We start from the raw sequence: 72089 nt of genomic DNA on the forward strand, positions 1-72089 counted from the left end.
CAATAAACTTCCTCATCATACAAAACTCGTGTCTAGAACCCAGTGATGATGGACCACGGCAGACCCCACGGACACTCAGGGACATTGCAGTTGGTGGAATGAAGAAAACCTACTGGAAGGCGCGTAGGTGCATGATTGACAGCAGCTTTCCGCAGCCGTGAGCTCAGGCATGGACCAGCCAAGCATGGCCACTCTCCACGCACCTGAACAGAGGGACACGGAGACAACAGGTGATGATGTTTTTAGTTCCAAAAGGACAATGGTTTGATCACTTCAGGTAGAAGAGTGGCACGCTGTGTGTGGGGGCAGGCCAGTGGCAGGTGCAGACGGAACCCACCCAGGTCAGTGAAGAAGCTGACGAGGCAGGGGGCAGCCTGCAAGAGCTGGGCCTGCGTTACCTGGCTGGCTGGCTGCAGCTCGCAGCACATTTCCACACACACACATATTTGTTTTGGATTGCATCAAGGAAATCAGCAAGTCAACCATGGTGTTGGAGTAAAGTGTCCTGTCCTTCACTAAGTGTGTTGGAAGGCAAAGGTTATCCTGGGTCTTAATGGCAGCAAAAGAATTCCTAAAATCTTATGGTAAAGGAGGATCATGGTCATTTGAAATGTCTGGGGACTCAGGATCAAGGAGCAGATGCAGCCTTAGAAAACCATTCCAGGATCATAGGTCCGTGCCAGAGTTCTGAAGCAAATGACACAGACCCAGTGCATCGTCTTCAAGTGCTTGCAAGTGCACATTTCATGGACATATTTAGAACAAACGAGTGGGTTCCCAATCGCATCTCCAGCTCACATCATATCATCGCTTCCTTAAAACTGCACCAATTAAGGGGAAGAAAAAAATTCCTTCGGAGAGCGATCTGTACATATTAGTCTGGATGCTTTCAAATTAGAGACCCAATGGCAAGTCCCTGTTACCATGAGAACCACAGCATTTCTCTGGTGGTTAAAATGATTAACTCGAAGGACATTGCATCTTCTTAGCTCTGCTTTTCACAGAAGCCCACCCCTTGAAGGTCCCATCACCTCCCAAAGTGAGGAACAGAGAGTCCCTTGGTCCATTTCAAACTATATTGTTTAGCTTTAAAGGCAAAATTCTTAGGAGCTGAGAAAGGCAGCCGGGGGAAGAACAGGGCGAGAAGCTGCAAGCAGTCAACCCTGGAGTGTAAAAATCCACAGTCCCTTGTCAAACAGGAAGGTGCCCTCAACCTGACCCATAGAGACAAACTTCATCCCGGGGGACTTTCCCACTACAAGAGCGAGAGGCAGGGTAGGGAGGTACAGGTAAGATGCACCCTTCCAGGGCAGATCCCCAGGGACCCACCTGTCCAGCCACTCCGACCCACCTACAGTCACCAGCCTATTCACATCAGGATGACTGATTAGGCCACAGCTCTCGTAATCTAATCGTTGCACCTCTAAACTCTCCTGCAATTAGCAGAAGCTTTGGGGGCCACCTGCTATCCAAGCCCTAGCAGCATTTATATCTAGGAGTGGAACTGCCGGGCCACAGAAATGTCCTGTCAGCTTCAATTGTTTAGTGGTAAAGTCATTTGGGGTTTTGCTCGGCATTTGGGTTACGAGTCCACATTTGTGACTCTCTCTGTGAGTGGTTTGGAAGTGAGTCTGTGTTGTTAGCCACCGGATATTACAGTGGACAGGCTTTTGTCTCAGTGTCTGCTGGAGTCCCCAATCCACAGGAGGCTAGCATCTCACACCCCCGGCCACTGCTGGACCCTTGAGATGGTCTGGAATTTCAGTGCAGGTGAACAATGGGGCCTTGAGCCTCTCAGCCCAGCACCCACATAGAGTTGCCCAGGTGGACAGTCCATCTTGGGGCAGGTAGACACGGGACCTGAGCTGAGTCTCAAAGGAAGTGTCCCCATGCCACGGAAATCAGGAAGTGCCCATGAGCCATCTCAGCTCCTGGGTGACCGCCCTGTGGCCCAAGCCTTTGTCCAATGAGATGAGCCAGTGCAGGGACAGCTGGGTGGGGTCGTGCAGCTCCAGTCGGCTCCCGCCCAGGCCAGCTCCTAACTGCTGTCCCTCTAGAGGCACTGGGCCCAACACAAGGAGGGGCTTCTCTCTCAGGGTAGCCTCTGTTGTCCCTTGAACGTTACCTGCTTCCTAAATAGACCTCGCCCCCCCCCATTCAGGCACGTGCCATGAACCCTGCAGCCTGAGTTGAATTTCCCCTTCTCTCTGGGAGCTCCTTGGACCCTTCCCTGGAGACATCCCTTGTCCTGTGACAGTGGCCGTGGAGTATCTAGGGATGAGGGCTTCAAGCTGCGGCTCGGCAAGGTCTCCATGGGCTTCCCAGAGCCCATTTGCACAAGTAGCTGAGAGTGAAGCTGTGGTCTCGCGGGGAGTTGGCACACCTGCTCTGTGAGCAGGACAAAGGTCCAGGGTTCCCTGGAGCAGGCGTGGGTCCTGGGGACAGAAGGTCAAGTTCAGCAGGAAGATGGTGCGGGAGGCCATACCAAGCATGGACGCCACTGATGGCAAGGTTCTCGTACCCGAGCCCCTCATTCAGCAGTGCAGACACTTCAGGGCCGCGGGGAGGAAACAGGGTTCAGGCGCAAGCTCATGGGTGCACACACCTCAGCTGGCCTGCTGTGACGGTTCATCTCATGTGACAGTTCAGCTGGTCCACGGCAGAGCCAGATGTGGCCGTGGACATTGTCTCTGGGTGTGTCTTGTAGAGATCAGCCTTTGATTTGGAGCACGGACCGAGGTACACGGCCCTGCTTCATGTGAGTGGGAGCGTCCACTCTGTCCAGAGCTGAATAGAACAAGGGGCAGGAACTCGCCCCTTTTTCTGCCTCACCTCTTAAGGCAGAACGTCTCCTGCCCTCCTCTCTGGCCCTCGTTCTGGCATTTACACCCTCAGCTCCTCTGGTTCTCAGGTCTCTGAGCTTGCGCTGGATGACCCACAGGCCCCCAGGATCCCCAGCTGGGAGACAGCAGTAGCTGCTTGCCCTTGTCAGCCTCCACAGTGATGAGAGCCAGAATTACGTACGTGGGTATCACATAGATGTGTGGCCTTGGGGGTGTACATGTGACGTGGACACAGGGATCTACTGCTCCTGTTTCTCTGGGGTCCCTGATGACCGTGCACGTGTTGTCTGAGTTCCTTGGATGACAGCCAAGAACACTTTCAAGTTGGAGCCTTGAACTTGAGGAAGATGAGCTAGAGTCATAATTCCCAACCTGTGGGTCACAGATCACCAAGACACTGTGGGGTGTGAGTGTGTGTGTGTGTGTGTGTGTGTGTGTGTGTGTGTGTGTGTGCGGTGGGCTGGGGAGCAGAATTGAGCTCAGAGCTACAGTAAGAAGTCCAGGTATTTCCATCCATCTTGTGACCAGGTATTTCCAGGAAACCAGGCTAGTAAAATACGGAATAGCCCACGGCATTCAACCCGTGTGCAATAACGTGCAAGATATTCAAACGCAGTGTTGGATTTTTCATAGCACTGTGCTATTATGTGATTCCCAATCACAAATATTATCATGCAGGGACCTACACTTTCTCATTTTGCTTTGTTCCTTGAAAGAGAGGTCCTTAAACCAGATAAGAAGACACATGTACCCGGGATCACGGTGCCATTGCATTCACACTCACAGCCATTTAGCCAGCACGCAGGCTGCCAGATAAAACCGCGAGGTACTAGTGGGATGAATTGAAAATTGTCATTCCGTCAAACTTAGTGACAACATTATCTGCAGATCTTAGAAAAATCAGCTCAGAAAAATCCCTGGTTGGTAGTGATCCTCTCAGATAGATTGAAATCTTTCCAGGCTATTCCTCGGGGCTCATCAATCAAGGGCAGTTGTCATGGTGAACAGTGGAATAGATGGTTTCCATTTAATTATCTTCAGCCCTCTAGATATTGAAAGCACTTGGGGACAGCAGGCTTCGCTGGCCCAAGTCCCCTCCGCGGAAATAGCGATAGCGCCTTCCCCACCCCACCTCTGCCTGGAGGCGTTCATTCATTCATTCCTGGATCAATAAATATGCACCAAGATCCTACTGCTGAGGGACATGGAGCGGAGCTCCTGTTGAGATGCCTCCATAGGAATGGCGGCTGCCAGCTCCCACCTCACACCCTGCATGCTGGCTGACCCATCCGCAGTCATGGAGATTGGGACACTGTGCTTTTTGCTGACAGGAGGGTGCTCAGGACTGTAAAGGATCATCGGTGCTGGACAAATGGACGGAGCTTGGAGTTGAGTCTCAGATGGCCCACAGTTCACATAGGGTCTGGCTGAGGGGAGAAATCCCGGCCTGATTCCTTCCAGAGCCCTTGAGGGGGTGTCCACCCCTTTGGGGACAGTAAGTGAAGGAAGTGGGCACCTTCTGATCAAGAGGGGAGACCAGTGGGAAAGAAGCAAGTGGGTCTGAGGAGCAGCAGGCAAAGTGCTTGACTGGGAAGAAAGAAGGCCACTGGGTGGTTCCTGGGGCAGCACTGTGATCTGTATCTCCCATTCAGCAATGTCAAGGTCACGACACAGCAGAGGAAAAGCTTGTCCAAAAGAAGCAGGGTTAGGGTGGGGCCTACTCACAGTGGCTTCCATCCACCCATCCATCCATCCACCCACCCAACCACCCACCCATCCACCCATCCATCCATTCATCCATTCATCCATTCACCCATCCATCCATTCACCCATCCATCCATTCACCCATCCACCCACCCACTCACCCACCCATCTGCTCACCAGCAGGTGTTTATGGGCACCTGCTATATGCCTGTCTCACCAGGGACACACACTAAGCAAATAACATCATGAGTTTTTATTCAGCTGTGAATGTGGATCATGCTACCTAGAAAAAGGCCATGCTATGACCCAAAGGTGTCCCTCCAAACCTCAGCTGTCGTCAAGGTGACCAAGATGGGGGCTTGTCAGGGATGCTAGGCCGTAAAGCTCCTCGCTCCTGACAGAGTTGGGTGTCCTTGGAAGAGGCTTGCAGAGGGGGTGCCTCTCTCGCCTCTGCGCTCTGCCACATCAGCGTCTCCTGCCAAGGAGTTTCTGTTCCTGCTGGCATCTAGGAAGTCTGCTCTTACCGTGTCCCTGGTGGCCAGTGTGCTCCAGGACAGGACTGCCGATGCCCCACCGCCACATCCACATCCCTGGATGCTGCTGCCTTTGCAGAGCCATCCAGCAGGTGGCATGAGACGGGAACACCAGGCCCGAGAGCCTCAAGCCATGGGCAGAGGTGAGAACTGGGTCCTGTGCGCCCGCTGCTCCCCTTGCTCAGCATTTGCTGCAGACTTAAAAGACACCCCGTTTCCTCGTCTTCATGCTAATTGCCATTCTCCATCCGTCTCCCCCTCCCTCCCTGCTGGCCCTGCATTTCTGCCTGGGCATGGCCTAGGGACGGAGGACTGCCCTCTGGACTTGGTGTCCCCACCCAGGAGCTGTAGGGGAAACCTCTGAGGCCCTTTCCTCTCCTGGGATGGCATCTCAGCTTGCACCTTGCGTGTGAAGAATCCGGGGCGGCCTCAGGCCAGGTTTGCCCCAGGGCGCCAGGGACAGTGCAAGATCAGGCTCCCAGAGCAGAGCGATGGCCAGGCAGGCATAAGACCTGGGGCACGATGCCAAGACCAAGGGCACTGCTTGCATAAGCCTGCCTCCTATGTGAGGCACCTGTGTGGGCAGGTCTCACCGCCTCTGGCCTGGGCATGTGGTTCAGTGGTACAGCGCTTGCCTTCCTTGAATGCACAAGTCCCCGGGTACGAGTCTCAGCACTGAAAAGAAAAGGAAAAAAAGCATCCTGGGAACGGCATCCAGTAAACATGCACGCACAGCGTCCTCTGCCGGGTGTGGGAGTGGGTTTGCTGCTGCCCTGGAGCTGTGGCCCCCGTCGGCCTCGGAGTCTCCAAACAATTGGCTACAGCTCATCTCGTCTGCCAGGGCACCGTCAGAGTTTGTACCGGCTGTCTCCCCGCCACACGAGCTTCAGGGAAGCTGGCCCTGTTGCTAGTTGTGAGTTTTCCTTTCTCTTTGCCAATGGCTGGTCTCAGAGCGAGGGTGAGCCGAAGGACACTGGGCAGACAGTGGGGGCTCCTGGGCCCGACTTGGCCCCTCCAGTCTCTTTTTCCCCCGGAGTTGTGGAGGCACGTCTGACCCCCTCCCCAAAGTTCACACTCGGAAGCCCCACATCCTGACGCCATGTTTGGAGGTGGGTCTTCGGGAGGTGAATAGGTCAGCAGGATGGGTCCTCACAGCAGGGATGAGTGTCCTCAGGAGGGACAGGACGCAGCTGGCTCCCTCTGCCGTGCCAGGAAGCTGGGAGTGGCCTGGCTGTCCCCAGCCATGCTGTGCCCGGACCTTGGCCTTGCAGCCTCCAGAACTGTGAGAAAGACATGTTTGTTGTTTGGGCCACTTAATCTGTGACAGCCGTGACATCCTGGTGACCCCATGCCAGTTCCATCTCAAGAGAAATGGAAGTCAAGAAGGAGCTGAATGCAAACAGGATTTACCGGGGGGAAGTGTCCCCGTCGGGTGAAGGAGGGTGGACCAGGAGCGATGGGGAGAGCCTTCCGTTCCCTGGGCAGGTCTGACAGCTGGGGACAGCAATAGGAAGGCAGGGAGAGCCCTGGGGTATGGCACGGCTCTGCAGGAGTGTTGGGCAGGCCAGTGGGGAGTCCATGCATCCATACTGGACACTCAAGATGGCGGCCACAGTGCCTTTTGAGCTTGCTGCAGAGGTCCCAAGCCATCTTTCTGCACAATTCTACTGGAGCATGGGGGACCCACTGCAGGAGAGTCTATCAGGGTGTGAACCCCAGGAGAAAGAACCTGGTCGTTAGTTATCCCAAAGCTGCCTACCTGGCACCCGGAGGAGCCCAAGACGAGCAGAAACAGCCTGGCCCCTGCACCTTGCTCTGCTGGCCATGACTATGGGCTCCTGCCCGTTTCCTGTGTGGCCTCCATGTGAACAGTGCAGGGGACCTGAGAGGGCTCATGGGGACCTGAGGTTTCACCTCCGGGGCTGGCCACCAGCCTCCCTGTTCACAGTGAGCTCCAGAAGGCAGGTCTGGGCTGTCACCTCCTGGCGTCCATTCCCTCCATTCCCTCCATACGCAGACCTGAGAGCTTTCATCTCCACCAGCCCAGCTGCCTGAACCCTGGCTGTCCTGTCAGATTGGAACACGGCCTTGCTCAGACCAGGGAGCAGGAGCACAGAGAGACTCAAGGACCCTCGGGAGAGGACGGGAGCAGGACTGAAGAGTTAGAGTGAAGGCTTCTAAAGGCCAAGTCCAGGGCTCTGTGCCCGGCAAATCCCCACGAATTCAGCCCTCGGTGTGAGGGGGCTGGGCGAGCGCAGGCCGGATGGCTTAGGCACACCGGTGTTACACGGCAGGTTCCTGGGGCTGCACTGTGGCTGCTGTGACAACAGTTTTGGGGTCCTAATTATGCGTTGGTTAGGCTAAAAGTAAAGACGACCCTCCATTCCCCGAGACCCACGAGGAGGGGCAGGAGGGAGGGTTAAGCGCATCCGGCAGGGGTGCCCTCTGCACGTGGGGCCTGTTGCACACCTGTTCTGTGATAGCCTCCACATCTCTCCCATGGCTGCGAGGCAAGTTTTAATGTCCCCTTTGTAAAGCTAAAAACGTAGAGAAGTCACATGAAGTACGTCCCAGGGCAGAACTGAGCCCATGGTGCCTGAGCCCAAGTTCATTTCTCTTTCTCCTGTGGGAGGCTACTTTTTTGGTTCCAGTATTTTAGTTTCCTAGTGGTGACCGGATGGGGGTCAGAAATCCAAGCCAGAAGCGTCTGTTGAAGTTACTGCTGTCCTGGGTCCAGTTAGCAGCTTTGGATCTGCTGTCAGGGTGTCCTAGGTCTTAGGAAGGAATGTGAGTCTCCGGGGACCGGATTCATATTGACTAGACCCACAAGAGACCGATGGGCAAGCCCGAAGGGCAGTCTATTCCTTAGCAAGGGAGCGAGCAGGATTCCCAAGTCCATCCTCCAGGCTCTCTGGTTCCCAGAAGTCTGTGAGGTTGAGTTGATGAATATGGCTGGGAGGAAAATTTGAAGAATCTTCCACAGCTCCTCCCCCACGGGGTGGAAGTGTTTCCGTGTTTCTCCTCTTTAAACACAACTGAGTGGGTATCACCCGGTTTTGCTCATTGCCTTGGTTTTTACCAGACTTTTCCCGATACTTTCTCTATATAGAAATGCATTTTCCCTTCAGATGCCTCAAAGGCCTTATCAGAATTGCTTAGGTGAACAATTTCCTCGGATACGTAACCCACCAGCTGCAATTTCAGGACCTGCTCTTACTGGTTTAGCCGGGACACTCTCTGTCTTCTAGCTGATTTCACAAACCATTACCTTATCCATTACATGTGGTATTCTCCGTCTAGTCCCTACAAGACCTCACCTTGTGGGGTCGTAGATGCTGCCTGACCCCTGTACACTCTCACTGAAGTGATATCTGTTTTAAACTGCGGCTTCGAAGCAGTCATGGGCCCTAACTTAAGAGCAGCCCACCTGTACACACATCTAGCCTGAACTCCACCTAGAGCTTCTCCAAAGGAAGAACCAGTGGACACACACCTGGGGGTTCATTCAGGCAGGGAGAGGCAGAGAGAGGTAATAATGGTAAAATGAAAAGAGGATTTGCATAGGCTGCTTTGAGACAATGACCTGGGCCGGAGGACCACTGGGGGGTGGTGCGACCCAGGCTGGCCGACGTCTTCATGAGTGTTTCTGTGTATGGCAGCAGTGGCCTCTGTGCCAGGCGGGTTTCTGGCAGGGTCCTGTGTGAGAGCTCTTACTCAGGCACGAGTGCATGAGACCCCTCCTCCATATTTATTTTTGTTAGGGTTTGACATGAGCAACTCCGTTTTCTTTTAAGCGGGATAAGAGTTCAGAGAGATTCTTTTTTTTTTCTTTATTGATTTAAAAAAAATAAATGACAGCAGAATGCATTACAATTCTTATTACATGTACGCAGCACAATTTTTCATATCTCTGGTTGTATATGAAGTATGTTGACACCCAATTCGTGTCTTCATACATGTACTTTGGATAATGATGTCCACCACATTCCACCATCCTTGCTAATCCCCTGGCCCCTCCTTTTCCCTCCCATTCCTCTGCCCTATCTAGAATTCATCTATTCCTCCCATGCTCCCCCTCCCTACCCCACTATGAGTCAGCCTCCTTACATCAGAGAAAACATTCGGCATTAGTTTTTTGGGAGATTGGCTGACTTCACTTAGCATTATCTTCTCCAACGCCATCCATTTACCTGCAAATGCCATGATTTCATCCTTTTATTGCTGAATAAAGTTCCACTGTGTATATATGCCACATTTTTTTAGTATATTCATCCACTGAAGGGCATCTAGGTTAGCTCCACAGTTTAGCTATTGTAAATTGTGCTGCAATAAACATTAGAGAGATTCTTTCTCTTAGGATTTGGAAGTGAGAAATAGAGATCAAGGGACCATTCAAGGGACCATTTAAGGGACCATCAAGCTTGGGGGAGCTTGACGGTGACGGGTCAGGAGATGAGGGGATGCTCACTCTCTTGTCCCCAGGGATGCCGGCACAAGAGCCACAAATGGAGATGAACTGTATCCCAGTCCTGGAGGCCAAGGCGTGGACACAGTGGGCTCCTCTGATGCCGAAATCTGCTCCTGGCCTCTCTCCTGGTTTCCGGTGGCCTCAGCCTTCCTCAGCTTCAGGAGGGCTCCTCCTGGAATCTTCCCATGGCTTCCCCTCTATACACACCTGTTTCTGTGTCTGACTTCCCCCTTTTTATAAGAATACCAGTCAAATTGGCTCATCTGCCCTAATGACCCCTTTTTATTTTGCTTATCTCTATAAAGGCCTTATTTCCAAATAAGGTCACACTCTGAGGTTCTGAGGGCTAGAACTTCAATACATCTTTGGGAAAAACACAATGCAACTAATAACTCCTCCCTTAGAGCCAAACTCAGAAAGCAAGTCTGGAAGGAGCCCAGGGAAGTGTCTGTGGGTCCATGGGCTTTAGTGACGAGGCCTTCTTGGTCTCAGCATTGGATCTGTCTTTTGACTTACTGTCCTCTCAAGACAGCCTCAAGATCATGGCCACAGGTACCTCTGTGAAAGCAGCCTCAGCTGGGCCATCTGTGGGGGCATAATAAGGCACAACATGGGGAGGGGACTCCCACAATCACCCCTTCTTTCTTAAAGTGACTACGAATTGTCTACCTCTCACAATGAAGGGATTTTATAGTAAGGTTTCTTTTAGGACCTGAGTTACTGTGGCTGTTCCTTAATAGGGCCAGAGCCCACTGCCCAGGAATCAAGTGCAGGAATAGAAGTTCTGAACTGGCAGTTACATTCCCGTTCTGGCCTCCACACTGCCAGGACTCAGCTGTGTGACCCTGGGCTTCACTCCCTTCATCTGTCAAACAGGGGCTCTCCCTAGCTATGCAATTCTGTGATTTTATCATAATTGATCAATTAAGCCCAAATAGTCCCTCCGACAGACAGCCTCAAATATGCACTTTAGAAAATGCACTAACTGGGTTAATCATGTGCCCATAAAGTGAGAGTTGATTATCCAGCGCTCTGGGAAGCAGACCAGAATTTCTCTCCCAAACGTGAGATTTACTTTAAGCTTAAGTTATTTTTAAAAAAGGAGACAAAACGATATCATCCCTGTATTAATTTGTAGAGGTGGAAAAAAAGATTTCTGCCAGTCTCGAGTCTTAGATAAATACACAAGAATAATACTAACCTCCCTGGAACGGCACTGAGGGGTAGATACTTGCTGAACAAACGCTATTTATTCCAAGAAAACTGCTCTCTGGGTCTTTTGATTGTGATGGTGAGTGGCCAGGTGAGGCAATTATGGCTCTTCTTCTACTTTTAGTCTCAAAATACCTTAGAAATCTTGCCATGGTGACCCAACGGTCAGGAAGAGCCACCTGGCACCAGGTGGGAAGGGCCCTGGGGTAGAGGTCTCTAAAGAGATGCATCTCAGGCAGGCCTGGGTGGGAGCAGGGAGAAGGGAGCTGTCTGTGCCCAGGACCTCCAAGTCCTGCCGTCCCCTTAAGACCCTCACAGCCTAAAGCAGAGGACACCCAGGTAATCAGTGGACACCCAGGTAATCAAATGGTTCCAGTTGAGTTGTGAGGGTTGGATCTGGAAAGACCCCCAAAGCTCGTGTGCTGAAGGCCTGGTCCCCAGTGAAGCGACATTCTAAGGTGGGCTGTGGGGAAGCGATTGGATCACAAGGGCTGAGTGTCTCCACCACAACCTTCCTCCATGATGTCCTGCCTCGTCTCAGACCCTGGGCAACGCAGGTGGCCGACCATGGACTGAAACCAGGAGCCCAAACAAATCCTCCCTCGTTAAGCTGGTTTTTCCCAGATGTTGGTTAGCGAGGAAAACCCGATTCCCAGGAGTACACTGGTTTCTGTCAAGTCCACAGCTAACAGCAGGAATGACCAGGTGTGTTAGAGCAAGTCTAGGGAACTGAGGTCACGCGCCAACTCAACACCACGTCTTTTAAGAATTTAGTTTGTTTTTTACTCATTATTAAAGGTTAAGTGAAAGGCAGATGCCAAGTCCTATGCAGTGGGTACCCACCGTATAAATGTTACACTACACACAGCACATGCACACGTATATATTTATACAAATGCCGTAGACTTCTAGAGTTCACGTGTGTGCACGTGTGGATGTGTATATCGCACACCCAGAGCGCCACGTCAAAAATAATGATTAATGACACGTGGTGACTGAACCTGTACTATGTAGCTTGAGACATTCCACAGATTGTGCTAAATTCTTTATGCACCATATGCCATTTAAGTCTTTTTTAAAAATGTGAAATAGATCATATGTACAAAATGTGGCTCTAGCATGTCCATGATGTAACTGGTAAACACAAACAGAAACCCATGCCCTTTCTTTCCAGCCTAGGCTGTGACCCCAGCAAATCTCCCGACCTCTGCCTGCCTCAGAATTAGCTGCTGTCCTGAAATCTGTGCTGACAACTATCTTGTTCGTGTTGTTTACTTTTATTGTGATCAAACAACACACAACATGAGAGCTATCGTCCTCAAATCCAGGGGTACGCTGCAGTGTCTGGTCTGGGCCCAGGTCGTAGGCAGACCCCTGGGCCCTTTGCATCTTGTAGAATGGACGTTTCCTACCCGTGGACATCTCTGCAGCCCCTCTCCCCGCCCTGGAAGCCACTTCCTGCTTCTGTGGCTTTGACTCCTTTAGATGGCCCGTGGAAGCAGGCTGCGTTGTCCTCCCGTAGTTGGTTGGCTTTCTCAGGTGGCATAAGTCTTGGTGTTCCTCCTGCTATCACAAATGCTAGGACGTCCTATTTAAAGGCAGCATAATGGTCCATTGTGTATTTGCCACACTTGCTTTGTCCACTCATCTGCTGATGGACATCTAAGTTGCTCCTGCATCGATCGCAAATAACATTGCAAAGAACAGAGGGAGACAAATGTCCCTTCAAGATCCTGACATTGTTTCTCTGGGAGGCCTATCCTGAAGTGGGATGGCAGGATCACAGGTTCTGGTTCTGATCTGTGGGGAAGTTCTGTGCTGTGTCCCACGGCAGCTGGCCCTCTGCATTCCGACCGACAGGGCATGAGGAGGGCTTCTCCACACCCTGCACGACACTTGCCACTTGTTCACATATTTATTTACGATGATGGTGTCAGCCACCTCTCAGAAGCAATCAGATACCTGGGGAAGGGAGAGTGGATTTTGGAGGACACTGGCAAACTGAGAGGAGTCGAGAGCATTGCAGGTGGCCTGTAGCTGTGCAGGTGACCACAGCAGGGCCTGGAAACCCTGGCCCTCACACCCTGCCCGAGGTCAGGGAAGACTGGCTGCAGCTGCTATCAGGTGCAGAGTTTGTCTGGATTCTATTCTCTCTTTCCTTGGCTTCCTGGCTATTCATGTTATCGCTCCTATGAAATATGGCTTTCCAATTTTTTGCTCTTTTCCTATGAGTTACTTTTTCCTCTGAATGGTCACCAGTTCTGAATTCATGTTGAATATTAGTTCTTTACTTTTAAGTTCATGCAAGGCTGGAAGCATATAATTTAAAATATCACACAATATAATATATGTACTATAATATTTTTATATTATTTTATATGATTACATATAATTACGATGTGATATTTTAAATTATTATATATTATATATTTATATATTACATATGATTTAGCTATACTATATATAATAATTATGCTTTATAAGTATATAATTATAATTATATATTGTAAGGTACTATATATAACATATATATATAGACATGTGAGAATTTAAATTAATATATATATTTGTATATTATATATAGTTTAGCTATACAGTATATATAATTATACTTTATAATTATACATTGTATGGTACTATATATTATATATAATAATAATATAAGTATTTTATCATATATTGATTTACTGCATACAATTTGGTTTACACACGCACACGGAGTGAGGTAGGGATCCAGTTCCATATTTCCCCACATGGATAGATGATTGGCTCACTGTTTATTGAGCAGTGAACTTTTCCTCATTGTCCCGCAATCTCGATGTTGATGTATAATGATTGTTCCATAAACAGGTGAATCCTTTTCTGTGCCTTCCACTGATCCATTCTGCTCCATGAGTCTATTCGTCTATTTCTGGGCCAGTTCCACATGGTCTTAATAATCTGAGCCTTACAAGAAGTATTATTTTTTTGATCCAAGTTATGCATCTTTGTTTTATTTTATTTTTGGGGGAAGAATTTCATCCCTTCTTTCTTCCACATTAATTTTCACAAACAGCTTAGCATGTCTGGTATTGACATTGCATTGAATCTGTAGATCAATGTTGGGAGAATTAAAATCTTCACAATATTCATCTCTAAACATAGCAGATATCTCCCTTTATTTACATCTTTTTAAGGGTTTTCAACTTTTAATGTTTTGTTAGTTTTATTCTTATGGAATGCCTTTTATCAGTTTCATAAATGATATTTTTTCAATTTAACTTCCTGTTTCTTGCTAATATGTAGAAGTTCAGTGAACTTTTTTAGTGTTTCTATGTGGAAAACTTGCCAAATTTCCTACCAAATTAATAACTCACCTATAGATACTTCAGAGATTACCACAGATACTATTATAAACTTATGACCATCATGAGTTTGTATCTATCTTATTTCCCAATCTTTTTAAAAAAACGTATAGAACTGACCTATAAATACAGAAATGTTAATAATGCAATATCATGCACATTTTAATTCATGTGTATATTGCATAACATTTAAATCATGTTAAACATATTTATATCCTCAAACATTTATCATTTCTTTATGGTGAAAACTTTCAAGATCCTCTATCCTAGCTTTCTAACCACAGATATAGTCACTCTACTCTACTCTGGCCACCACAGTTTTACTCTCCACTTCTATGACATCAGCTTTTTTAGATTCCACATGCGAATGTGTTCCGGCAGTAGTTGTCTCTCTGTGTCTGGCTTGTTTTACTTAATGAAATGATCTCCCATCCCCTCAGTGTTGCTAAAAATGACAGGATTTCATTCTTTTCAAGGCTGAATAGAATCCCATGGAACATTGAATGTGGGCCACCTTTTCTTTATCCATTCATCTGTTGATGGGCATTTGGGCCATTTCCATTGCTTGTCTCTTGTGAACAGTGCTGTAGAGAACACAGAGTGCAGATGTCTCTTCAACATACTGACTGCACTTCTAATCTTCAGATTTTTTTCTTGTCTTATTGCATTGCCTTGGGTCCTTAATATGATGATGACTAAAAGTGATGCTAGCAGATACCCTTGAGTGTGTGTGTGTGTGTTCCAGTTGAAGGAAATCTCTCTTTTTAAAAATATTTATTTTTCAGTTTTTGGTGGACACAACATCTTTATTGTATTTTATGTGGTGCTGAGGATCGAACCCAGTGCCCCGAGCATGCCAGGTGAGCACACTACCACTGGAGCCACATCCCCAGCCCTGAGGGAAATCTCTTTAATCCTTAATTTCTCAAAGACTCTGATATGTGATTAGCCTCAGATCCACATATGTATGGCTTTTTCCCATACAATTTTAATATTCTCAAATTCTAGTTGAGATTTGTTTTGAGTCTTTCCGATAATTTTGGAAGTCTCTGTCTTCTTCATTTTGTTTTTGAGTGTATTGAACCTCCTTTGTCTCCGTGATGCTCCTGGTGACTCCAGCTTCTGCACTCCTCCTGGGACTGATTCCAGGCTCATTTCTGTTTCCTCCCCTCACAGTGGCCTCTTACCTCCAGAGATCTGGTTGCTTATTCCAGATTTCAGGCAAGTTCCCTGTGGGAGTCTTCTTTAACCTAAACTCTTGAGTTTAAATTTTCCAGCATATTCATAATATAATAAGAATGAAGTCCATGTCCTCATTAAGTTTTTTTTCCTCAGGAGATTTCTTTCTTTTTTTTTACTCACTCAACCTGGAGTTAAGAAAACCAGCAGCAATTTTCCCAACATTTATCTATAGAACAGGATTTCTGTTTAATTTACCCACTGAGGGCTTTACCTCCCAAGGCTCTACCTCTAAGAAGGAGTTTCTTACCTGTCTTTCGATTTAGACTTTGCTTACATCCTTTGTGTGTGCATTTTGTTGACACACGTGGTAAACTGGTGTGTTCCTGGGCTGGGATTGGGGCTCAGTGGTAGAGTGCTCCCCTAGCACGGGCGGGACCCAGGTCCGATTCTCAGCACCACATAAAAATAAAAGGCATTGGGTTGTGTCCATCTACAAAAAAAGATATTCTCTCTCTCTCTTTCTCTTTAAAAACAAACAAACAAACAACAACAACAACAAACTGGTGTATTCCTGAAGGGAGAAGCCAGCTTCAGAACAGACGACTTTTCTTGAATCATGCTTTATTACCATTTCTCACCTCCAACTTGCATTCAAGCTCAGCATAATGAAATATGCTTAAAATATATCAGTGTTAATTCTCTGTCACTGTGGCAAAATACCTGAGAAAAATCAATTTAAAGGGGGAAAGATTTATTTTGGTTTACAGATTCAGAGCTTTCAGTGCAAAGTTGGTGGGTTCCTTTGCTTTGGGCCTGTGGGGGGCAAAACATCATGGCAGAAGGGCCTGGTGAAGGGAAGCTTCTCACTAGGAAGCAGAGGGGAAGGGGCTGGGACCATATATACCCTTCCAGGTATGCATCCGTGACCTGCTTCCTCCAATCCCCCACCTCCTACAGTTTCTGCCAGCTCCCAATATCGCTTTTACTAAGTTCAGTGTTGCAAGAATTCTGCAGACATTTCATCAGGCAATATTTGAGAAATACCAGCTCAGACATGGTAAATTTCTGAAATTTTAATGGCATTAAGCTATTAATTAATAACAACAATTAACAACTCCTTGATTAACTGAAGTACTAGAATAAAAATCTGGTTATTAATTTGTTGATTGCGTCAGACTCCAACAATAGATATTTTTGTTTCAAGTTCAAGTGCAGAAAATATTCCAGCCTATGGTGAGTCTGGTTTACTCACCACCCCTGTCAGTGCGCTGGCCTAGCACTGGTGTGAGTAAGTCCTTGTGCTAGAGAGGCAATGGTGATGTAAGCACTTAACCTCGAGTTTCAGATCATTGCTTTGGGGGAGAAGAAAACTAGACACCCCCTTAGGGAGCTCATGAGCTAGGAAAGTGAATTTGAGCTGCATGGTCTCAAAACACCTGGTACCTCAGAGTCTTTGGTTCCACCTGAGCTGCTTCTGGACACAGGGATGTTGACCTCAATGTCAGGTGACAGTTTGGTGCCCAGGAAGGTAAAAGAGCCTGCTATTTAAGTTTGCACATAGTTCTCAACAATCCAGTAAAAGTGGTGCTCGTAGAAAAAGCAAATCGAGCCCCAGAGCCCTAACACGGAGGTGATGAGGTTTTTGTGTGGAGCTGAGATTCCGAGTCCTACTCCGCCATTTCCTTCCAGGGCTTCCAATTAGGTTCTGGAGACCCTTTGCTCCAGGCTGAGGCTCCACCATCACTCCTTGGTGGGGCTCCTCCTCATTGCGCATGTGCACTCGTCTGTCCGTCTTCCCTGCTCGGAATCTCAGCTCCGGGCTGTGAGCTGTCTGCTGCCACACTCTGACCTCCATGCGCAGGACTGTGCCTGGTGCACACCCTGAGCACGGGATGAATTGTTATGCTTGAATTCGGGACTCCCAAAAGACCACCAGAGACCAAGATCGATGTAAACAGCAAAGAGGTGTTTATTGCGAGCTAGCTTAGTCCTCCGCGAACACACAGCAACTGGTGACGCTGAGAGGCCCCAGCCCAGGATTTTCAGCAGTTTTATACATTCTTTGGAGAAGGCAGGGACTTCACATACATCATAGCATCTCTTAGAAAATCATCACACACCGCGGGAAAATCAAATAACAACTCTAAAACATGATTAGCACATTCACTGGCGGGAACAAGTTGGGTAGGGATGATTGGTTACTACAAGAGGGGGATTCATTTGAACTGATTGGTTTAAGCCAAGAGGGGTGTACGTGCTGAACTACATGGTTTCTCAACATGTTATCAACCACCATAAACTACTGGGGGGTCATCTGGCATCCCAGGTATTTCCCTGTCTCATGCTGATTGGTGGCTGCTAGGGGGTTGCTATGGATCCCCATCTAGCCTGACTGAGTCAGGGACACCTGGTGCAGCAGATCTCTCCTGTTATTTGTAGATAAACAACTTAGCAGGGTGGGAATGTGCCTAGGAGTGCTCTGTGGGTTTTTCCAAGGACAAAGATGATGTCCCTTCCTTGGACAGGCTTTGCTCTGAGGTAGAGGCTGGTTTTTCAGAATATCTGTGGAAGAAAAGAATTTCTCTCTGGTCTAAGAATGAGAAAGGAAACCAGCTCAGGGCTAAAAGGCCTAGGAAGGACACAGTGACCACAAAGTGCAAAGCATTCTATAGCGGTGGCTCCCAAAACTCCCCAGGAAGCCTTGTTAAAATGCAGGCTGCAGGGTGAAGCCCTCATCTTTTCTAGTTGGTAGGGATTGGGGGGGGACACAGAATATATGTTCTAGTAGGTTTTGAAGTGCAGTCTGGGGGCCTCCCTGTAGGAACGAGTGTCTTGCAAGAAACCCTCTTGTATCAAAAAGTCTGTGCCCCCTACGACCCCAATACCACATGCAGATTAGCTTTTCTAGAGCTACATGCTCCTTGACATTTTAGAACAAAGATTGCTACTGTCCCTCCGTTTAATTATGTCTTATCATTATTGGAGAGAAAAGAAGCCAGGACGTAACCTTAGAGATGGAGAGATGGCCTAGGAAAGTCAGAAGACTTGTCTAAGGTCACAGAGTCAAGGGCCAAATTGGCACCAATGACCAACGTCCCTTTAACACACCCTTGCTGATCTGTCCCAAAGAGAAAATGACACTTAAGAGATCTAAACACCAAGGGGACATGCTTCTTTTTAAATCTTTACATTTTTTTTTTTTTTTGGAAAGTAAGATATACTACAGTGCAATTGAGGGGAAAAAAATGGAGTCCCAATAAAAGTATTTATGATAATGGGAGAGAAACCCATTAAGAATTTTATTAGATAAGGATGACAAAATTAACTTCCCCTGTTTTCATTTTAGAATCACTGAACGCTTGTGTTTCCATAATAAAAGTAGCAATGAAGAGAAAATTGGACACAGGGCATTACCCTTTTCCCTCTGCAGGGTGGAGGGGGAGGATTCCTCCTCCCCTCAAAGACAAGGGAGGCCCGCCCTGGTTTAATTAAGGAGGACGCTGCATCATATGTAGAAGAGTCATGTTGGATAGAGAAACATATAAAACCCAACGCTAAGCAGAAAGTTCAGCCAGGAGAAAAGCAAAGAAAGAAAATAGCACCCAAAGCAAAAGGAACAGAAAAAAAAATCATTTTAATGAAGTTAAGAATAATCCAAGGATTCAACTTGTACGTGGGTCCTCAGTGATCCTAGGTGGAGACCGGGCACCTGGGCCCTTGCTCCTGACTCCCTGCTCCTTAAACCCACAGCGAATTCGTAGTGGTTTGTGAATTTTGTTTGGCTAAAGGCAGGAGATGTGCTTCTGCCCACAGCCTCCTGGGGTATACTGTGGAGTCAGGAAAATCGGAGGCCCCAAGGGTGCTACTTCCTCCATCTGATCCAGAGACAAAGGTGGAGACACCAGAGATGGTCAGTGTGGTCAGAGTACAGAGGGCCATTGGCCACAGGGCTTTGTGACTCTGAGGGCACACACAGGCTCTGGAGCTGGTGGCACAACACCACTGAGCTCTCAGAGAAAGACTGTTCTTACCTTCCCTGCTCTGTGACAGGCCCCGGGGAACTGGCCCCTGGGCCCAGGACGCGTCTGCACCTCGCTGAGCAGAAGGAGGAATTCTGCACACCACAGGGATTTTTTAATGTTTATTTTTTAAAATATCATCAATAGCATATTTATTCTAATGCAGGCCAGCTCTTTGCAGTCGCTTCTGGCATGGTCTTCTGTGGCTGTTCCCAGGAAGGAGCAAAGCAATTCTTACTATTAGAACTGGAAAATGTGCAGCTCTGCACTTTCTGTATCAGCAGGTCGAGAACATGAGCTCAGTGACCGATGAGCTCCAGTGACCTCAAAGCTCAGAGGGAGAGGAGAGAGGGGGAGGGAGATGGAGACTGAGATCATTGGAGACACACCCTCAGTCTGTGGCCTCCTGTGTCCTGCAACACGGACGGGCTCTGAGCTTCTAGAAGACAAACTTCTACTTTCTCATGTGCAGCATTTTCCTGAGGCTGCTTTTGAGGAAACTGATTGGGTTCTAATAGCAGCTGCAGATTTTGAGCGTCTACTACGAACTGGACACTGTTCTGAGGTCATTCATCTGTCCAGTCCTGTCGGGGGCTTGTTACTATTACTCCCATCGGGAACATGAGGAATCTATGGGTAGGATGGCCATGCAACTCGCCCAGCGTCTCAACACACAGTTGAGAGGAGGGGGTGTGCTGGGTGATTAAAGGGAGCAAATGATCCTATGGATAAGAGTGAAGCGAGGCCTGCTGAGACGGGGGGCTGAGGCTGAAGCAGGAGACTGGGTCCAGAGTCTTGATTGAACTGCCCGGGAATGTATAATGGCTCTCCCCCACTCAAGCACATTCACTTCCTCCCCATTACTTATGGTTTATTCTGTCTGAAATCCTTAGCTGACTATTGATTTATTTATTTTTAAATTTGTTCTAATTAATTATACATGACAGCAGAATGCATTTCGATTCATTGTACATAAATGGAGCACAGCTTTTCATTTCTCTGGTCGTACACGATGTAGAGTCGCACCATAGGTGCAGTCGTACGTGAACCTAGGGTAATGATGCTAATCTTATTCCACCATCTTTCCTGGCCCCATGCCCCCACCCCTTCCCTTCCTCCCCTTGGCCCAATCACCATTCCTCCATTTCCCCCCGTGCCCCACCCCCTTATGGATCAATATCCACTTATCAGCGAGAACATTCGTCCTTTGGTATTTTAGGATTGGCTTACTTCACTTAGCATGATATCCTCCAACTCCATCCATCCATCGATCTGCAAATGCCATACTTTCATTCTCTTTTAATCTCAGCTGACGATTTAACTCGGAGTTTAAAAGGGGCCTCCTGGCTGAGCATCTGCTGGGGAATCTGGGGCGGGCAATGGTCAAGGTGGTAGAAAACCATCAGGGACTCCTGGGACAGAGGGCTGTTTTCAGCTGAAGTGGTCTCTGTGTATGTGAAGAGAGGGAAGAGGAGGGTAGCCCCAGAGCCCAGTGCAGCAGGCCTGTGGGGTTACATTCTGGCTTCTCTCCTCCTACAAACCTGGGCAGACACCCCCAGGAATGCAACAGACAACGCAGACCCAGATCGGGTATGGAGCCGGAGGGAAGAGGGAGGGAGACGAGCCTGGGCATCCCCTCCCCTCCCGGACTCCTGCTTCCTTGTGGGGACTGAGAGGGAAGCCCTGGGCTGAGGCAGGGGTCGGGCAGGGCCTGGCAAGTGACCATGGCTTCCTGGCAGCTGGGTATCTCCATCCAAAGGCAGACTCCACCACCCACGGTTCCGTGAGCTCCACAGTTGATGGACTGGCTTCAGCTTCCTCCCCCTTCGCACTATCCATGAAGGAGTCATACCCAGGGAGGGTGAGCGCACAGGCTAAATAACAAGGCCCTTGAGGGGCACAGCTACATCAACAGCCCCCAGCATCAGAGGTCTTAGGGGAGCTCTCCTGAGCAGTAGAGGAGATGAGAGATGATAAGGCAGACACACACACACACACACACACACACACACACACACACACACACAGTGGCCATGCCTGGAACAGAAGTTAAGTCACTGACATAAGGTTTGCACCTATTGTGTGGGTTGGGGTGGGGTGGACACAGCGGAGGGACTTAGTGCTTTGAGACATTGTTCCCCATTGAAAAGGGCAAAGGGAGGGAGACAGGCTTTACAGAGAGGAGCCCAGGATGATAGGAAATCCAGGCACAATGAACCAGGCACAGCAGACGGCAAGTTGGGGTTCTATGGTGTAGCATGGCAAGCAGGTCAAGGTAATGCACCACGTCAGGAATCAGGCAGTGGTTACATCTGGGGAAGAAGAAGGTGTTGTGACTGAGATTCTGCAGTGTTGATAAGATTATGGCCCAAAGAGTGCTTTGAGGAAAATTCATACTCCAAATATTTAGATGAGTGAAAGAAGGAAAGCTCAAGTGTCCATGCAACCCGTGAAAAGGAAGATATGTGAAGAAAAAAACAACAAATTCAAAACAAGTAAAATAAGAGCATAAAAATAAGATGAAAGGGTGAAATAAGAGCAGAAATTAGAAAATAAGGCTCAAATGGAGATCAACAAATCCAAATTGGGATTATTAAAACAGCCAAACAAAAATCTAATATTAAACAAGAATAAAAGAGACAAGACATGAATAAGCAATAGTGGGAATCAAGGAGTGACCATTATAGATGATCTTAAGTGCTCCCAAGGCCCTGTGGTAAAGACTCCCAGGGTGGTGCTGTTGGGAATGGTGGAGCCCTCAGGAGGCGGGGCCTAGCGGGAGGTCTTTAGGTCATTGGGGGTGTGTCTTAATAAGGTGCGAAGATCCTGGCCTCTTCCTCTTGTTTTTCCTTCCATTTCCTGGTCAGGAGGTGAGTGGTTTCTCTCTGCCACATGCCCCAGTCCTGGTGCTGCCTTGCCACCCACCTAAAAGCACTGGGCGCAACCCATCATGGATGGCAGGCTCTGAGACTGTGAGCTACCATTAAACACTTTTTCTTTATAAGTTGATTCTGTCAGGTACTTGTCATGGTAACAGAAAGCTGATGAGTACAGTCACTTTATACTAGTTTGAATATCGGGTGAAATGAGTACATTGATAGAAAAGTATGACTCACCAAAAGCAAAGAAAGAAAAATCAAAAGTCTGAACATTCATGTGATAAATAAGAAATCAAGTCAGTAGTCAAATGAGGCCAAAGAGATAATGCCAAAACATTTTTCCAAAATTATACCTATTTATACCATCAGCATATAAGAATCCACATCTAATGTGGCTCCCTATTTCTCTGACCCAGTTGCTCTCGGAGATTTTCATTTCTGTTCCCACATTCCACTTATTACACGCCAGGTGCTTTGGAAGTTCTCATCTAATAAACGTGAACTAATCCTCTGAAGGGACCTGTTCACCTGAACCTTTCTTTGTATTTCTCCAAGCATTCCCACAGCACTTGGTAGAATGCTTTGACATTTGCTAACATGCTGAACACTCGGCACTTGAGATAACCCTAAGGGTAAGGTAAGGAAGCTGAAGCTCGTAGCGTTAAAGTCACTTGGAGGACAGTTTTAGGTTAGTGTTGCTGACAGAAGGGTTTGTATGTGGGAGAAGGAGGGGGAGTTGAATGAGGAAGGTCCGCCTATGGATCTCTGCCGTATGTGCCAGTGTGAAGTCACAGACGCCACCTTCACTCCCTGGGCGGGAGTGCATGCTCCTTGTTGTTTTTGCTGCCCCAGTTGTCCCAGGTTTGGCCACTAGGGGCTCCCTCCAGTGGCCCTCGGTGCTCTCTGACATGCTCTGCATGGGTTGGGTGTGGTTGGTCCTCTGGATTAATCGTGAGTTGGAGGCTTGGTCCTGGGGTGGCGATGTGGAGGTGGTGGCCTACTAGGAAATGACAAGTCTCACCCCCTCCCTCGCTCTGGCTTCCTGGGCCACCACACGGCCTCCCCATCACATGGATTCTTGCAGCAGACCTTGGCAGTGTCCCTGTGGGGCAGCTTTGCAGGCATGCAGAAGGCAAGAATGCAAGGCTCACGCTTTCTGTCCCAAGGTTCAGAGGAAAGGCCGGGAAACCACGAGGTCAGCTCCCTGCAGAGAGCCCCAGCAGGGGCACCCAGTGGGGCTGCAGGAGGGGCGCTCCGCAGGGACACTGGAAGGCCAGATGCATGAAGCGCTCAGCCAGGAAAGCTGCAGGCATCAACGCTGCCCTGTGAGAGTCACAGAGTGGGCAAAGGCAGGCTCAGGCTGTGTGAGGCCTGGGACCACCCTTCGTCACCCCAGGCACAGCACACCACACCTGGGGCTTTAACATGCAATGTCTGCCCCGTTGGGTGTCCGTCTTACTTTAGGGTGGCCTCCACTCCCCTTGTGCTCCCTTGTAGAATAAAAAGGTGCCTGTCTTGCCGTTGACGCTCAGAACCAGGTAGCTGGTGATCTGTTCTTTCTTTCTTTTTGATCACATTTTGTCGGCACCCACTGAAGCTCTTTGCCTTGAGTCTGAGCTAAGGCTTTGGACTAGAGCTTTTGAGGGACCCTGGCTTTGACTTCAGACTTGGGGGCGACTGGGGATGGAGCAAGGCATTTTGCACTTTGAGAAGGGCATGGACCCTGGTTCAGGTGCCCTTTGTTTCCCAGGAGATTCATGCATTTGTCTTTGGAGTGGTGGGACCTTCGGGGTGGCAGGCCTAGTGGAAGGTGGCAGGACTGGCTCCTCCTCCTGGCTCTGGCTTCCTGTCTCATCACATGGTTTCTCTGTCTGGCACATGCTCCTGCCATCATGGTACCACCCACCTTGAGGTGATGCACACAGCAGGGGCCCTCACCAGAGCTCACGCATGCTGTTTGGACTTCCAGTCTTCAGAACTGTGAAATCAATGAACCTCTTTTGTTCATAAGTATCCAGCCTTGGGTATTTTGTCATAGTGATAGTGAATAGACGCTGCACCCTCCTGCTGCGTTTCCTGACCCCTTCTCGCCTTCTGGCTTCATGAAGCCTTCCAGATTCTTACTATTGCTTTCTTGCTCCAGTCCTGGAATCGACCCTCTCTCCAAGTACTCTGGTTCCTTTCCTGGGAGGAAAGTATATAGGAAACAAGACCTGAGGGCCAGATATGGAAAAAGCCCTGTCAGACCAGGACAGTTTGTGCTCAGAGCTTAGCATAGTGTGTTCCCTGGACTCCAAATAAGCAATTGTTGCTAATACGGCTGACTTCGAATACTAAATGTCACCTAGTGACAAAATGCTTCATCCAGACAGCACAGCGAGTGACCCACTGTTTGCCAGGTACTGAGGGATTTCCTGGGACGTCGTTGGACTTTCAATACGAAACCAGGAAAGTCGCAGGTCATCTAGAGAGTTGCTGGCCCTGATGTGGGAGAGGGTGGGCGAGGGAGGGAGGAACCCCGCGTGGGTCACATCATCAGGAAGGTGTGGGTGCAGGAGCAGGACTTGGGTCGATCTGGAGCCATTAGGAGAGGCAGTGAAACCTGTTCCCTCTCGTCGTCACTCATCTGTCACCCTGTCACTCTGGGAGTGGCTTTTGCAGTGTGTGGCTGGGCCCTGGCTCCTGATTCTCTGCTGTCTCTTCTCTGAGCTGTAAATAATAGCTCTGGACTTTAAACACTGCTCAGATAAGCTGTGATCGCAGACGTGTTCTGTGCCAAGGCGACATGTTTCTCTGCCAGTGACAGCCTGTTGGAGCAGGAGGTGCGAGGTCCAGATGCACAATTACGGCGGGGCTTCCAACAGCACAACTAAATCAACACTGCTGGCCTCTCACAGCTGCTGCGGCACCTGGGCTGCTCCTACCAAGAGTGTCCCCAGGAGGGCTGGGCAGGAGGTGGAAGGATCAGCACTAGGAAGGTTGAGAGCTGGCTGCGGTCCGGGGCCTAAGCCGAACCTGTCAATCATCTCGTTAAGCTCTATGCCTGTGTGCGTAACACGCACGGTCGCCCCCACCGCACAGACTCGGAAACCGAGGCTTTGGAATGATTCCTGGTGGTGCCCAAGCGGCGACACGGTACCTGGTGGAGGAGAGATGAGGCAACTTTTGCCAAAAATACTGCTCATTTTTCCATATGAATACTTTCTCGATTATATTCCCCAAGTCCATCATGCCCGGACTGAGAAGTCCTTCGCGAGCAAAATGTTGACTTAATCTGGATTTTTCCATCTTATTTGAGTTGCTTGTTAGGAGACCACAGAGGGCTGAGCCTGAGAAAGTTGTCACTGATGGGAATCTGTGGTTAGAAAACCACTGATGCCATTCAGGTATGGAAACGCTGTGACCACTCACCAGGGGACAGCGTTGGTCCATGGGTCTAGATAAAGCTATAGCAGAGTGGGTCCCGCGTGCCGGGCAGGGCCGTCTAGACCCCACAGTGGCCCCGGCCCTCCGTGTGGCCACTTGCTGCAGTGTGTTTCAGTCTTGTTCAGCCGGAGGTGAAGGGCGCCACCGTATGAGGTGTTCCATTAAGAAATTTTAGAGCCTCTTAGCACAGACGCTGCCACCTCAGAGTTCAGGAGACAGTGTGAGGTGGGGTTGGGGCTGGAGCCGTGGGGAACGGTGGCATTGGAGGCACCGATGTCGGCACCCCTGACGGTCACGTTGGCAGTCTCCTGCAGGTAGCTCCTGCCCATCAGTGAAGGAAAAAGAGCCCCCAGCAGAGAATCGGAGAGGCTGTGTGGGAAGGATGTCCACAGGGAAACTCGACAGCCCTCCAGCCCCAGAGGAGAGGCCGAGGCTGGCGGTGATCCAAAGTCAGACAAATGCCAATTCCAGGAGAAGACAGCCACCCCTTCATGCACAGGAAGCCAGGTGGGAATGAGAGTTGGCAGGGACAGGAGCCTGGGGGAGCCACAGGCTCTGCTGGCCAGTGGGAGGGTGGGCTAGCACCTCCATGATGGAGAGCTGGGTGGCATTACTCACGCGAATTCCATCTGAGCTTGCACCTGGCCAGCAGTCCGTCACCTGGTGTCTGACCCAGGGAGAGACCCTCAGGTTTACCATGGGACAGGTACAAGGGGGTTTCCTGCATTAGTTGGAGGCAACCTGGGGATTCCTCAGTCGATGAGGGGAACAGGCAGGGGTGACGTCCCTGCCAGGCACATTCCAGGGGATGTCTGGCTGCCTCTCCAGCCCCAGCTGATGTCCCTCCATCTTCCCCCATGACCTCCCCAAGGCTGGAACTCAAGCCCAGCACTGCAGGGGCCTCCGAGACCCGGCTCTAGCGCCCAGCAGCTGCCTGGCCCGGTCAGGCCTATGTTGCTCAAATACAAATATTTTTGGCATTAACCCTCAGAGAGGCCAGGCAAGATGGATTTGCACCATAACATAATCAGGGGTCACGAGAAGGAACGTGAGTAGGTGCCAGTTTGCGTCTTACCACACCTAGGTCCTGTGAAAACAAATTATTCTTTAACAACGTTGTTTATGTCGATTAAAAACCAAACACGCACAAGATGGAAATGCACATTGTATACATCAGGTTCACAAGAGAAGGCGCGCACATGGTCCATTAAAACCGAGGCCTGGGGCGGGAGAGACGGGGGTGTGCTGAGCAATTAAAAAAACAAATCAACCCGTGAATGAGAGTGGGGCCAGGCCTGCCCAGGCCCGGTGAAGACACCCAGTGAGACAGGATATGGGTGACCTGGTCATCTGCCATGTGCAGGGTGGGGATGTCCCAACCAGGACACAGTGCCGCGGCCAGGCACTCCTGAAGCCCTCTGCTTTAACGCACTGGACCCTGACCGCAGCCCAAGCCTGTCTGCCTCTGTCCAGGCCCCATCTGCCTTTGGGTCCAGGGCTGGCCGTTTGCCTGTCTCTGTCTCCCAGCAATGCTGCAGTGGTGCCGGTGGCTTCCGGGGCAGCCAGCACTGATTAGACTCAGGAATCCAGACAGCCAAGGGAGGAGCTGGGCTGTGCTGAGGCTGTGCACAGCCCTGGATGGACACCCGGGGCCCTGGGTAGTTGTCCACTCCTGCAGAAACAGACACCCTAATGTGGTTGCTCAAGACAGTACAGATGGGTTCTTTTTTAGTTCCTGAGTTCAGAAGTCAGGAACAGGGCTCCTGGGCTACAATCCAGGTGGGCGACAGGGGGTGTTCCCTCTGCAGGTTCTGGGGGATGGTCTGTTTCCTGGCCTTTCCCAGTTTCTGGAAGCTGCCCACCATCAGGGTCCCTCCTCTGCTCTCGAAGCCAGCCATGCTGTACTCCTGGACCCCTCTGTACTGACAGCCATCTCTGTCCGTTTCTGACCTCAGCCGGGAGAGTTTCTTCTAAGGATTCATGTGATTATGTCGGGGCCATCTGGATAATCCAGAATGACATCCTGTCCCTGTCCTCCTCTCTCTACCCCTATCTAAGTCCTTGCCCTAAATCATATTGCCAAAGATCCCCCCCTTTTCTCCCCCACAATGTAAGATAACATTCGCAGATTGCAGGGCTTGGGACATAGACATCTTTATGTGGCCGTTTGGCATCTAATGGAAATTCTCTGGGTGGCATGACACCCAAGAGCAGGGTGGGGGGGAGAAGGGGGCTTACAGATGACATGGGTGCATATGGACCTCATATAAAATCCTAATGTCCTGAAATCTGACACTATTCCAGTTACATTTAGAATAGAGACATCTGCAAAGGATCCAGAAAGACTTTGGAAAAAGAATGAGATCGTCAAAGGGATTGAGAGACGCAGTCTGCAGACTCTCAGGGTGATGGTGGGAGGGCATCACGGTGGGGGAAGGGACAGGAGAGTGAGGACATGGGCTGTTGCAGGCTCTCGGAGGGACTGTGTTGTGGGGGGAGAAGAAAATATCCAGAAAGCACACACATGCTTGTCTTCCATACTAGAAGGCTAAGAGAGCGACCCGTCTGATCAGAGTGGCTAAAGCGATGGCAGTCGCTATTAGGTAGCTTGGCTGGGGATAGATGGCTTTGGCAGCAAGAATGTTTCTGCTTTTGATTTAATTAGGCACCTGGAGCAAAATGGTCTCAGAATTCTAAAGACCAAATTGAGAAAGAAATCTGAACAGGTGACTGCTACTTTATGGACCTATTGCATTTAAGACACAACGTTACAGTGATTACCATACATCAATAATAATGTTCTAAGGCTACCAAAGTTTTATTCTTTGAAACATTGTAATAAATAAAATTAAGCCCATTGTAAACATATAATAAACAGCAACTGTAGCAAAATATTTTAACTATACTATATCAATGACAGATTAAGAATACAGAAATTAGATTTGGACATAAACATCAGACACAATGAAAATAAATTAGGCAGAATGAGTAGAATCAAACTTTTTCTTCACTTAACTGAAAATGTACCTCATTTTTTAATACGCTCATGGATTATTCATACAAATAGATTGTGTGATTCACAATAAAGAATGCAAAAATTAAAAAAGGCAACACTTCTTTAAATAAAAATTGTTCCATCTCAGGATTAAAATAATGGACTATTCAGAAAACAAACTTATTTTTAATTTAAAAGATCATAGGAATAAATAGATTATGATCAAAGCAGGACTTCAAGATAAATCTATAACTCTCAATGTTTCATAATGAGGTGGAAGGTGAGGATAAACAAAATTCTACAGTTTAAAAGAGAAAAAAAGAAATAATCATACTACCTGCCAAAGACACAAAGATGAAATTGACGAAGCTGAGCACAAAGTCTAAGATTTATTTTTTTAAAAGAAAAATTTATAGAAAAGAAAAAGCATTGTCAAGTCTCAAAAAGTGAAAGGACCAATACTTAAAATTAGGGGGGGGGGCGGGAATGGATTTCATAATAGAAAATACAAGAGGACAGTCATCCGTCGGTGCCTGTGGGAGGTGGTTCCAGGACCCCCATAGACACCAAACGTGTGGACGTTCAAGTTCCTTGTTAAAGTGGATGCACATTTAAAGAGCTGCACACTCCTCCTGGGTAACTGAAGTCAGCTCAAACCACTTAAAAGGGTAGTGCAGGACCCTCACCCGCACATAGCCTAATGAGGAAGGGTCTGCATGGCACATTTTTGTAGGAGTGCCAGGCTGGGAGACCTGGCGCCCCGAACGGCTGGCTCCAGACTGCGTGGTAAAGGGGGGTGGGGCGGAGGAGGCAGCCAGGACAGGCTTATCGCCACAGAATTTGGTAGTGCCCTGATTGGGGAGGAGTGATGAGAAAGAGACGTGTTCAGGACGGATCCAAAGTTTACTTAAACTCTTTTCTTTCTGGGGCCAGCTGGATCCTCAGGCGGGGACCCCACAGACCCAGGGCCTGACTGCACCTGCTGACAAGTGAGGTCAGGTGTGATTATGAGCTGCACAAAATCAGACCCTAACAGTGCCGGAGGGAGAATCTTCATGGAATAGTTTTTACCTGAATCTACAGTAGGAAAGTGGAAATAAACCAAGTAAGAATGTGAAGTTTTACTAATTGATAAAAAAACACTCAGAGGACTTGGGCATGTGGTGCCTCTGCCTGCCTCCCCTGGCCTCCTGCCTCCCCGGCCTCCTGCCTCCCCCGGCCTCCTGCCTCCCGGGGGCGGGGGGGTGCTGTGGGGTAGACCGTGGGGTCTGGAGATGGGAAGCACAGTGTGGGTGGGAAGTCAAGGGTGCCTCCAGCCGGGTGTTGCTGGGTCCACCAGCCCTCTGCTCACCAGGTCCCCTGGGGCAGTTGAGGTCCACCACTGGGGCCGTGGTGGTGGTCACACAGCCCCCCCCACATTGGTGCTGGTGTAGCCTTGCCCTGGGGACCACTTCCTCCCACCCTCCTTCCTGCCCCAGGGCTGTGGGCCTCCCCATGGACTCTGATGTTGCTGCCCTTGGTCTGATTTCTGTGATGATCTTCCCTGCACCACTGGAAGAAGCTGTCCCCTGGGGCTGTCCCCTGGGGCTGTTCTCCTGGGGCTGTCCCCTGGGGCTGTCCCCTGGGGCTGTTCCCAGGGGCTGTTCCCAGGGGCTGTTCTCCTGGGGCTGTCCCCTGGGGCTGTCCCCTGGGGCTGTTCCTGGGGCTGCTCCCTGGGGCCATTTCCTGGGGCGCCACTTCCACATCCCTCACCCCCCAGCCCTCTGTTGCCTTTGCTGGAAAGCCGGCCCCTGGGCCCAAGGAGGTGCCCTTTCCTGGGGTCATCCTGTTAGCCAGCCCCAGACCTCTGCTTACTCTGTCATGAATTTGAAGGTCAGCTCTCAGCAGGACCCGATAGGCCCTGGGAGAGGTGCTGAGGAGGCGTTGACACGTTGCAGCTGAGGTATTTTCATTGCTTCCATAATACTTAATTAGCGGCCATCATCATAGAGGGCTACTTCTAAATATTTGCTCAGCAAACTCCCTAGAGGCACCAACCAGGGTCCTCAAGTTCATTGCCTCTACCTGGGGGGGGGGGGTCTGAGCCCTCAGCTTCCTGGGCTTCCTGCACATCCCATGGAAGATGGAGACCATGGTGGCTTGCTTGCCCTTAGGAATTGACAATTCTTTGTGCTCCATGCTCCAGTGGATTCCAGCTCTCTCTCTGCTGCTCATCGTCCTCATCCACACACGCATTTCTACCTGTCACACTCTGTCCTGGCCACTCGCCTTCCCCGGGACCTATGCCTTCCTGTATTCTGCCCGTGGTTCAGATGCTTCCTGAGTGACAGGTGTTTCTCCATGTTTCTGTGTGGCTGGGAACACAGGGACACACCGACAGATCCCTGTACTTTCCCTGGGTTCCCTCATCTCTGTCAGCCAGGGGGTGCCACTCCTAGCACACCTGTGGGTACACAACACACCTCTGCACACACGTGTGTGTGTGTGACTGCGTACCAACCTGCCACCACCGATGCTCTCTCACTGTCCTTCACAATGAGCCTTTGGGTCATTTGTCTTTCATTGTTCCTAATCACACCCCGAGGTACGAGCTGTTATTATTATTACCTATTTCTCAGAGGAGGAAACTGAAATTCAGAGAGATTAAGCAACTGGCCTCTTTCTTCCTTCTTAGAGCTTAACTTACCAGGACTCTAGGGACACATCTCTTTTTTTTACCATATATATATTTTTTTAATTGGTGCATTAAAATTGTGCAGTTTGGTGGGAGGGACCTGTCATCTTTAGGACCGAGTCTCTTATCCACACATTCCACAAATTGCTGAACTCCATACCTGCCTGTTAAATGAATGAGCACATGTGATCAATAAATAAATAAGTAGGAAATGCGTATGAATTCTATTCTCTGATTATCTTGTAAGTCTATTGCCTGGTTGCCTGGCTGCATATGTATATATACACACATACACACACACACACACACACACACACACACACACACACATATATATATCTTGATCCTCTCTCATTATCCTTCACAACGAGCCTTTGGGTCATTTGTCTTTCAATGCTCCCAACTGTGCCAGGAGCTATTTTTTATTATATATATATATATAATATATATAATGTCAGGGTTGAGTTCCTTGGCTACTAACACATATTTCATGTGAGGGATAATTTAGAAGTGTGACCACAAGATAGAACGTCAGTCCGACTCTGGGTCACCGAGTATCTCTAATGAAGCCGTGAGAGCCGGGCTTATGGCTGAATACAGGGTGGCTTTGGTGATAACTCAGCAAATCGCCTGTGGTCTCCATTATCTCCTTTGCTGGCATTTCCCTGATGAGTTTATAAATCCCGTGGAATGATGGCCTCCATCTCTTTAATGAGGCCTTTAAAAACTGGGGGAAATTACGGCGGCAGATAAGGATGGCTGTATTGTGTACCCGTGTCCTAAGGTCTCAGCTCCCCCCAGTGAAGTCAACGCCCGTCTTGGAGCCAGTTCAGTTTGGTGTAAGCAGCCTGGGAACATGACGAGTTGATTTTTCAAGAAGTTAAAGAATGTTGAGAGTCTGTGTTCCCTGGTGCGTAGATGTGGAGATATTCCTTTCTGCTAATGATAGGTGGGGTGCACCCGGAGGAGCTTGGGTTGCAAAGCCACAGGCCTTGGTAGAAACCCTGATGTCTAGTGTTGGCCAAGCCCCTACTATGTGCCACAAGTGGGCTGGGAGCTGGGGTCACAGCCCTGACGAGGGAACGTGGGGAAAGCCACGTCCCAAGGAGCCCAGGTGAATGGGAAATCACAGGACCCCACTGGGCCAGGCCCCTTCTGCAGGCCCAGCACCATCCCGACTTCCAGTTTGCTCTCCCTGGTACTGCAGTGTCCCCCAGTCCCTTGCAGCAGGACACCCTGTTAGAGGTTTAAAAGGAGGAGAGGAAATAGAAGCCAGCGCCTGCCAATGACAGGAGGACCAGATTTGGTCAGGGACATCACTGGGCACGGCTACACTGCTGGGGGTGTGGAGGGCAGCTGACCACTGCCCTGGGTTGCCCTGTTCTGCATCACCTAGGGGTGGACAGGTGTCCTTGGGGCTGGAGCCTTCTCCCTTTTGGACAGAGACAGGTATATTGCTTCTACACTGAGGAGAGCCATAGGTGTGAAGTGGAAGTATGGTGTTTCTCTCTTTGTATTTGGAAGCTAAATATTACCAGTGTGCACACAGAGGAAGAGTCAGAGGCCTGGCCTATGGCCGGGGTTTGTCTGTCTGCAGTAAGGGCTCTTTTCCTTCTTTCTCTACCCTCCCATCCTGCAAGTGAGGAACCTGGGAGTGGCCCGTCCCCCAGGCCTAGGTCAGCAGCCACGAGGTGCTCTCAGTCAGCTGCCCTCACAGGTACGGAAAACCAGGCGGCTTCAACAGCAGAGGCTCCTCTGTCACAGTTTTAGAGGCTTAGAAGTTCAAGGTCAAAGTAGCAACCAGTTCTGTCCCTAGTAAGGGCTCTCTTCCTGGCTTTCAGATGGCCACAGCCTTCCTGCATCCCCATGAGGACAGAGGTGAGGGAGGGGGTGGAGAGGGAGGAGGGAGGAGAGGGAGGGAAGAGGGAGGAGGGAGGGGAGAGAGGAGGGAGGAGGGAGAGAGAAGAGGGAGGAGGGAGAGGAGGGAGTTGTTCAGTTGGTTCCATTGCTTTGGGACCTGAGGCAGCAGTACCTCATCGAGGGGAGTGTGGGGTGGAGCAAGCTGCTCACCACATATAGGCTGGGAAGAAAATGGAGAGGAAGAGACCAGGGTCTCACAATACCCCTAGTGACCCCAGGCCTTCGCTGGGACTCATCTCCAACGTTTCCACCACTTTTGAATAGTGTCACAGATTGGGACCAAGCCTTTCACACAGGGACCTTTGAGGACATTCCAGATTCAAACTAGAGCAGGTCCGTGAACCTGGGGGACCAGGCAAGGCCCCTGGAATCGGGGAGAGTCAGTGACAGGTCTCTCGTAGGCCCACCAGCATCTCCCAGGCATCTCAAGTGATTCCATTTCCTGCCTGGAGCAGAGCCTGGGCTTCCGGGGCGGGCTCTGACCTGGGTGCTGGCTGGTTTCCTTACATTCGGTGAGATTGTAGGTGGCTTGTCAAGGGCCTAGGGTGTGAGTGACAAGTTCCCAGTCCACAGAGATGGGGAGAGAAAGAAAGACGGCCATAGGCAGGACTCAGAGCTCAGGATCCAGCAACTTCCGTCTTTCATTCCAGTGTGGTGAAGGAGGCCATGGAGCTGCACGCCCACAGGGCTCTGGAGCCTCCTGCCCTCCTGACAGTGAAGATGCGGCAGAGCAGGGCGCTGGTGCCATGCCCACCCCTCCACAGCATGCAACTGCTCAGACGGGAAGTACGCAATCCTGGGACAAATGACAGGCTCGGAGACTGTGTTTTGCTGAGGCATGGCACCACCCTGAGGTGCTCACGGCAGTGAGCATTGCCCCTGGCCTGCTGTGCTCAGCTGGGCGCCGGTTTCTTTTTGTCTGAGATGGAGCAGTAGCTCTCCAGGACAGGAGCCTAATCTCCAGAAGCCTCCTAAAGCCACATCTTATGAAGCCATACTGTCCCTCCACTGATGTCCAAGTCCACATCAATGGGACTTCTTCCTGACCCTGGAAGACCAGGAGAGCCATATTTGCTGACAATAATCTCATGCACCACCCTGTAACAAACCAGACGATTGCCGACTTCTTCCCTGTCTGGGCTTTCTTTGGATTCTTTGTTGGGCTGGATTTTCTTTTTTTTTTTTTTTTAACTTAATTTCTGCAATTTTCTCTGTATCGCGGGAGAGAAGTCTGGTGATAAATTTCTCAGAATTCTATCTCCGCGTGTTTCCAAGTTAGAGCCTCCGGAAGAGACGGCCCGCAAGTACGAATCACGAGGCAAAAAATAAAGAGAAGCTATTACAGTTATCATTGATGGTAGCTGCAGAGCGTCCACGGGAGGAAGGTGGTGGTGGGAACTGACTTGTCTTGCAGCTGTGGGAAGCTGGGCGCTGGCGTTGCTTCTCTGGGCTTCCTGAGATTTGCTGTGGGCCCTGGGGAGCTCTTGTTAATTACCTCCTTCTCAACCCTTTCCTGAGAATTGTCCTTGTAGCCCTTCCAACGGTTATGGAAGCCTTTAATGCCCTCCGTTAAACCCCTTCCTACTCAAAATACCTTGAGTGGCTTCTGTTTGTTGATGAAATCCGGACTCTAAGACTGTAATTGTCAGGTGCTGGCTTTACCCCGCCCCCCCGCATTTTTAAACAAAGAACAAAAGTGGAAGAGGTTCTTGATTCAGTTTTTCCTACAATAAATGAGTGGCAAAACGGTGTTTTGAGAATTACTAAATGCATACTTTGCAGAATGAACGACATATCATTTTCTCTAAATATGTATATAAAACAAACCGCAATGAAGATCACAGGGCTCCCGTTCATCCTCAGCAGGAAGTGGGGATGCACTTAACCAGTATGGCTGAAGGGCTTATTCCTGCCCAGAACGTGAGGTGTCGGCTCCTTCTGCTGCTGGTGATCCCGGGTGTCCTGCTGTCGGCTCATCCAGACGGGTTGTTCGCTTTGGACACTGTGGGATGCATCTTGAAAAGTTCCCAGTGTTCGTCTAAACTCACCTTGCAGCCCTCACCCACCGGGGACCTTTCCTCCTCTGCTTTCGCACCAGGGAGCGCAGGTGTGTGTGATGGATAACCACAAGCCAGGGTCTTGATCTATTTATTTATCAATTAGCCGCCTTAAAAATGCAGCCGGAATCTATGAACCCAGACCGAGGATTTGTAAATGATGGGGTTTTTACACCTGAGCAGGATTTTACCCCTGAGCAAGAATGGAGATGTGACTGTGCAGGGGTCTCTTTAACCTCCTCAATGGCTCTATATCTTAGATAGAGTCCGAAGGGTTTTTTCCCCCCATTGTGTGAAAATAAGGAATAGACATCTGAAACCCCTTTTGGCAGAAATAAAAATGGTCCTCCTAGTAGTCCAAGCTATAAAGGGATCGGTCTTGGGCAGAAATATAAATGCTGTCGTTTCTGTTCTTCTCTCTGCCGTAGCACACGAGGGCATCTCTACGTGGTGCTGTGGCGAGGTGAGGCCACTGGGAAGCCGATTGGATCAATAGAGGACATTAAAATTTCAAATAAACATGCTTTTTAATAGTATAAACTCAAAAGTATGAGATCAATAAGTGAGTATTATCTGAATTCTTTCAATGTCATGTTTATTGAACTTTTAAAGGAAATCATATATCAAAGGGATGAGAAAATACATCTTAAAAATATCTACACCATGATCTCTCTGGCTCACTGTGAAACTTTCACTGATTTGTTTTTTTCTTTTGGTACCAAGGATTGAATCCAGGGGTGCTTAACCACTAAGTGACATCTCCAGCCCTTTTTTTATATTTTAGTTAGAGACAGGGTCTCACTGAGTTGCTTAGGGCTTCACTCAGTAGCTGAGGCTGGCTTTGAACTTGTGATCCTCCTGCCTCAGCCTCCCGAGCCGCTGGGATTACAGGCGTGCACCACCGCACCTTGCCCAAACCTCAACTTTTTAAAAGTATGAGTTGGAACTGAAGGGATCATTAAATATAAAGAAACACAGTTAAATATGCTGTTTTGCTTCCTCCTAAATCAAATGGCAAGTGTGTTAGGTAAAAATAAGATAACAAAATAAAATTTGAGAAATCAAAAATAAGAGAAAACAACAGTTGATGAAATCATCAAATTGGTTGATATCTAAATTTTAAAAATGTTTTTTTGAAATGACTGTCGTGGAGCTGCAAGGGATTCCCCAAAGTGAGCGTGAACCATGGTGCTCACGCTGAGGTCTGCGAGTTGCCCATTCTCAGACTTAGAAGGCCATTAGCGTGAGAAACCCCATCATTTACTTTCACTTTAATCCAATTTGAGGGAAATGAATAGACTGGTTCTCTGCCAATGCTAAGCCCCTGGAAAGGAATGGTCGAGAAATCTTGTCGAATCTTTTCCTCAAATCCAGGAGTTCTGCACCACTCGGGGAGAGAGGAAGGACTGCCCTTCACCATCCTTAGGGTAGAATAGGGGGCTCTCAGGGTGCCCTTGGCCTCAAGGGAAGCCTCATTTGCAATGGATGCTACTTGGCAGTTTGGAGCCCTCCATCCTCAGCCTGCAAACCTGGGCCTCCTCCCGACCTGCACGCCAGAGCGTTGGGGAGAGCCACACCTTCCCGGGCCCCACGCAGCCACAAAGCGGGACATGCTTTCCACTTGTCTCACACCCTTGCCTGCAACGTCGGCGGTACTCAAGTTTTTCTAGTAAAGACACAGGGAGGGAATCCAAGCCACGTGGTGCCGGAAGGATGGACCAGGTGGGGTTTGAACTCAGACCTTTCTCTAGGATCCGCGTTCCTCCTGCTGCGCGGGAGGCTGGGCTCCACCATCCTCTCCAATACTCCAGCTCCTCCAGGGACGGAGAAGGCAGCCCGGGTGTGCCGGCCCGGGGACTAGCTGAAGAGTCTCTCCCGTGGTCTTCACATTCCGGAGCTGCTCTTGGAAGGTCAAGGAGAGTTATCTTGCGCCTTTCCTCCACGTGACAGGCCTTCAAGTGCGTGAAGACTCCTCCACAGCACCCAGGGTCCTCTGCTGTCCAGGTTGACGTCCCCAGGGCCACAGGTGTGTTTGCTCTCACAGGAGATCCCACATGAGGGCCGAGAAAATGCAGGATTGGTGTGTGGCCTCAACTGTGCCTCTCGGCAGCATGGTATCTAGCACCCAGAGCCTGAAAAATCTTTCTTCAGATGCTGGCCATATGCATATGCATATATATGTATTATATGATTAATTTATTCATATATGCATACATTTGTATGTCTATATGTATGTGATTTATTCATTTATTTTTGTGATACTGGGAGTTGACTCTAGGACCTTATATCACTGAGCTATTTCCTCAGCCCTTTGTTATTTTTATTTTGAGACAGAGCCTTGCTAAGTTGCTGAGGCTGGCCTCCAAAATACATCCTCCCACCTCAGCCTTCAGAGTCTCTGGGATTACAGCTGTGCTCTTCTGCATCTGGCCTTCTCTTATTTGTAATAATGTATCAGCTGAGATCATTTTGCTATGAAAACCAGGTTATACTGTGACCCATGCCCTAGAAAGGAACTCCCAAACTAGTAAAATAGGGTCTCAGAGTTGATACTGGGCTTCCTTTTCTCACTATACCAAGATTTGTAGCATTTATTCATTCAATAGAGTGGCCTCACCTGATCTTCAGGGTCCTTGTTCTCAGACCCCAGAGGATGCCCCAAACCAGAGAATAGCAAATCCTACTATCCTGTGATTTTGTGATTTTTTTCCATGTACCCACATACATAAAATAAAGTTTATATATAAATTAGGCATAATAAAAATGAAGAAAAATAACAGTGTACTATAATGAAAGTTAGATTTTAATTCATGTTTGTGCTATAGTAATGTTTTCTGACTTCAATTGACTGAAAACCAAATCCAGCAGAACTGGATGAGGAGGTTTCACGGTACCTATTTACTCTTCATGTGCTGCCTGATGTTCCGAGGCACAGGGAAGAGAGCAGCGAGCTAAGCAGAAGTCCTTCCTCCCTGGAACTTTCATGTAAAAATAAAATAATTAATTAGGAAAGAGGAGGAGAATTCCAAGGGTGAGAGAAGGTTTTACTGCGGTGACATTTGAACACAGAACTGCAGGGGAGAAGTGGGCTGTGGGGGTGTCTGGGGAGGAGACAGAGCCAGGCGGAGGGTGCAGAGCTGAGCAGGGACCTGTGGGTTGAAACAGCAGCCCAGGTTTGTGCCTGTGTGTCCCTGAGGGCGGGAGGGTGACTGGGGTCAGACCCTGAGGTGCCCAAGACCCTTTCAGGAGACCCAAGACATCCCATCAAAACAAGATGTCAATTGCCTTTTTCAAGTTTGTTCTTTTGCTACTGTGCAATGGAAATTTCCAGAGACTCTACAACGTGTGTGATATTGTTTCGGGGTGAATGTAGAAGCTGAAATAAGAATCCAGCTGTTTTTCTATTAAACTAGATATTCAAGTATTTTGCAAATATATTTGAATGGTGACACCTTCGTTGCTATTTCTTGACAGGGTTTGGAATATAATAGCTTTTTTTTTTCCCCATAAAGATGTTATCAATGGTAATGAGCACTTGGCTCCTTATTGCTTTATTTAAATGAACTAATACCTGTATTTTAAAGTTCTCAATTTTAGCTTTTTTTCTAATATGGCACATGTTGGTAAATAAACAAAATAAATAAATGAATAAAGTGAACAAAATGTCCTTGAGTTCCTCAGTAATTTCCTAGGAGTGTAAAGGGTGCCATAAAAACTTTTGAGAACCAGTGGACGAAGGCGTATTAAGGTCCAGACCTGGAATGTCCCCAGTCTCCCGTGCTGGAGGCTTGGTCCCCAGTGCAGCAGTGTTCAGAGGCAGGGCTACGGGGAAACAATTGCATCCTGTGAGCTCTGACTTTGTTAGTGGATCCACCCAGTAATGGATTCTTGATCTGAGTAGACTGTTGGGAGGTGGTGGAAAAGAACCTGGGTCCTTGAGCAAGTGCCCTTGGGGACCGTATATTGTCACCCCTTTGTACCTTTCCCTCTGTTTCCTGACCACCAGGAGGTGAGGGGCTCTGCTCCACCATGCACTCTCCACCACGGTGTTCTGCCTTGTCTCAGGACCAAAGTCACCGAGCCAGCTGATCATGGGCTGAAACCTCGGGAACTCTGAGCTAAAATAAATCTTTCCACTTTAGGTTGTTCCCTCAGGCATTTTGTCACAGTGACAAAAAAGGCCGACTAACACAGGCATCATAGTGTTCGGTGGTGACTTTTGCCTCTTAACACTAAAGGAAGGTCTGCCGGGCCCCAGCCCCAGCCCACTCCTTCATTCCATCTGGTCTGTCGGCAATGCAGACAGGGGCCATGTGCTCTGGGGAAGGTGGCTGGGTCCCCTTTTGGGCTCAGGACCTTCAACTGGTTGGACGAGGCCCTCCCTTCCACATTATTTCCTTTGCTTAAAGTAAATTGGTTGTAAATGTCATCACGTGGTCAAAACACGTGAACAGCAACCTCTGGACAAGCGTTGCACCAAAGAGCCAGGCACCGCAATCTGGCCAAGTTGACCCCGGAGGGAGACCATGAAAACCCTGGGGAAAGGGGGTCTGTTTTATTTCCAGTAAAGCAAGAGCTGAAGGAAGTGGGGAGCAGCTGTGAAATAAGAACTCGAAGGGGGCTGGGGACACAGGTGGAAAGGGGACCCATCCCATAATACTCAACTGTCTGCCTTCAGCCCCTGCCCCCTGCCCACTGCGGGGCGGGGACATCTTGTCCAGTGGCTGGATTGTGGGGTTGGACAAAGAAAGCCAGTCCCAGCCCCCTCCAGTGCTGTGGCCTTGAGATGTTTGATCAGCCTGTTGCCAACAAACCTGAGCCAAGTTTCCGGAAACCTGTTCCAAACAGATCCTCTTGTGGGGTCTGACCTATTTCACCCGCGGGCCTCGTTCTTGGAATCTCCTTCTGCTCACTCTTCTCCTCCTGCCTCTTGAACTCAGATTGGCCTGTCAGATTTCATATTCCTCATTTTGCTCCAAGAGCTGGGCAAGAAATTGGGTCAGAGTCTCCTGAGAGCCCACCCTCCTTCTCCTGTGCAGTCAGGGGAGTCTGCTCTCTGGGAACAGACTCCCTCCTGCACCCCATGGCTCTGGGTGGTGCTGATGCTGTCCACTTGGGCGTGTTCGGGCAGAGGAAAGGTGGCTCTTGATGGCATGTGGTGAGTCCACAAATGCTGGGCAGCTGCTAGGGTTTAGATCTGCAATGTGCCCCCAAAGCTCCCGTGTTCAGAGGAGGGGATTTGAGGTAATGGCTGGATTGGGAGGGCCCTGACCTCATCAGCTATGGACTATGGGGTCATCTGCATGAACCACTGGGAGGTGGCACTGAGTTGAGGACCACAGTCCCTGGAGGCGTGCCCTGGAGGTCTATCTTGTCCCTCTCTCGGTCCCCTGACTGCCAGGGGTTGGCAGCTTCTCTCCACCATGCACTTCTGCCATGATTCTTCTGCAGTAGAGTCGACCAACCAAGGACCGAGACTTCTGAAACCACCAGACAAAATAAACATTTCCTTCTCTAAGTGGCCCTGGCTGGGTACTGTGGCGATGGAGATGGAGAGCTGAGGGGCACAGTGGTGGAGTTACTTTTGATTGAGCACTTACAGGCGGAAGGCTGGGAGCCGCCAATGAATAGATCCAGTTCCAGACATCAATAAGGAGGAGGAGAATCCCATCACCCCAGAGCCTCGGTGAGGCAGGGCAGCCGATCCCAACCACGAAGGGCCTGCAAACACAGCTGGGCCAATAGGAGCCAGGAGGGCGGCGTCCAGGCAGGGGAAGGTTCTGGAAGTAATGATCCTGAAGGAGAGCCACAGGTCAGGATTGAAGAAGCCCAGGCAATGATTAGCCGCAGAGAAGGGGTGACAGTAAGACACCATGAGAAGCACCGCCTCGCTCCGGACTGCTTTCAAGAGCTCTCCACGTCAGTTCTTACTTGGGGAAGTCCTAAAAGAACATCTAGTACCTGACACGTAGAAAGAATTCATCAAAAGGGCACAGGATGGAGCAGGGTTGTTAAGACAGACGCTCATCTTGGAGGTTTCCAAGTGGCCACTCTCACAGACCCTTCTCTTATTGAAAAATGAAAAGCAAGTGTCTTGCACAAAATAGCCTTATCTGCTCAATTCAGAGCTCTGAGTGTACCAGCAGAAGCTCACAGAAAATAGCTCTGACCGTCAGCCGTTAATTGTGGCAATGAAGGCTCCGTCCTCAGGACATTCCTGGGAGCTCTGCAAGTTGAAGTTTGCAAAGGTCCTTTCTGTGCTGATCTTAGCTGGGTTTGGAGCAGTAAAGTGATAGATCTCTTCTCTGTGAGGCCACGAGGAGTCCCCTACTTCCCAGCCCAAAGGTGAGCTGCAGGAATGGAGAGATGCTGGTTCCCCCTGGAGCTTGTCAGCCAGGGAAGCACAAGCTGCTCACTGGAATTCTCTAGACTCCAGAGAATTCCAACAGGTATGCTGTTGACACTTGTGTGTCAGCTCGGATTATCCTTCTTGTTAAACTCTGGGTTTTAAATGGCTGCACCAGCTGTTCTATAATTGTGGGTAACCCACTGACTCTCCCAAAGACTTTGGAAGGTTCTGGATGGACATCCCGTCCATTCCTTACTAACGTTGGCTCCGAGCTCTGGTATTTACTCTTGCAGGGACACTTCTTGCGTCCTTCCCATCATCCCTTTCCCTCCATTTCCATCAAACCATTCCCTCCTACACAGACCCCTGAGTATGTCACTCTGTCTGCGGGACATCCAAGGCGAACATGTTTGCCCTGGACACGTGCCATCCTGTTCTCCTGGCCAGAGGGACCTTCACGAAGCCAGGTCCTCTTTCTCTTCTCTCCTCCTTTCTCTGTCTCTCCCCTTTGTCAGTTGGCTCTGCGGTGGACAGTTTGTTCCTTGCTTAGCAGCGTCTACCAGGTCTTATCTTGTACATGGCATGGCTCATAAAGGTCATTCCCTAAGCAAAGATAACCTTCTCTCTAAAGACCTTCCAACGTACACACTCTTATTTAGACACCCATGGTTCTCATCTTTATTTTATTGTGTATAACTTATGGTAATGTGAAAATACATGCATGTCAGAAACGGGTGCAATTCACAGGGACTTCTGGGTGCTCATGTGCACAGGAATTGTGCTAGGAGTTCCCACTCTGGTCATTTCACACATCCCTGCAAAGCTCCTAAACCTGAGGCCCACATCCTAAACCAAATTCCCCTCAGGAGTCTGTCGAGCTGCCTCGGGATCCGTCCACGAGATAGACTAAGGTGTTTCTCCACACACAGGGGAGAGCCCTGCAGTGGGGTTCAGGGCCCATGAGCCTGTGCAGGAGAGGAAGGCTGCAGCTTGTGGGCACAGAAAGGCCTCCATCCTAGCGTCCAGCCCAGTCTCTGTGGCCCTCATCCAGACACAGGAAAGAGGGCTGTGGTCTGGCACCGCACTGCTGCCCGCTTCCATGGCCGGGGTAGGAAGATGGGTGGGCATCGCTGCGAAGATGGTGCCTTTGGTGGGCAGCCATGGCAGGGTCTTCAGCAAACACTGATGGAAGGGTGCTGCGTGGGGACACTGTCTCAGTGGTACACATTGCCAAGGGTGGCTGCTGGGGCGGTGGGCAGGACGGGGACCTTGCCATAGACCAAGTGACGTCCAGGTGCCTCTGGAGAAGTCCTGGGGGCATTTTGTGGAAAGCTTGAGGTGGTTGAGTTCCCACTGATCCTGTGGGAATTGAGCCCGCACAGTACTCAAGGGCTTTTATATGCATGCTGGGCTTTTAAAACCTTATTTAATTTATTTTTTTAAATGAATGACAGCGGGATGCATTACAATTCCTATGACATGTATACAGCACTATTTTTCATATCTCTGGTTGTATATAAAGTATGTTGACACCAATTCGTGTCTCATCCCTGTACTTTGGATGATGATGACCATCACATTCCACCGTCCTTGCTAACCCCCTGCCCCCTCCCTTTCTCTCCCACCCACCCAGAAGTTTTATATTTCAGGAAACTTGGTACAGAGTTTCCATACATATCACTTTCACTTCCTCTTATTATGAACACTTTACATTAGTGAGGGAAGTGTTCACAATCAATGAACCAATATCGATCTGTTATCATTAACTCATGTCAGTTCAATTTCCGTCATCTTTGCCCGATAGCCACAGGATCTCATCCACCAAGCCACACTGGATTCCATGGCACGTTTCCCCGAGTTTCTCCCGGCTGTGGCAGGGTCTTGCTTTCCTTTGTCTTTGGTGACCTTGACAGTTTGGGGGAACTGGTCAGGTAAGCAGTAGGCAGCCCCTCCAATGGAATCTGTCTGGTGCTCGTGACTCCACCAGGGTTATTGTTTGCAGAGGAAGACCACAGAGATGAGGTGTTATTTTTGCCACATCATGTGAAGAGACCTGTTGTCAGCATGACTAATGACCGTTGGTGTTGACTTTGGCCACGGAGCTGAGGTCGAGCTGCTCAGATTTGACCTCCCTGAAGTCACTGCTTTCCTCTCTTTGTGGACTGTAATCTTTGGAAGGTCGTCTCTATTTGCAGACCATACCTAAGGATGGGAGGTAACCACCACTTCTTGAAGGTGGAAGATTTACACAAATTATTTGGAATACTTGTTTGTCATAAGAATTTTCTCCCTTTTATTTGCTTATTCAACCATTTATATTAACAGAAACTCATGATTATTATATGTAAACATGGGAAATATTATATGCAATATATCACATATATATGCAATAATTATATTGCTTATGTAATTATATATTATACGTTGCATATAATATATAATTATGTATTGCATATATAATTATACATTATAATTACTTATAATAAATTATATGGAATATATAATACATAGTAATTATAAGCATGTATTGTATATATAATTATGTATGATATTTATATTAATATTATGATACATAATTATAAAAGCAACATAATATATACTTCTATGAGCAATATAATAATAACATATATGTGCAACATATTGCATATGATATTTTTTTAACTACTGTTATTTATTTTGCTATTCCCATTGTTCCAACTTTGACTATTGGGAGCATGCTCAGTTAGCTCCTATGTTCTTTGACACATTCCATTGTTCTGTGGGTCTGCATGTGTATTATCTTTTCTTCCTTTTTTTCTGCAAAGGGGAGCATTTCTTTTTTTCTGGTCCTAGAAGATACTCCAGGCTCATTTCTATATTTCCTATTACAGTCCTAGAATCAAGCCATGTCTCCTGGGAGTCTGACTCTTTTTATTGGAGAATGGTATTAAAAACCAAAGTTAGGATTCTAGCTGTACTCACTGTGCTGGGCTGTGCTGGCCTCCTGGCCCTACCAGCCAACGGAGCAGGGGAGTCACAGGGATTGTAATGGTGGAAAGTGTTGGTCAGCTGTGTTTTTCTGTGTTTCTATAAGTGACCACCTTTATCTCTATGAAGGTAAACGTGAGTTCTCACCACGTCTCCCACCCTAATTCCTTATCTTGTCAATCACTCCAGCCTTCTTTATGTCAGGCTCTCCATTTCTGCCTCATGAGAACTGCGACTCTCGCTACCCACACCGTCCATTTACTTCAGAAAGATCCACCCGTGTCCCTTCTTATGCCTTTACTTTCGCAGACTCTGTTCATTTCCAGAGTGACTTAGATGGGGACTCCCCACCCTCTTTGGTGACTCACACCTTTGTAATACATTTGTATGGTTTTCATATTCTGAATTGCACACTTGGGTCCCTTGAAAAATCACTTCCTTTATTTAGTGATCCTCTGTAAAGGTTTATTCTTTGTGCTGTAAAATTCTGTGGGGTTTGAAAAGTGCTTAGTGTCTCTTCACCATTTCAGTGTCATGCTGAACAGCTCCACTACCCTGAGAGGTCTTCATAGATCCAGTCCTCCTCTCTTCCCTAGAACTTCTGCTCCTGATCCACTTTTTCTTCTTTATGACTTTTCTTTTCTGAAGTGTCGGGTAACTGGAATCATATATCATATAGCTTTTACAGATTCATTTCTTTCACACTGCAATTAATACCTGGTCATGCCTTTTCATGGCTTGATAGCTTATTTGTCTTTATCATTAAAAAACATTGTATGGGTGTCCCTAAGTTGGTTATCCATTCACCCACCTATTGAAGTATATGCCTACACATCTTGTAAATATTGTATTATACTTATTCCAGATATTACATGTAAGTATTTCACTTTGAGGGTGCCATTGTAATTAGTATTTATTTTTAAGTTTCAACTTCTAGTTGTTCATGCTTCAAATGGAAAATCCTTTGATTTTTTTCCTATCAGCCTGTATGCTGCAGACTAGCTACACTAGCTACACCCACTAGGAGATTTTGGGGGGATTCATGTTTGTTTTCTACCTAGACAGTCACAGAATCTGTAAATAGAGGCAGTCCATTTCTTCCTTTCCAATCTGAATATACTTCATTTCCTTTTCTTGTCTTATTGCACTAGAGAGGATCTCTCGTAAATGTTAGCTGCTATAACTTGGTAGAATTATGTTAGCTTACAAAATTCTGTTAGATAACTGTGCTATTCCCATTTTACAGGTAAAGAACTTGAGATTTAGAACATATAATTAAGTCAAAAAGGAAACTAGCACAATATTCAATATTGAGCTAAGAAAGCACAGAGCACAGAGGATAATAGTACTTGTATTTGCCACCTGTGAGATCTTGAACAAGTTGTTTAAGCTATTTTAAGCATCATTTGATAAAAAGCAATTCTTAAATTTAAGCATCAACTGATAAAAACAATTCTTAAATTAAGGTATGAAAAATGGTAAAGCATCTATAATAGCACGTTGTACTAGGTGTTGAAAAAGAAAAGAAACACAACTAAATCCCTAAGGTTTTCCTATTTCAGCATCTGCCTTTGGGCCCATCTTCATCTAAGACTGAAGGATATTAATAGTGTTTCCCAAGTTTATTGAATGGACTAAATGAAATGTTGCCTTGGAAATACCTACTAAAGAGAAAAGCACCAGGTAAATGCTCAACAAATATTGTATAAAATTGTTAAAATACTCACTCACTTGGAGTATTTTAACAATTCTATACAAGAGAATTGTATTTCATGATTACACATGCCCCGGAATGACCATCTGCTCACATATATTTTTCATGACAAGGTTTTTTTCCTGCAGACTGAAATACAAGTAGCACACTTGCTGGCTCAAGGGTCATGCACGTGTAAAATTTTAAGAGATACCACACAGATTCTCCTAAGCCCTGTAACCCTGCTAAGCTTCTCACAAACCATGTTTCCTTCACAACTTCACTGGTACAGGGCGTATGAATGCTGTGCATTTCCATCAGTAGATAAGTTGAAGCATTGCATTTTATTTTGCATTTATTAGTTTGTTAGTGACGTGAAGCATGTGCAGCCATTGTTGGACTGACTCCCATTACATACCTTTTTTCCTTAGATCCCCACCCTCAGTATCTGTATATGCTTGGGCATGTTTTCTGGGCACTAGAGGATGGCTGTCAATAAAACAGACAGTAACTCTGCTTTGTTGAACTGAATTTGGTCACTGACACTTTCTTATTGATTTATAAAGGCTCACTGTGCATTTAGGAAATTTGTCCTTTTCCTGTAACTTGCTGTAAATTTGGGGAGGGGTGGCTGGGATAGCAGATTTTAAGACAGAGACAGATGCAGGAGTTTTTTTTTTTTTTTTTCTGAATGTGATAAAGTATTCAATTGAAGTCAGAGCAGAGAGGGTTTTTCCAGACAGCAGTCAAGTAAGGGTTAATAATTTTCCTGATGAACTGGTCAAAGTCAGATTTCATGTCCCTTCAGACACACTGGATGACAGCTGGCCCGTGGTGGGGACAGAAGAGTCGGGCAGCCCTTGAAATTCCAAATGCCTTGCTTCTCTCTTTTTCTTTGTATTTTTAAAAACTAATTAAACAACACTTAGTGCTTGCCTGACAATGGGATCCCAGGCCCAAAAACAAAAGTTACAATTGGAGCAAATTACCTAACGTGACCGAGTGATAGAGTCACTTGGAAGCCAATTGGAAATCAATAGTTTTCATCTGAGGATGGCGCGCTCTTATTTACGGACACAGTTTGTACCTGATCTGTGCTGGCACCTGGACCTGGACACTCGGGGCGTGGGGCCCTGATGCTGGAGCGGCAGGAGGAGGCTGGCGGGCACCAATCCCACCTACTATGGTCCCCACAGATGGCCTGGGAGGGTGGGGTCCAGCCGAGGCCCCTGGGGTCATGATGACCTCTCCCCGGGTCATCTCTCTGGGTTTTTTCCACAGGAGGCCACGTCCACTGACAGAAACCAGGTAAGGGTCTCAAAAGCTGTTGGTGCTGTCACTGAGAGAGAAGGGACGCTGAGGACACTCCCACGCACAGACCAACAGGCAGGGTGTGCAGGCCTCTGGCCCACGGCCCTGCTAACCTGGACACACCTGAGGTGAGCGAGCTTTCAGGTGGCATCTCCCAAAGGTGACCTCCAGGCTGAGCATCGCTTCCTCATGAGAACCAAATGTGACAAATGTGACCTGGTGACTCTCCATGTCACTCATGCACTGCACACGGGGAGCCTTGAGGCCATGTCAGAGCAGGGAGTGTTTCTATTCCCCACAGGGTGTCCTAGACAAGGCTCTGCAGCAGACACCTGTGTATTAGAAAGACTGCAGAGTGACCCACGTAAGAGCAGACCAGGACCCCAGGTGTCCCCCGTCCCAACTCCTCAGGTTTAGGACCTATTATTCTTATTTTAAAATTAAGAATAGATATTATCTATTTAGCTTATACTGTGTACATATAAGGTTCCTTCATTTTGTGTCTACTATGTATGTATATGTTATTTATATAAATAGTGTGCATATGTATGCTTGGATTACATATAAAAATGATGTAGAAAATATTTGCTCCATATACTAAGTATCCATATTGCTATTTACACTGCGTACATTGTCTATACACTAGCTCTCCCTTGGCAGAAGGGAATATGTTCCAAGACCCGTGGAGACCTGAAACTTCAGATGCTACCAAACTCTATATACCAGCACTGCCATACTGCTGCCGTCAATCTGATAAACAAGATGGCTCCAAGAGACTGACATGCTGGTAGCGTATACAGAATGGATCCACTGGACAAAAGGATTATTCATGTCCCCAGATGGGATGAAGCAGAACAGCATAAGATTTCATCTCCCTACTTTAAACAGCACGCAAGGTAAAACTTACAAATTGCTTATTTCTGAAATTCTCCATTTATGATTCCACCCCATAGTTGACTGCATGGAGCAAAGACCATGAAAAGTCAAACCTCAGAGAAGGGATGGTTATTTTATATGTATTGTAAATATTCATTAATCTTCATAAAGAGAACAAAATAGGCATTATTACCTGCAGAAATGAAAAAAAAATTGAGTTTCAGCCAGGGTTGATCACTTGTTGAATGCCACACCGCTCATGGGAAACTCAACTTTGAAACTCAGGTCTTGCTTCCTCAGCTGCAATATGAATGTTAATAACCATGACAGCTAATGCAAATAGACTGGTAGATTCCCACCCTGTTCCGGACACTGTCAGGGCAGGTGTGGTCCTCAGCCCATTTTATAGATGAGAAGACAAAACCCAGCCACGTCAGGCCAACTGCCCAAAGTCATGTGCTCAATAAGGACAGAACTGGTCTGGGAACTCAGGAAGCTCGACTCTGCGGCCCAGGGACCTCTCCACTTCATCTGTAACCTATACTTACTCAGGTAGAATTAAGGGTGAAGGAAAACCATGTTTAATTAGTTGCAAGCATTGCCAAATTGCAAACCCCAGAAGCAAAACCCTAACTACTTGGAAGGTGCAGAATGTGATAGGTGAGTTCTCTGGGAGTCTACAAGTTTTTGGCAGGTGGAGTAGGTAGTTAAAATACCTCTAGTGTCCTTCTTCCTCCCACGGGGCAGCTGTACCTGTTTTTGAATGATTGCTTGACGCCCTGAGCACTGGCACGTTTGGGACACATGCATCTCCTTGCCTGGTCCTGTTGACCCGAGGTGCCCCTGACCCAAGCCAGGCCTTATTCAGGGTCCCCGTATTTTAGTTCATTCTTCACCTTGCCCCAGGTTGATCTTGTCAAATAGAATCCCACTTGAACTCCCACATGGATTCCTTAGAATTAATGTCCTAGTTTGACTATTTGGCCAGAGAGTGGAATCCACAGCTACTGCTGTGGTATTCCAGTTTTAGTTATTGAGGCTCCTCGCCCCTGTCCTCCGTCTTCTGAATTGTAATTTACAACCAAACCACTTGGCTGCTGTTTATTTACAAATGATCCCATTGACAGAAACCTAAAGATTGCCTTGACCCGTCAGTTAGGCCCCTCGTCCACTGGGCTTCGGCTTATGGAATCACTGGAAATCCTGGTCAGAAGACGTGGGACTGGGGCTGGGGATGTGGCTCAAGTGGTAGCGCGCTTGCCTGGCATGTGCGGAGTGCTGGGTTTGATCTCAGTACCACATAAAATAAAATAAAGAAGTTGTGTCCACCAAAACTAAAAAATAAATATTAAAAAGTTCTCTCTCTCTCTCTCTCTTAAAAAAAAAAAAAAGAAGAAGAAGATGTGGACTGAGTCCTTCCCAAGGGTGTTATTAAGGCATCAGGACTTTGGAAAAGTTGAGTTGCACCACCTGGTAAGATTTTCACAAGAACTTCATTTTCTAAACCTTCATCTCCCAACGGTCTAGTTAATTCAGTGCTTTGATCTGAAGATACATACGATTGCGATTTTACAACTGTCAAAGAGATTACCTGAAAATGAGAGTCAGGCTGCCAACCTCCTGTCTGCAGGCTGGAGACCCCTGTCGGGTTGATTCCTGCCTTCCTGTGACCGCCAGCACCTCCCTGCTCCCCTGGCCCCGTGCAGTCATAGCCAGCGAGCCTTTCTTTGACTTATTTGGTGACCATCTTGATTGACACCCTGACTCAGCATAGTCTCATGACTCATCGACACCATCGTAAACATCCCTCCCTCAGACTCTGCCTCTCTGAACTCTCCCTCTCTCCCACTCTCCCAGCCTTTGCAGATTCTGTAATGTTGCATAAGCGACCATGCTAATTTTTCTCATTCCTCCCCACGTTAACTTCCTACTATATCCATTTTCCTAAAATGCCAAGAGTCACCTAAGTGTCTTTCCACTTGTGACATGTCCAAGGCCTCCAGATACCTGTGGTCTGTGCAAGAGACCTCAGTGATGGAATGTGAGATGCTTAGCGCCCGGCAGCCACTGGACAACTGGAGCATCCAGGACACAGGGCCACCTGGCGAGAATTAGAAAATGAAGCTATTTTGCAGATTTTTAATTAATATGGGTAGCCACAGAAGGCTGAGGTGGTGCCTACTGAATGCCGTGGCTCTGGGTACTCATGTTCAAGGTGCTTAGTGACGGAGATCTCTCTCACTTGGCTCTGACAGTCTCTTTCTTCTCAGTCACTGCTGTTCCCTGACTCTCTCTGCCATGAGCCGTTGCCAACTCCAGCAGCTCTCCAGAGATGTTCTTTCAAGCGATGCTCCCCGGCCTTGTACCAGCTATTCCTGGGGCCTCGTGACCACCTCTCCCGACCTTGTCTAACCGCCTTGCTCCCGAGGCCCCATTAAGACGGACCTGAGGTTTATCCCTCTGTGTGCTCCTCCTTGGCCAGTCCTCGATATCGACTGCTTTCTTAGATGATCTCTACCTCCTGTATGTACTTTTATTGTTTCACGGATAATTTTAAATTATAATTATTTATGAAGCTGTCAGTTTCTTGAGAACAAATTTGCAACCAATTTTGTTTTTTTCCAGCACCAGCCACGTTACCTGGTTATAAAATGGTCATTTAAATGCTGCTCAATTAGATGTCCCTGAATGAGTTAATTGACACCACGGAGACAAAAAAAAAAAATTGGTTATTTCAATGAACTTTTTTTTTTTTCCTGATTCAGTGAGTACTCTTTGGACTCAGTGTTAAGTAAAACACTCAGAAATCTCATTTCCTGGGATGAAGCGAGATCACTGAATGAAAAGTCAGCCACAAATATTCAGGATCCGGTTTTACCTGTTCACTCAGCTCAGACATTCTGGGAATCAAAGGCCATTAAAATACAAAGCGTCTTTTCAAAAAAGACCTTAGTTGGTTGTAAGATTGTCTCTCTGACAATCACTTGCCAAATTTTAGTTGCATTTGAAATCTATGTAGTGTCTCTGTTTTCAGAAACCATGCATAAATTAGATCCGTCTTTTGCACAGTTTAAAATATTATAGTAATTTTTCAATAGTGAGGGAAACTGCCTTTTTTTTAAGTGAGCTTATTTCTTTAACAGATGTGCACACAATGAATGGACTCCATATGGGTTTCTATGAACCTGACCTGGAAAACACGTGAACTCCCCTCTCATTTTTCCCAAGCTGCTCTTAAATCTAACACATCCTATCGGCCAGCTAAGTTTTGGTGCACACCCAGCTTGAAATGCAGGAACTAAAGTAATAGTGGGTGCCTAATCCAAATGATCCGACAGCCTCCGAGGCACAGAAACTCCGTCAGAAATAAAACCCAGGCCCCCATCTGCACGGCGTTTCACAGAGCACTGAGCGCATTTAACCCAACTGTCTCATTTGATTGTTACAAGAACTTTTCGAAGTAAACAGAGCAAAACCCATGGTCTGCATTAGGAGGGAGCCATGGTCCTGTTGCTGATCCCAGTCCAGGTCCTTCCGTGAGCATGGCATGGTGGGACCCCCATGCAGTGTGATCAGAAGTCCAGAGTGGGTTTCCCTCTCCACACTGCTGCGGAGCTTTGGGGCTGGCCATGCTCTGCGGGAACCAGGATCTTGTGTCTGACAGTTGAGATCTTCCAAAATGGCAGGCTCAGAGTGAGCGTGCGCTCTCCAGGCCATCCTGTTATTTCTCTTTCTGGAATGTTGCTTCTGGCAAACGAGCAGGACAATTGCCCGTGACAGCTTGATAACGACCCCAAGCCATGGTCAGCGGAGGTTCCCCTCAGCCACTCGGTGGGAAGCCGTCACCATGGAGACCCGGAAGCAGAGCTATTTCTCAAACACCTCTCCATGGCAAGAGTTCGGTTTCGAACTTCGTCAAGAGTTTGGAAGAGCTCAGGTTCACTGACACAAGAGTAGCATCTCTGAAAGTGGAGGAGGGCGCTACCTCATCCAAAGATGTATTTGTGAAATTGTCTTTTGGTCCCTGAGAGGTCTACATCCACACACACACACACACACACACACACACACACCATGTGCACCCCACTTAAATCTCATTGGATACAACACCTCTATTGCCTTGTCTCCTGAATTCAGGATTTTGGTAATACCTTACAGGTATGCTACCAAGAGGTGATTGGGAAATTTCTCCAACAAAACCTTCTTGTGTGGAATCCAAATGGGACCCACTTCTTGCTAAATATGACCTGGTGTCACATGTTCACGATGCCATTTCTTGGTGTCTCACAGAATGGATCAGCGACTCTACTGAAGACCCTCAGGAAGTAATGAGCTGTGATTGACAGATGCCCTTCACACATGGAGAACACAGAGGTCCTTTCTGTTCCTGCCAGGTGTACCTGGAGGAAGAGGGCGACGTCTGGTGACCACATTCTCACGTCGTCCCCACTGGCCTGAACTTCTCAGTGCAGCTCTCTGGACCTCAGATTCTTGTGGAAGGTTCAGTTCTGAATCGCCCTAGAGTCTTAAGACTCCTTAATGGATATTTTGCTCCACACCCAATAGCCAGTAGGTCATTGGTAAATGTCACACCTTGAATCCAGATGCCCTGGCAGAATGTAAACATGGAAAGACAGAGCAGGATGAGTAAGGAAATAAACTGTGATCAACTCCTGGTCATTCACAGGATTATCCACAACTTGGGTCTCTTGCCAGCAGGGAGCCCCTCTCCTTTCTGCTCCCAGGCTGCTCCCCTGAACCAGGAGTGGATGGGAATCCGAACAGATGACAGAATTTTAATGGTAGATAATTGTGAGAGCTTGTATCGGGTACTTATTGCTGTGTAACAAATTACCCCGAAGCACAAAGGCTTTCAGTTTCTTACTTCTCAGTTTGGCAGGTCGGCTGGAGTTTCGTCGGCTCCAGACATTGTTGGCTGAGGTGAAGTAGGAGCTGTGCTCAGCAGGGAGCTTGACAGGGGCTCCTTCTCATTCTGGGGGCTGAGTTGGCTGGTGGGTGGGGGGGGGTCCTCCTCTTCATCAGGAAGCTGGATCCTTACATGGGGGTTCAAGAGAGTGAACGTGAAAGCTACTAAGACTTTTAGGGGTGGACTCACACCTGGTGCAGTGTGATTCCCACTGCATCCTGTTGGTCTAAGCCATCAAGTTTGACGGGGAGGCACGAGGCAGTGACTTCTTCACAGGGAGAAGGACGGACGCGGGTAGGGATCCAGCGTGGGGGCAGTGGTCTGTGGCCATCTGTGGAGACGACTTGCCGTCGCCGGCCCTAGAGCCACAATAATTTGACATGTACAGATTTTACCCACCCATCCCAATGATGGTCATCCAAACAGTGCCCCAGGCTCAGGCCCTAAATCCAAGGTTTAGACCAGGTCTGGGAGTCTCCATGTGGTGGAAAGTACTCGGGTGGGTTCTTCTTCATCCAGAGACTTGGAAATGGAAACGATGCTCCCCAGCAACCTGTTTCAGAGCCACTCCAGCAAGATCCACCCAGCAGAGGTGGGGAGTCAGAGTCAAGTGTCCGCACGCCGTCACGGTCCCCAGTGATGGGTGTGGAAATGCCCCCTGGGGTGGCTCTCTAGCCCCCAGTGCTCTGCTCTGGCTCTGTCCCCAGAGCTCTGGGCTCTGCAGGGGCTCCTGATGACAGCTGAGCCACGTCCCCAGCCTGCTTCCTGCCAACATGTAATACTGGGCGCCCCGAAGCCTGTTTGCAGCCTGAACTTTTCACTGTAGGCCGAGTGGCTAATATAATTATTTTAACGATTTATGGGGTTTCTGTGAATCTTATGGGGCCATTGACCTCACCCAAACCACAGTATTCTCAGGGAGACATGCTTCTTTCTAAGTTGGGTCTGTCGGGCTGAGGCGGGGCAGCACCTTTGAGGTCCTTGGACAGCATGCAGTCTAGCTGGGAAGGTGGACGGCCACATCCTTAATAAGGCTTTAAGGGAGCTCTGGTGACCCTGATCCAAGGAGAACGTCCTAACCCCTTCCTTGGCAGGAGGGTACACAGCTGGAGATGTCCGCGATGGAGCAATATATCACAGGGCTGAGAGGGAGGCTGGACATCACTTTAGGACCCCAAATAAACCTATTTTAGAGATTAAGAAATCAAGGCTGAAAGAGAACCATGGGAATCACCACAAGCAAGAAGCAAATGGACAGCCACCCAAGGAGGACGCTCATCTCCCAGTGACGTCACCTTTTCTACCGTTTTTCCATTGGAAAGAAAAGTGGTTTGAAAACACATCATTAGGCACCTCAAAGATAAACGGTCTCTGGGCAATTGATCCCCATTGTTCTCTTCCTTCAGTTGGAGGAATATTGTTAACTAGACTGGAAAGAGGTCTGTCCAGGTAGAGCATCCTCATGAAGTGGGAAACCAGTTTCCTGACTCTTGGGAACCCCTGTAGGGACAGGAAGAGGTCATCTGTTGGGGCCTCCTAAGGTTGTTTGGCTTCCCACCCACTCTTCACGCATCCCCATAACCGATGCTTCCTCAGCCCCCTTTCTAGGTCTGACTGCAGTCTGCATGGTGGAGGGGGCCACTGAGACCCTCAAAGGTAGGGCCGTGGCGGTGGATAGAAATATGAAGCTGCAGCGAGGACAGGTGAGCAGCTTTGCCTGGGGAAGCTGACCAGCACCTTGTAGGCGACACAGAAGCCTGCAGGGATTCGTAACCATGGGGGAGACCTGGGGGGTCGGGGACCTCAGCTAGATGCAGCTAGACCACAGCATGGATATTGGACGCTGGCGGGAGGGGACCCAGGGAGGCTGGAGACATCGGGAAGCACCGAGCATCGGATCGGACAAGGGAGCTGTGGAGTTTGTGGCTTCAGAGCAACAGCAGGGGAGGAAGAAACACAGGTGCTTCTCCGTCCATCTCACCGGAGGCCCTGCACCTGGCGTGGAAATGCACAGCGTCAGATTGACTGTTCACAGTGTCGCGTCTGCCCGCCCGGGTTTCCTCATCCTCTTTTGTACCACGACCTGGCTGTGGGCAGCACGGTCCTCTAGAGCTATTTCAGGGAGGCGGCTCCCAGCAAAGACAGGTAGCCGCAGAGTCACCTGTGGCCAGCGAAGACACACGGGCTCTGAGGATGTGACTGTGCAGAGTCCCTCTAAATGCTCCCCGTGAGTCTTGCTTTTCATGCAAATGTCCTAAATTTTCTTTGAAATCCCGTCCCTGGGCTCGGGAGACAGTCGGAAGAGAAGTTGTATAGAATGTGCTTTAATCAAAATGAGCGAGTGTTGTCTATAAACATCATTCATGTCTAGAGCCTGCATCCCCTTACCCGAATCAACGTTAGAGATGGCTTAGCTGAAAATCTGCCACAAGTAAAAAAAAAAAAAAAAGCCTAATTCTTGTCTTCCCGGGTCAACCTGGGCAGTGGCTCAGCTGACCTTCGTGCCCAGCCTCCCCAGGCTGGCTGCCTGCTGAGCCCCACCATGGCCTAGACTTGAGGCCTCTGCTCCAAGGAAGGGTTTAACAGAATGAGAGGGGCCGGGGAGAGAGGAACCAGGAGAGAGGCATCCTCGCTGCCTCTTAATCCAGACCTGCTAAACCCAGTTGCATCGACTGTAACCAAATAGAACCGGAGGTTGGTGCAGGGTTCGACATCAAGGTGACAGCAGTGTCCCCAGCATCTCAGTCCCCTTACTACCAGGCCTCTGCGAGTCCTGGACCAGAGCTTCCACATGCCCCTGGGTCTTCCCCAGGCATCTGCCCAGCTGGGGTGGTGGGGCCCTGATCGGGGGCTTGGGACTCTCCAGTCTCCTCTCCGCTTTCCCCCAAGGCCTGGAGTCTTCTGTGCACACGGCCCTCTCGTCTCACCATTATGTAGCCTTGCAGGGAAGCAGGGTGCCCCACGATGGCTGGGTGCCAAGCTCTGAGATCGTGTTAGAAAATGGCCAGTTTCAATGGCAGATTTTGTCCATTAAAACCTATTACTCGTTCCCTCCCAGAGCCCAGCTGGTTCCATTATGGAAAATTGGAGTGAAATGATGTCAGTTCTATGCCATAAAAATGAATAGGAATCTCGCTTTTCATTATTTTAAATTGCAGATGGTTACACTGATATGTATTTATTTTTGTCATTTCTCCCTGGCCTTCGTCGAGGGTCTGACCCTTGAATAATGAATAAACAGAAAGACACATGTTGGCACTTGAGCCCTGCCTGTGTCACCCTGGTTTTTTTTTTTTTCCTTCCCATTTGTGACAAATTCAAAAACTGCAGCACCCTTAAATGGGTTTATCATCTCGACTCTTTTAAACTGTCACTCAATCTCCGTCTCAGAAAATGGGCTATTGGAACGAGGGAGGAAATATTTCCTAGCGGCTTTGGTGCTGCTGACTTGTTTCCAGGCTTGGAGGCAACCCTTCGGTGGCTTTCGATTAAAATAAGAACTTGGAGTAATTGTTGCTTATTGAGATAAAGGAGGTTCATTTGGAAATGCCAAATGCACTTTAGCAACCTTAAAAATGACGACTTCTTTTGTTGGGGTGGAATGGAGTTTTCTTTTAGATGTTTCTTTCAGGCCCAGGGATTTTACAGGATGCATCTCAGGCGTGGGTGAAGGGACCACGCAGTGTGAGTGCCACGGTCGGTCATGGCCGCGGGCACATTTTAAAATCTTTCATTGCTAAAAAGATCTCCGTATCTTGTCAGCCCAGCCCTCGAGTAGCTACTGAGAGTGTCAAGTCCAGAGAATATAACAGGTTCTGGGAGGACTAGCGATTCGAGGAGCAATTGAATTGCTGGGGAGACAAGGCCCTTGGCTTTCAGGAAAATGTACGACTCTCCCTGGCCTTCAGGGGGTCTTAAAAACCAAAGGACAAGGCTGGGGAAGAAGCCGGGCAGACATGGCAGACAGGGAGTAAGCCTTTGAATTTTTAAAATTTTAAATGCTATTGCTTTCCCAGACAGGAAAAAATGCCTCCGCATTTATTTTCTTCTGAGCTTATTGATTAAAAAGAGTCTCGCTGATTGCAAGGAAGACCGTGGCATGAGGGACAGCCTCAGAAATGGCCCTAAGTCCAGTCTCTGGGTAAATTGGAGTCACAGTCATGGCCACGGTCATGCCAACACAGAGCGCACCTGTCCCTGAGGTGCGCCAGCTGCACCCTCAGCCCTGTGGCCAGAGGGTGAATGCCAGGGCTTCAGAGTGAGTGGCGGGCAGTGGAGGAGAGGGCACGGTGGTCTCACGGGTGCAGAGAAATTCAGTCCTGGTCATTACTGAAGTCCCCTAAACCCATGACTGTGCGAGGGAAATGCAGGGTTTCCAATCTAGAACATTCACAAGGGTTTCCAGATGTGCGTGTCTTCCTGATTCAGCTTTGGGGGTTCTCTCTACAGTGCAGAGTTCCTCGCAGGAGCTCATATCCGTCCCCATGTTCATGGTTCAAATGTGACTTGCTGAGACTAGGACCCTTCAGGCCTCATGACCTTGACTCGACTCAAGGTCATTTGTCTCTGAAGTCCACCAAGTGGCCAAGGAGTCGAATGGCTGCCCTCTTCCCAGTCCCAGGGGACGTCCCTCCTGTCTCTGGTGGGCCTGTCATAATTTCTTCTCCAAGTTCTTCCTCCAGTCTTCCCTTTGTGGGAAGGTCTCGGACCAGTGTTTTTGAGAAACGTAATATCGGCTTTCTCCCCTGCTCAGAAGGAGGGGCTGAAACGCGATCTAGTTTTGAGGTGTTGGTTTAAATTTGCATTTAATTTCTGACTCCATCCTTTACCAGCCCTTGAAGCTTTGGAAAATTAATTGAAGCTCTCGGTGCCTCACAGAAACAGTGAGTGACCATGGTGCCCGTATAGTCAAGTCACCGTGACGATTAAAAGAAAACCAAGCATGTATGCGTCTCCGCTCGGGAGCCACTCCTAAGGACCATCCCCAGGATGGGGCCGACTGGCCCAAACTTCAGGTCACATTTGGAGGAATTCTCTCCACCAATGATATTTCTGAAGCCAGTGGGTGACCTGAAGCGGGAGGCGTCCATACCCAGAAGCAGCCTCCTGATGGGGAAGGAGGCCAAGACAGAGGACTTGAGCTCCAGCCAGAGCGCAGATGGGTTGGGCCACAGAGGGGAGATGCTTGGTCCACCTTGAGGCTCCAGATGTGGGTATTTCTCTTTAGCCTAACTACAGGGTCAGAGAGCTGCACCTATGACCAATCTGTCTTCGAGCCTCCGTTCAACATAGAATTTCCCAACTCATGAAGAACCATTTTTTTAAAAAAAAATAAAGATAAAGTCACAATGGATACAGATATTTCTGGGAGAGGTATTTGGAGAAATAATCAGTGTAAGTAGTGGGCTTTGGTGAAATGACCTTTAGCGGGTGTGGTGAGCTAGATAGTGGAGACACACAGATGTGGCATATCCCTGATCCCTGGTATTATGTGATTTGGAAAAAAAAAAAAAAGACTCTTGTTCCATATACAAAGAAGTTGAAAATTTTTGAGATGGGGAGATAATTATCCTGGACAATTCTGTGGGCTACAAATTGCCATCACAAGCATCCTCACAAGAGAAGCAGGGGAAGATTCAACACGTCGGGGAGATGGTGAGGCAAAGATGGAGTAGAGAGATGTTGGCCTTTAAGACTGGGGTGAGGAGACCAGGGACAAGGAGTGAGGTGGCCACTAGGAGCTGTCAGGGGGCAAGAAGTGGATCCCTTCCAGAGCCTCTGGAGGGAGCATGGCCCTGCAGACACCTTGCATTTGGTCCAGGGATGCTGATTTTGGACTTTGGGGCCTTTAGAATCATGAGAGGTAAATGTCCGTTGGTTTAAGCCACTGTGTTTGTGATTTGTTATAGCAGCTGCCAGGAACTGATATGGTGGGAGAGAAAGAAAGCCGATGACGAGAAGATAGGGAAGATGCTTTGGCAGGGAGGGCAGGAAAACAGTGCTCTACCCTTGGTCAAATTACCATTCGCCTTTATGAAATCATGATCTCTGAGCATGGAATCATGGGTTTTTGAGAGTCCACAGCATAACATTGAAGCTGCAGTGACTTAGGTTCCAGGCCTGGAGCGCACCCCTCCATAAACACAAGAAAGTCTGCTGACACACACGTATGCCAAAATGAAAGGAATCCCACTGTAGTGAACTGTGTGGCATTATCAGGACAGGGCGGCCTGGGGAAGGGAAGAGGTTCTTCTAGTTTCCTCTACAGAGACTAAAATCATGCTTACTTTTGTGTTTTGCTAATGAGACAACAGAGTTCTGTGCCAGTGCTGCCTGCAATGCCTGCTCATGGCATGTGACTACCACCTGCTTTATTTTAACAGGCAAACGGATTAAACAAAGTTGAATATTCATGACATTTTTCAGCTGGGTCCTTTGGGTCAACAACAGGAAGTGGCAGAGGATCCACAAAACTGGGATCAGTTAGAAAAATCTGCACATGCCTACCAGGGAGTACCCTCGGTGGAATATCCCCCTTCCTCCCCAGAGAACCTCGATTCACAAAACAGAACGAAATTTGGGGAAAAAAAAATTCCATTTAAGAAAAAGAGAGAATGCATTGTCCCTTCAATAAAGAGATGAGAGTTTTAAAATATAAAGAAATAAATCCGATAAAAACAAATAAACAGTCTGCAGAGTGAGCTGCAGAACAGATGCTCCAATCTCTATCTGAGAAGTGTCCCCAGAACACGGAAGACCGCTTGCAAAATAATGGAAAAGAATGTGCAGAAAGATAAATGGACATGTTGTCAGAATTCAGTGCTTCTATTTTTTACTTTGAAAAGAAAGATATTGGGTACGGACGTTAGGATAAAAAAAAAAAGTCAATCTGTCAATAGAAAAGTTTCTTCCCTTCCTCAGGAGGTAACTGCTACTGTAAAATAAATAAAAATTAAACAACTAGCTCAAGATCTTATCTTCAAAACACAATAGGAAAGAGAAAACTCTAGGACTTCTAAAAGACCCAAAGATCAGAAATCAATAAGACAAAATAAGTTCCAATAAACAAGACAAATCCCTTGTGAAGGTCTTGAGTTTAAAGGATAAGTAGATAATCCTGGGAGCTCTGAGCAGGACAACCATTTACTTTCAGGAGAGTGAGAACCCAAGTTAGCCTCAGATTTCTTTCTGCCACCATCAGTGGCCATTGTCCATCTGGTCTTAGAGCACTTGCAAATCCCACGCAGCCTCAGGGTCTTGGGTTGTATGTTGTTCAATGTGCTTTTTTGTAAACGATCAACATCATCATCATCATCATCATCATCAAAATATGTTGCCCAGTGCAGAGTCATTGTTAAAGAATAGGAAGTTCTTGATACCTAGAAAGGATGAATATTTGAGGAGATGGAAGGGCTTATCCCTCCAATTTTATCTTTACACATCGTACATATGTTTGTCAAACTGGGGTACCCTGCCCCATCATGATAGGCAACTCTTATCTTGATTAAAAAGAATCATAGAGAAGGTCGCTGAGATAGTTTTGAATGAGTGACACGGAGCAGTAATAAAATATGGACTGGGACAGAGGTAACATGAGCATTTCCAAATCCTTCAGTCTGCTGTCCTTCAGTATCCAAAATACAGTCACCATCCTACAAATCCAAAGGATGTCCAGGGTCTTCCTGCTCTTGTGTTTCTAGGGGACTTCTGCTGTCCCTGGCCCACTTCAGGACCAGGAAGTGTGAATATGGCCCACGTCACCCATTTCCCAAACAATCACAAATACACACGATGCTAGCGTGTAATTTTAGGAGGTGAGGGTTTGTGTGTCCCACACAACATGGAATCCCCAGGACCCAGAGAGATGTTCAGTGAATGGACAGATGAAGCTCAATCATCAGCGACAAGAATGTTCTGAAGCTTTGACAGTGGAGATGGTTGTTAATGGCATCAAGCAAGAAATAACTCAAAATTCAGTTCTGCACATCCTTGTTCTGAAAATCCCCTGGCCACCTGTCACTGCCCAGACTTCTCCTCCCAGCAGCCTCTGTTCTTTATTTTAGCTCAAAGGGGCCTCCTGGTTTTATCCTCTGGACCTTCATGGGGAAATATGTGCAGTATGAAGCACACCTTTGTCTCTACTTGAACAGGCTGTGTTAGCTCAGAACTGATCTCCCATAACCCAAAGACCTTTTACAACCAGTCTAAAGCAAAGGAAATGTTCCTTCCCTTCCATTTTTTAAAAAAATTTTAAAGTTAGGAACTAAAGTTTAAAGAGTAGTGATATTACCTTATACAAATGCCTCTGTGTCCCTAGTCCTGTATGATGGGTAATTCAAAATGCTGAAACCAAGAAGAACAAAGTAAAATTAATTCTCCAAATAGGGAAGTCTGGGGTAATGAAAATCAAAGGAGAAAAAGTAAAATTGAAAATTGAAAAAAAAATTGCTTAAAGGGGAGATAAAAGGTATTGGTCTTGAGAACAAGATGTCCAAAGAAGAAAAAAGATCTAGTTCTCCAACAGAGATGCAGTCCTAACAATAAGAATCCAGAGTCTTTACAGCAATGACAGAAACCAAGCAAGGAGTTGCAGTTTCCCAGGTAAATGCAAAGCCAAGTTCAACTGCATTGGCATGAAATGGAAGTGTTTAATCTCACCCATGATGGCCCCGCCTTCAAGCTGCCAGGGCAGCATGATTAGGAGCAAACCTAACTCAGCTATCTCTTGGAAGGGAAAGGAAAGACAGCATCTGCATTCAAATTCCCAGACACTGGGGTGGCTGCTAGAAGAATAGTTTTCTGTCCTATCTGTCTCAGAGTGCTGATGGAGAACTGGCATACTTCAGATGCACGGGGCTTCTGAGAACAAAGTACAGCTCCAGGGTAGACTACTTGCAGCACTGGAGAACCTGCAGATCTGCAGATAGACACCATAGAAAATAAGTTATGGTGTGAACTGCTGATCATTCTAACTGGGTCATTATATGCACAAGGCCAGACAGGACTTGTCCCCAGAAAAGATTTGAGAGGCCCCAAGAGTCTTTAGTCAGCCTGATTCCCTGTATGAAGCCGATCTATAAAGACTGGGTGAAATAGTTCTTTTTTTCAAATGCATAAGCCCCAGTCAAAAAATAAAAGACACAGAGAGAAAAGGAAACATGGTCCAATCAAAGACAAAATAAACTCCCAGAGGCTGACCCCAAAGAAACAGAGTTTCACTTAGCAGTTGACACTACTATATTGTACATTTGACAATGATTAAGATGGTAAACTTTATGGAATAAATTTTATACCAAAATAAAAAATCATTTTAATTTGGTAGGATCATACAAATATCAATTGTGAGAAGAATATGAGTTATCGTGAGACCATTGGTAGCACAATTGCAGACAGCTTATTTTTCATGTATTATGAAGCAAATAGTCATTTAAAAAGAATAGGGATGTTTTCATTCATCTGTTTGCTAAGTTTGAGAGAAATACTAAAACAAAACAGAATGGGAAAACTAAATTATGTTTGGTCAATTGCATAAGTGAGAAAGAAGAGAAATCAGTGTTAACAATACTAAAGTCCAGTCAGAGATTCAAAGCAGTCTGTGCTATGCAAGATAATGCACAATTAAAAATTAATAAAGTAAGAATTATTGGAAATAAAGTGCAAGAAGCACAGTATAGTACATGTTTTTAGTTTGTTTTCATCAGCTTGTTAATTAAATGGGAAGAGAAAGTTAAAAGTCAACATATAACATCAGGAAAAAGAGCAAATAAACATGACCATGATTTAGGTACCCTCCAAAGGAGACTTTGTTGCTGAGTTGTTAGCTGTAGTGGTCTTCCCCTGACAAAGTACGATAAAACATAATACAGGCTAAAAGAATATAGGAAAAAAGAATCATGAAGTTATGATTTATTATGATTTATTGACAGAGATAGAACTCAAAGACATAATAAATGAAAAGCAAGTTGCAGGAGACATTTTACAGTGTGCTACTGTCATTTGAAGTAGAAAACAATGAAACAATTATGCTCACACCTAGACACACATGTGCAGAGACACACACACACACACACACACACACACACACACACACACACACACCCTGGGCATGAGAAACACCACACTCAGGATGCCTTACTTCCAGCAGTAGGTAGAGAACTTGAGAGCACGAGGCTACTCAGGCCCACCACTGTATCCTCCACGGCGGCCAACTGCCTCTGTGAGACATAACCATAGGACCCACCTGTGCCCCCTCTTCCCTGCACCCCAGTGTTTTGCACGAGTTTCTTGGTGCCATGGTTTCTCTGGCTTTTGAGTCCCTGCACGTGCCGTGTGCCCTTAGCTGGTGGGAGCCTCATCTTGCAGATCTGAGCTCAGCGGTGCCCTCCCTGGAAGCTCCTCTTCCCTGAGGCTGCTGGGCCTCAGCCCCTGCCCTACTCTGTCCGCATCTCCCTGTTCTTCCACCTCTCAGTCTTGTGACCACTCTGTGACCATCTACTGCCTGTCCTGCAGGAACAATCTGAGGGACTTATCCACAGCTCTGTGCTTGGGAATAGCAAGGAGGCACAGAGTAAATATCCGTGGAATAAAGGATAAACAGCGAACAAAGCAACCGAGGCCCGGAGGAGCGCCCATGAAACTCCTGCCCTGGGGTGGCCCGTCTCCTGTCCCCACCGATGACCCCAACTGCACGTTCCTGCCTGTCCTCTGCCGTGGTGGCCTTTGTGCGGATGTGGTCATGCCTCTCCGGTGCTTTCCGTGGCACCTGCCGCACAACTCCAAGTGCAAGGATTTCCTACTGAATTTAACAGCAGCCCAAACCCATGGGCCCACAGCTGAGCTCAAGGCCAGAGCCAGATAGAAATGTAAGCCCTATGAAAGCTGGTGTGCCGGGGAAACATCAGCTTACCTTCGTGGTGGCCTAATGGGAAGGCGAATGGCCTTTCTGGGGAAAGCTGGGCCTTGAGCAAGGGGTCTGCCTCCAGAGCAGGGTCTCTCCCTCTGAGCCTGGGAGAAAGCATGTGTCGCCCTCAGTGTTCCCTGTCCCTGTCTCTGTCTCCATCCCCCTTTGTCTCCAGATCCCACTAGATGCAAGCTTTCTAGTTCAGAGGTAAGAGCGTGCATTAGGAGTCCCCAGGGGGCAGGGCAGAGGGACCCTACGACCTCTTAGGTCAAGTTCAACGTATATGCAGCTTAACGCTTTTGATGGATGGACTGGTTAATTTAACCACGAGCTCTCCTTTGACCTGTAGAAAGGTAATGTGTTATACAGAAGGGAGCTTTGGACCAGGAGACAGGAGAACCTGGTTCAGTCCCCCACTTGCCCTTTTACCATCTGGTTTACCTTGGACAAGTTAATCTACCCTTCTAGACCACAGATTCAATGACCCTTGAGTAACCCGTTCAGAGTTTCCCAAAGATTGATTCATGTCATTGCAGGCTCCCATCAGAATAGAACTGGGGGAACTCCTTGTTCTAGGTCTCCAGGCCCCTGACCTAAAGATTCTGATTCAGAATCTGCTTTTCAAAAACAAAACAAAACAAAACAAAATAAACAACTATATATATATATATAATAAATAAATAAATAAAAAAAAAATATATATATATGTTATTCCCCAGGTTGTTCTGATGTGGATGCAGATTTGAGAATGACTCACCTGGATGACCTCTAAAGCAACGTGACTCTTTCCACATGGTGTTCCATTATGTGAATGTGGCACATTCACATCTCTCCTCCTTTGGATGGTGTAGTTTGTTTCCAGATGTTTGCTATTATTAGCCAAGCCAGTATCAGAGTTCCTTATGGTCTGCATGGGCACCTACTTAAGGAACTCTGGAGGGTAAATATCCCACATAGAAACGGGTGGGTTGTGGGCTATGTGCATCCCCACATTTTCTAACTATTACCAAATCGTTTTCCAAAGTGATTACCTCAGTTCACTAGCAGTATGTGGAAGTTCTTCTTGTTCTGTAACTATGCTTACACTTCATGTTGCCAGATTTTTATAGTCTAAATATTTTGTGTGAATGCTTTAGATACAATTCTTCATGGATGAACCCCTCTTAATGTTCTTGATATACGGTATCTTTTCAGTAGTGCCGTGGGTATATGTTCAGTTTGCCTATTACAAAAATACATAGAAAAAAGCATCTGTCCTACTATTCTGTGGGCTCTGTACGTATACAATTTAAACTAAATTTGAGAAGGAGGATCCTATTCTGGTGTCTCTGGTTCCAGTTTATTTGAAGGGGTCAATGTACAGCTGCCATGTAGAAGTCTAGTAGAGCTTACTATGAAATTAATGGGAGTTGATAATAATGATGTTTGTGGTGCTTAGCTCAATTTTAATTGCATTGATAAATGTAATAGTGATTTAGAAAATGATTTTATGTTACTAGATCAATAGAAAAGATACACTTTCTCAATGGCTGTGTGGGAATTGCATGCAGCAAGCTGCAGAGTCCCTTCTCGGTGCATGCCTGGGCGTCTGCCTGCACAGGTCCCTAAGGGGCTCCTTCCATGACAGGTCCCTTGAGAATGGCTTCCTTAGTCTCTGGAGACTTTGAGAAGATATCTTAGGAGAAAATAGATGGAAAATGGAGAATCGACCAGCGGTTACACTTGACCACGAAAAGTCAGACCTCAAGTGCTTTTAGAATGAGAAGCAATTTGAAAGGTCAGAACTCACACATATGTTAAAATATGAGTTCCAGGACGGATGGTATCCTTCCCTGTCTCCCTCAATCATGGAATATTGAAGGGGTTATGGTGGAGATGCCCAGTGTGGAAAATGTGTTGGCAGATCTCCAGCGGTAAGTTCAAAGGATTCTGGTTCTTAGTGTGAGAGGTCAACATTCTCCTGATCTGGAGTGAAGGTCCTTGGTGGTCACCTCCCTGGGGGGAGGACAGGGTACCCTGGACAGAGCCAGGTACCAGATGAGAACCAGAGGGTTGGAGTCCTCAGAGTGGGGCAGACGGCGTGGAGGGAGCTCTGGAGGATTCGGAATGGAAGAGGGACTGACAATGAGAAGAACGTGAGTCGAACTCCAGTTGTCCTGTGAGAAACTCAGACGAGTACCGCCAGGTTGAACTGCAGGAATTGCTGACCCGGAGCAAGGTTGATGTGGAAAAGAGACAAAAAAATTTTTTAAAAAATGGAAAAAAAGAAAAGAAATTGGATGTTTGTTCTGGAAGTTCAAGAGCTGGAACAGTTGCAGCTGTGGGATTAAAACCAGCACCGTGCTGAGCCGCGGCCGAGGCGAGCCTCCCTGTGCAGGCTGATGATGATTGTAATTTTCTTATTATAAAAATAAGACATATTTGGGCCAGCCGAAAATGAGCTTTGTCACGACTCTGCATTCTGCTGTGTCTTCGGTTGTTAGTTTCTGCGTATTCTGGGAGTTCTTTGGGGGAAGACAGACTCTAGGTCACCACGAATATGAGGCTTTTATTGGCCGATGGCGTCCTTGGGCACGAGTGAGCTGTCCTTGGCTTTGAGGACACAGTCAAAGGTAATTTTCTGAGCAGGTCCATTGGAAAACAAGGGGTCCCATGGCACTGCTAGAAGGTGGAGCCCCTTCGGAGCTGCCTTTCAGATGGTCCCACGGGTCCTTTTTGGAGTTCCCTGGGGGGAGAAGGGGTGCAGGGTTTTGTGGTGGAATCCACCCATTCTGAGCTCTTTGGACTAAAGGAGGATGAAGACAGCTCTGGGGTGTTTGAGCTAATTCCTTCTAGTCAATCATGTATCTTGAGTGAGTGATGGCAGGAGTTCATGGGGTTCCAGGAAGACCGTTGGTGAGGCGCAGGCGGCCAGCCAGGTGCCCCTGTGCCTTGTTCTATGGTGTTCTGAGCCCTGGTGGTATCCGAAGGGGACGCATTTGCTTAAAGTACCTCATTGAACCCTTACAAATGAGCCTCTCAAGTCGAGTACCATTGTTCTCATCTCACAGATGAGTGAATAGACTTTGAGATGTGACAGGACACTCTCCACGTCCCTGAACAAGAGAGGACCAGATCCAGCCTCCCGGCCCAGGTCGACGCCAGCTCTTCACTGTGTGGTTGACACTCGCAGGCGCTCCTCCTACGGGCACAGCGGCACACAGTGGGAACAGGCGCTGCCCACAGCGCGACGGGGCTCTCGCTCCATCGTATTTTCTTCTGGAAGTAAAGTCACACTGCCCAGATCTCTGAATTGGGATAAATGCACATTTCTTAGTAAATGAGGTCTCTGAAGGGAAGGTCTCTCTTGCCAGGCTTGGTGTTGAGGACAGAACTGATGGAGCTCCTTGTTCTAGGTCTCCAGGCGATTCTGACAAGTGACCCGGAGGAATCGTGACAGATGTGTCTGCTCAGCGCAACCCTGAAGGCTCGGTTGGGGTCATAGGCTTGGGGCGGGGGTGACGTGGGGAAGTTTCCCATCCTCGGCCCTCTGCCCCTACAGGGTGTGAGGAGGGGGCGGTCGTGTGGGCAGAGGGGTTTGTGCATCCGTGGGCAGGTTGTGGACGGGGCTGCATGGGTTTTTCGTTGTAGGTTGGTGCGTTTATGGGGAACAAAGTGTCAATGTAGAAAGATCTGGTTTTGGTGTCCCAGATAAATGAGAAGTTGGCCCATGAGTTGAGGGCCAGGTGAGGAGCACCAAAGGAGGGTACCTGGAGCTGGGTTCCACTGATGATCATGGCTACCTGCCCATCACCTCAGCCGCCACCCTTAGCAGGACAGACCAGCACTTGGGAGGAGGGTGGTCTCCCCCCCAGAGGTGGTTCCCATATGCCTGTGCTCTGAGCAGGATTCGGTGCAGAATCAGGGACAGCCAACTCTGTCTTTCCCTTCTTCTCTCCAGGATTCTTCCATGCAAGCCTCAGAGTTCTGCCCTCCAGCCCTGGAATCCACACCGTGTCCCCTCAATTCCATGTTTTGTTCCTGTGCCATCTACTTACATGGGGACCTCCCCAGGGAGGTAGGCTGGGGACCTCCTCAGGCTCCCATCATCGCGTCCCTTCTTTGGGGATTACAGTCCTGCAGTACTCCTGGTCCCTGTCTTTATCTGACTTTCTAGTCAATGAAGTCTGGGGTGGAGCTCTGATCCCGTTATGTCTTTGGAGCTAGAAGTGAAAGGCTCTTTATCTTTAACACTTGATTCTAGAAAGATTTCCCAACCGTGCCAGTTTTCTTCTCTGTCAGACGGGGTAATGGCCACTGGACCCTCACTCCTGAGCATGGAAGCCAATTAAAATAACCCTCACCAGTGCTGTATGGAACAACTCGATTCAGATTTACAGCCAGCCCTCAGGGCAATTGTCACAGCTCTTTTTCTGTTGCCATAACTAAAATACATATGCAGGGGAGTTTATAAAGAATGACAAGTAGGTCACAGTTCTGGAGGACAGGACGTCCAAGGGTGTGGCCCTCATACCTGGTGAGAGCGCTCTGCTCGTTTCATCCCAGGGTAGACTTGAGCATGCCTGCCAGCTCAGGTCTCTCTTCCTGTCTCATAAAGCCACGAATCCCATCTTGGAGCCCACCCCGACGACCTCATCTGGTCCCAATTACCTTCCAAAGGTGCTGCCTTCATACACAATAAGCATGCAGATGTGAGGGCTGAGTTTGCATCTTGTGAGTTTAGGGGACACATTCCAACCTCATCAGAGTGTGGTTGATTTTATTCCCACGGACTGATTCATGAAGACCAAAATGGAAGTTGGGCGCAGGTCCTCGTGGTATCACATACCAGGGTAACTTCCAAACACAGAGACGGTCAGGTGGAAGAGCTGAGAGATCAAGACCTAGAAGGAAATGCATGGCTGTCTACTTACACCTGTGTACAAAGGAAAGCTTCGGGTAATCGTGAAATGCTGCCATTGTGGGATCTCCAAGGCCAAGCACACCCCCAAGTGAGCCCTTCCACCCCATCAACATCAACACCCCGTTGAGCACCTTTTTGTATAAAATCTTCCCTCCCTTTCCCATCTTTAATTATTGCTTTAAGATAAGAGTTTTTAGAACCAGAAATCAGGGATGATATTTCTGTATATTATGAATATTCTTTAGAGATATTCCAGGAAACTTGGTTTTCCACTAGAGGAATATAAGAATATCCATTCATGACATATTTACTGCGATTTATATCATTATTTTTGTATTTTTGTTAATTTCATAGGCAAAAAAAAATGGCCTTCTACTTTACTGTATTTTTCCTTACTTTTGGTGTGGTTGTACATTATTATCAAAATTTGTTAGGAACTTCCTTGTATTTTTTGTTTTAATGATTTTTCTTTGTCCTGTAGGAGATAATTAAATGTTAAGAATATTCATCACATGCACATATGTGTGTATATACATATGTACGCACATATACCCATGCACACACACAGATACACATAAACATGTATGTGTATCTATTGCAGTGCTGGGGACGGAACCCAGGACCTCAGTGAGGCTCTACCACCTAATTACACTCCCAGTCTTTCCATAACAATTTCAACTACATATTTTTGTGCAAAAACTGGAAGTTGCCTTAGAGAATCCCGGATATTTAAGTGAGCAGATTAGGGGGAAAAAATGATCCTAAGCCTGCATGAAATAAACCTCTCTGTTGTCAGCTGAGTGCATCCACCAAGTTCCCTGTCCTCCAGGTTTTACCCTGCAGGTAACAGGCTTCTCCTTGGCTCAATCACACCCTCCATTGCTGAGTAACTCCTGCTGTTTACTGGGGTTTGAAGCATAAACAAATGGTAACCGTCTCTGTCTCATTGTCGTCTCTCTTCCCTCCCCAGCAGACTCCTTGCAGCATCAAGCACCACAACACTCACAGGATGGGCCTGCAAGCCATCTGCCACTGTGCAGAGAGCACCGTTGAGAAGAAATCATGTGTGGATTAAGGGCTGTCTCCTTCTGCCACTTACACAAGCACATCCCAGATTCAGGCTGTAATGTAAATGAGGAGGAAAGCTAAATGCTGGGGCCGTTCAAGTTGCATGAAATTAGTACTGTGTGGTTGCACAATTCCCCCAAAGGGACCAGGAGGAGCAGCTTTGCAGTGGAGAGCTCAGTGGAATTTTTTTGAATATAGGATGGAGAGGAAGAGCAGGTGCTAGCAGTTAATCAAGGCAGAAAGCTAAACACAGCGAAATAAAAGATGTGTTCAAAATCTGTCTCACATGGCCATATCCTGCCACGTGAAAAAACTATCTGCCCATCCATCAATCCATTTATTCATCCATCCATCCATCCATCCATTTATTTATTTATCCATCCATCCATTTATTTGTCCATCCATCCATCCATCTACTCATCCATCCATCCATTTATTTGTCCATCCATCCAGCCATCCATCTACTCATCCATCCATCCATTTATTTGTCCATCCATCCTCCATCCATCCATCCATGCATCTCTCCATCTATACATTCATCCATTTATTCCTCTATTCATCCATCCATTTCTCCATCCATCCATCCATCCATCCATCCATCCATTTATTTGTCTTTCCAGCCACCCATCCATCCATCTCTCCATCCATACATACATCCTTTTATTCATCCATCTGTCCATCCAACTACCCATTGGACACTTATGCGTGACATGCTCAGTGGGGAGTAGTGGCCCTGGGGGTGTAGACACAATGCTGTGGATCCTTCTAGATAAGCAAACAAACCATGTGGCACCATGATGACAACACACGCCCAGCCTTTGCAGCTCACAGCTCAATTTGAATCCTGGACCAGGAAGGTCACAAACCATGTGACCTTGGGCTTTAACTTTTCAAGGCTTCTATCTAAAATAAGAATACATCAACGCTCTCTAGGGAGCTCATGTGAGGATTCCATACACAAGAGAGCAGCCTCAGGGCCTGTATTCCATAGGGTGTTGATGAAAACAAAGGCCTGCCCAAAGCACAGTGGAAATTCAGAAAAAGAAGCCATTTGTGAAAGGCCCTGTTTGGATTGGATTTTGAGAGAAATGTAGGAGCAGGAGCTAGGAACACGTAGGCAGAGCTGTGAACGTGCACAAAGTCTAAGAGAATGAAAGAGCCAACTGTCTGGGTGGGTGGTTTAAAGAAAGCATGCGGGGAGGGTGAAAGGTCACCAGAGAAGTCTGGTTGATGGGCAGTCCAGATGGGTGGATGGAGTTAGGGTTCACAAAATTCCCCTCTGGGTGGAGCAAGCCTAGAGAGGGAGATGAGATGAGGAGAAGGATTGGTCCTTTGGAAAGACTCACGCTGACCCAGCTCTTGATAGGCTAATGTATACCATGGACAAGCTTCTCTAGCTGCAGGGATGGGGTACTTACATCAGCATCTCAACACCTTGTCCCACTCAGGACTCCAGAGGACAGCTTCTCAGGTCCAGTAGCTTGAGGCACACTTACTCATAAGTGCTCTCTCTCCTGGACAGGGGGGTCACCAGAGGCAAGGATGCCTCTCAGAATCTTCACCACACCACCCTATAACCGCTCCTTGTAGTTGGAACTGGGATCATGCATCAGTTGATTGATCTTTCCCTAAATGGTGATTCAGCTGGTCAGAAGCCCGTGGGACCCGTGTGTCCTTGCTGTGAGCCTTGGCTCTGCGGCCCTTCCCGCATCCTTCCTTCCCAGGGCAGTGCCTGACTTCAGGGGACACATGGCGAGTACTTCTTAAGGATCAACGCGCGCGTAGGCTCATGGTCTCCCTGTTGTACACCTAACCTCCCTGAAGGCTGCCTCCTGTCCA

This window comes from Ictidomys tridecemlineatus, chromosome 10, assembly GCF_052094955.1.
Source record: "Ictidomys tridecemlineatus isolate mIctTri1 chromosome 10, mIctTri1.hap1, whole genome shotgun sequence".
Classification (NCBI taxonomy): Eukaryota; Metazoa; Chordata; class Mammalia; order Rodentia; family Sciuridae; genus Ictidomys; species Ictidomys tridecemlineatus.